Source organism: Sprattus sprattus (assembly GCF_963457725.1).
Source record: "Sprattus sprattus genome assembly, chromosome: 7".
In the NCBI taxonomy this organism is placed as follows: Eukaryota; Metazoa; Chordata; class Actinopteri; order Clupeiformes; family Clupeidae; genus Sprattus; species Sprattus sprattus.
Window position 1 is genome coordinate 29,296,597 of NC_137926.1, and position 72,089 is coordinate 29,368,685.

General features: G+C 44.1%; 2 protein-coding genes across 3 annotated transcripts in view; one reads left to right on the forward strand and one right to left on the reverse strand.

Moving 5' to 3' along the window:
* Positions 1-16,991: 16,991 nt before the first annotated feature.
* prickle1a (prickle homolog 1a) lies at positions 16,992-44,194 on the forward strand. 2 transcript variants are annotated; one of them, XM_080841961.1, is made up of 8 exons: positions 16,992-17,234; positions 37,142-37,321; positions 39,280-39,393; positions 40,200-40,337; positions 41,269-41,472; positions 41,710-41,896; positions 42,001-42,855; positions 42,969-44,194. In XM_080841961.1, exons 2-8 carry the CDS (start codon positions 37,151-37,153, stop codon positions 43,820-43,822), a joined length of 2,523 nt encoding a protein of 840 aa, XP_080698087.1. In that variant the 5' UTR covers positions 16,992-17,234; positions 37,142-37,150; the 3' UTR covers positions 43,823-44,194. The 2 variants fall into 2 exon arrangements, with proteins under 2 accessions (XP_080698087.1, XP_080698088.1); XM_080841962.1 differs by lacking the exon at positions 16,992-17,234 and adding an exon at positions 32,311-32,435.
* A 1,064-nt stretch (positions 44,195-45,258) lies between these two features.
* The window catches only part of LOC308367989 (uncharacterized protein), a 32,816-nt gene continuing 5,985 nt past the window's right edge, over positions 45,259-72,089 (reverse strand). Inside the window, exons 6-11 of the mRNA XM_080842022.1 lie at positions 69,163-69,309; positions 68,705-68,880; positions 68,293-68,331; positions 54,654-54,730; positions 53,565-53,693; positions 45,259-45,991 (exon numbers count right to left, since the gene is read on the reverse strand). Coding sequence (XP_080698148.1) covers positions 45,797-45,991; positions 53,565-53,693; positions 54,654-54,730; positions 68,293-68,331; positions 68,705-68,880; positions 69,163-69,309 — 763 coding nt within the window. The 3' untranslated portion in view covers positions 45,259-45,796. The remainder of the gene's footprint in view (positions 45,992-53,564; positions 53,694-54,653; positions 54,731-68,292; positions 68,332-68,704; positions 68,881-69,162; positions 69,310-72,089) is intronic.

Sequence of the window (72,089 nt, forward strand, 5' to 3'; positions counted from 1 at the left end):
ATGGGCTCCATGGAGACCTGTGCACAGAGGGCAGAGGAGGCATGAAGAGACCCAGAACCACACCTGGCGGTGGGCTTAGGTCGGGGAAGAGCAAGATGTCATGAGAACGTGTGCACTTGTATGATGGAGCAACAACACTGTTCAGTTCTCTGAAGAATGGCTAAACCTCATCTGTGTAGAAGAAGGACTTAAGAAAGTGAGGGGGGTGCTTACAATGCTGAACTGTGTGAAAGAATAGCTTTGTGGGGAGCAGAAGGTTGAACATTAGACTCAGATCTTGCTTGTGTTTCTGTGCTTTCTGCTTTCCAGCTTACTAACTTTCACAAGCTCACCATGAAAATATCAAAAAACAGGCCTTTTTTCTTTTAAAAGATGTTTCTATGCTTTAATGGCTACAAAAGTCAAGATAATATTTTAGAGGAAATGTACCATAGAGCAAGCATACTTCAATTCTCCACAGAAACTGCTTTGGCTGCTGAGCAATATTGCTGTGTATCGCTGAGGGGATATTGCAACTGTAAATCAGAATTCTAAAGAGAGACAGTTAAATGGTCACAAACCAACTAGAACACGAGTGAGAACCTTTTCCACTGGTGGCTAGTTTGGTGTCCTTACTGCACATGCACAGTGTCACAGTCAGTAAACAAAGGAGTAAATCAACACTTTCTGTCCCTCACCACATTCATTAAAACAGCCACAGAAAGACAAACGCACACACACAGACATATTTCACCCATCTATTCCCAGCAAGAAGACCTTCTCATGGCCCTTCCTCACAGCGCACAGCCATGCTCATCTCCCTCTCCGCTGCCCCTCCCTCCCGGGTTCCTGGCACCCCTGTGACCTTCAGTCGGAGCAGATGGACACAAGGCAGTTGGATATGCAGACGCAGAGAGAGTGATTCACCTCTCCAGCGCATATCGTATTCACACCGCGTCAAAAACACATCACTCGCCCCAGGTGCTGAGCTGGCCAGACACCTTGGCTGTTGCTGACATGTGGAGCAGCGCTAAAGCAACTCCAGTCATCACCACAAATCCGATGATAGATAGATCCTGATAGATTTTAGACTCTGAGATACTCTAGACAGTGAAAATGGAGCTGCCTTGTATTTCAATGTCTGTGTTTCAATTGGGAGCCAGACCTACCACTGCACATTGACAAATTACTTCTCAGATGCTGCTTTGTTAATGTGTGTCGCAATATGGCCGGCATTGAGAAAAGATGAATATGATTAGTATTCATTATTTTTGCATGTATTGGCTTAGCTTGAGAATGTTATCACATCCATCTTTCTCAAAGGCAGTACAAATACACATTACTTGTTTGTGTCAATACTGACCACTGCATCACTGGCTGATTATAGTGGAATTATATGCTGACCAGTTCTGCTATTTTCAGTGTGACTTGGGCTGTTGTGGGATCCCATGCTGAGTAAATTGCCTCCAAATATAGACCAGAACAATGGGCATGGTCTGACTTCAAAATATATTTCCCAAAAATGTCATGGTAAATGTATACATACATCTTCAGGCTAGTCTAATTAGCTATGTTGTGACCTTTCATTGTGCCACAGAGGAACACTTGCATCCTACGAAAATACCTCTATTGTGAATGCGTGCAGGATTTGGTTACAGAACCCCTTTTTCTCCATGCATTATTCTCCTAACAGGCGCAACTTTAAAATGCAATGGCCATTATGTCGTTGACAGGCGGTATCCCCAATGATGGACACCCTCCTGAAAAGAACTTTGATGGCTGATGGAAGGCGTGGGGGGGGGGGGGGGGGGGGGGGGGCAGTCATGCACTGCCGAGTGTCTCAAGTACTCGTCACCCAATGGGGCAGGAAAAAAAGGTGGGCGGGTGGGGTTGGGGGGGTTGTTGAGGGCACGCATTCCCTCTTTACTACTATACCACCGCTTTTGGTTTCCAAATGGACTTTCATCTATCATTGCAGTTTCAGGTTCAGTCCACATGAGGATGGATGGGGGGATAAGATGAGAAGGGCGGGCTGCTCTGGCATGATGAATGCATGTCTTTAGAGCAGAGAGACGGCCATTGACGGGAGATGTATACACAAGCGTCATGCTATACCACCTGGGTGACAACACCTTTTGTGCTCGCCATAACTGATTTTAAATTGCTCTCTTCTTGAAACTCATCATCTCTATCAGGTTCATTTACTGGGTCTGTGTCAGATTTCTGATGGTAGAACCCCCATCTTTACAAAGGCTGGAAGCGGCACATTAATACTCAACATATATATCAGGGTGCAGGTGTGCTGTCTCTATGAGTAACCAACGATATTCCTCCTAATGCTTACTCATACACACTCACACAAAGGAGGTGCTATTCAATGCCTTCAGGGTTAACTAACTTACCCTCTTAGGACCACACAGAAAGGTTATGTGAAGAACTATTTATAGAATACAGAACAGGGTTATATAATATTCAAGGGTTCTAAATGGATTATTTACAGCTATTTTTTTTACCAAGTATGTGTTCCAATAAGAACAAGTCATAAAATGTCTTTCTACACAGAGCGTGCCCTGGTTCATTTTATGTCAGAAGACTGTGACATCAGTAAGACAGTTAAAGTTTGGACAATATGGTGTCCTGTCACTGTTGCTTTGCTATGATACTGCCACTGCAGACCAGCAACCGGGTGCCAAAACAAAATGATCCATCTCCCAGTAATTTCCCTGAGTCACACTGTCTGTTTTCCCAGGGAAAACAGAACCGGCGAGAGTCATGCCACATTGTGTCAGCGTCTTTGAGCGATCGAGAAATATGATAATGATTGGAGGCTCCAGACGTCACAGAAGGCTGGTGGAGCCTGGATGAGGGCCACCTCCACCCTCCAGCAAACACACACAAACACACACACACACACACACACAAACACACACACACACACACACACACACACACACACACACACACACACACAAACACACTCGGGACAATGAGGGAAGTCAGCTGGGAGCGGCACACATCCACACATTAGCATCTTAATTCAGCACAAGGCTGCCATTGAGGGCATCCGTCAGCATTTGTTGGTGAGAAACCTGGACACCAGGCAAACTAACAAGGGGTAAAAAAAGAGAAGCTATGTCATCCTGACATGGTGTATTAAAATGAGTGATGGCGAGGTGCTCTGGTAATTACTGTGGGTGGTACCTGGTAAATAGTGAGTGAACATGGCCCTAAGGAAAAACTAATGCTGAAGCAGATGATTTACTGGGTATCTATAATGACACACTTAAGGGAAGAGAATCTATTTTTGCACACATCCATTTACTTTTATTGAAGGAGGAGTCAGTGTCACACGGGATCAGATGGGTGCCATCTCACATCTTTGTCCTCAAAAAGTAGGCAATCCTAAACACTCCATTTTCTTAAGACTCTATACCCCAATAGATTATTATACAGCAATGCTCCAGATTCCGGAGAATTCCGACAAAAAAGGCAATCTGATAAACATTTGAAATACCTAAGAATGGCTAAAGGCTATTGAAGAGTGTGAAGTATAAGTTATTTCAATGATCCAAATGATGTGTGACCCATTAAGAACCGTACATTCTAGGGGTTGCTCAGAATCAGGGGCGGTTTTAGCAAATTGGAGGCCCTGGGCAAAGAACAATGTCTCCCTGAACTTCTCATCCTGCCCTTTCCTCTTTCTTTTCTCACTGCCACTTAAAAAACGTTTCACGCTTCACTTTGCAACCACAAACGTCACCACACGAAAAATTGTCAGTGACAGAAAAGTCATGTGACCTGGAATAATTTGATCCATGATGGAATTAAGATACATTTTAAGCTGATACTGAAAAGAAAATAATCGTTTTTCATGCTTATTATGAATTGTCATTATTTTGCAATGACAAGTGATTTAATTTAATCAGCAAAAAAAAAATGAAAAAAAAATTGTCTGTCTCTGTGATTGTCTACACTGCATAAATCCCCTCCCAAGGGCCTCAAGTTTTACAATAGCTCTTGTGCACAACCTTTTTTGAGTCAGAGTCCTTAGTAAAAAGCAGAAATCAATTGTTTGGAATGTCCTAACCTGGCTAAAGAAATTAATTGATTGATACAAGACATCTCCTGCAAGAACCTCAGCCCGTCATTAAACACTATACAAATAATTCCTTTCACAGGGAGTTACAAGGTTAGTCGAATTAGTCACAAAATATTATCATTGACCCATATCCCGATCGCGTAATGGGAAGAAGAGTGCATGTATATGTGCACGCATGTTTGTGAATTTGTGTGTTTGTGTATTGTGACTTTTAATACATTCTATAATACAATACTCCCTGTAGGGAGTTAAAGTCATTTCCAGCTAATTAAAGGATCATTATTTCAGGACTGATATCAAAACTAGGCTCTAACTTTCCAGTCCAATTCTCATGCAGCTCCAGTTTCTGCTCTGTTGTATATAGGAGCCTCTATGTCGGAGACCACAACCTTTGAAATACATAATACCAGATGATCCCTAAACATGAAGTCCCATAACATGAAGTATTTCATGAGTGTCTGTGATTATTCTACAGACAGAGGTGTTGTCAGGTTCCTGTAATGAAGCCTGATTATGTAAGTGGGAGATTAGGAGGACACCTCTGCTCATAGAGGGATTATCCTTCCATCCCTGCCTCTCAGCCTCCGGTGCAGCTGCTGGGAGTAGCAACGCAGCACCTTGGGGGCGGGAGCCACAGTGAGTGGCACCTGCTGCCGGTGACGCCACATTCGCCGAGACACATCTGCCTGTTAGCACTGCTAGCGTGCTAGAGTCCGTAGTTTCATTCCCTCTCAGCCATGTGGAGCACAGGCCACATCAGCGCTAAAGCAAACAAATAGCTGCTCATCTGTACTTTCACCATCACTCATCCAAGCCTCGGTACACAAAACCTCTTTGTACAAATGGCCTTTTATACACTGTTTGTATGCAATTAAGCATTTTTCTAAGCAGGAGCCAGCCATACTTTGAGGGCTATTTGAGTTTATTTAGCCCTAAATGATACAGGCCATAGAAGGATTTAGACAGAAAGGTGAATCAAACCTTCTTCGGTTCAAGTGTAATCCATGAAGAACACTGAACAAACTGGGAACCATTTTCAGATTCCCTCTTCCCAGCCATGAGATTCCAGCTGAACCGCTGACACTGACATAAAGACAAGTGAGAGAGAGAACACATAAGACCACAACGGTAGGAAGGAGAAACTCTCCCACGCTCAGTGGTTCACACAGCCTCTGCATCATCCGATGACTGACACTCCCAGCTCCACAGAACCAAGACCCTGGGTGAGTGTGCTACGTTAGACAGGGCCGAATTAGCAGACATCTCCCTCTGGCGTAGTCACCATTGGTGGGCCTTGTTCAGTAATGCCGTGCCACACACTAATCAGTCTTGTGAGTGACAGCGGGTCTTCTCCCCCCAAGGGCTACTCAATCTCAAGCAATGTCCCCAAGCCCCCGAATGCATAGTGTAACTCGACACTAGCCACAGTCACAGGCTCAGAGCTCTGTGTTTTATATTTCACTGACATACTTTCTATTCCACCACTGAGGGGGAAAGTCACACACAACAGGTCAGGGCAAGCCAGACCACGAGAGTGATTTGCCCTCCCCTCTCAAGGAGCTGTTATGACAATCTGTTTATGTTTTGCGGGTGACTAATGCCACATTTGGTCATGCTGTTTGGGAGGGTTGTAGGAATTGGGTGCAAGAGAAATGAGAGAGAGGGAAACAAGTGGAGGTTTTCAAGAGCAGCTCACAGGCCTCCATAATGGGATGAACAGGCTAATGTGTCCATGCTTTGCCTACTTCACCTCAATCTGTGCCTAGAATACGAAGCAAAGGGAAAAGGGGTAGCCTATGTAAATAGTGATAAAGGTACGTTAACACTTTGGTTTGTGCATAATGCTTCAGTGGATTCCCTGCCTCAAACTTTCAGTTAAAACATAGAATACCCAGCACACACACACACACACACGCACACACGCACACACGCACACACGCACACACGCACACACGCACACACGCACACACGCACACACGCACACGCACACATGCACACACGCACACACACACACACACACACACACAAACACAGAGACATACGCACGCACACTCTCTCCTGAGAGCCCACTCAGGGCCGGAGCCCCATCAAAGATGAGAAGGAAGAAGGAACACATGTTCTGAGTGGGAACCAAGCCAGGAACGTCGGGAATGGGCCAGCTTCTCTGGATGGTCGTTACCTTTCCGACAGGCCCCCATCTCTCCCTCTCCCCTTTTTACCTCCTCCTCCTTCTCCTCCTCCACACAATATGGCCTCTCCCCAATATTTGAGGCGCAGACAGAGTCACCCTGGCCGGGAGCCAAGCTGATGGACCTCAGGATAGCCATGAACAGGAACAGCAGAATGTAGTGTGGAAAGACACATTGCACTGCTTCATTCCACAAGCAGCACAATGCTGTTTTAAAGAAAACTAGACGTAACGCAAAGCGTTACAAAATATGACCGCCGAACTGTTCAGTAAGTTTTGGCACAGAATGAGTCATGGTTGTCAATGTGTTTGTGTGTTTTAATGTGTTTTGTGTGTGTAAATTGGTTTGTGTTTCATTTTTATGTATTAAAGGAATTATTTGTGAAAGATTTTGATGATTTGGTTATGTAATGTTTTGTGTACTACTTTTTTGTGGATTGTTTTGGTATATTTTCTACATCTTTTGCAATGTAGTTTGTTAAAACAGGTCAAATAAAGAGGTGTGGAAACAAAGTGAACTTTCCAACCACCAACAGGTGGCGCTATAGGTGATATCAGTCAGGCATATGTACGCGTTCGGGCTGGATCCAGTGTCCACCCTAAGAATTTTTTTCTGGATCAAACAATGTACGCAAGAGTTATAAGAGACTTTGTGTTTTGTGGCAAGCACTGGCAAGTTGGCAAAGTTTGAGGGTCTGCCACGCCCACACCTTCCAACTAATGAGAAAATCTTATATAACTTTTAGTCGCCCATGGCTGAAGAGTAACCTGACCACATTTCAAGGCGTTACCATTAAATTTGTCGGAGGAGTTCGATCAGATGCGAGGTGTGCAAACGCCGTCAAAACGCATCTTCAACTCAAAATGGCTGACTTCCTGTGGACCTGCCACCATGGCGTCAAGAGACTTTTTGGTGCGTCTATGCATGATGAAGATGTGTACCGAATTCCGTCAAGCTTCGCCAAAATAGAGCCATTTTGCTCCATCCATGGACAAAAACTCTACCGAAGATGGACGGTTACAGGCTTGATGTCCCTGGCAAATTTGGTAATTGTTCGAGCACTTTGACATATATTCGATTAAAACACCTCATTTTTGCTTTTTTAATTTTTAACTAGGTGGCACTATACATGTATTGACTGGTTATGGTATGGGTTGACATGGCCCCTTGACACAAACATACAAGAACAATTTGGCCCTCCAAGGCCCTACGGTTCTCGGGATATTCTAAGAAAACTGTGTCGCGCCACCTATAGGCCAGTTGGTGTATAATCATATAAATCAATGTATTGCATGCCCCCTCCGTGAACAGAATTCCACAAAACTTAACGTGCCAGAAGGTGTCATAATGATCCCACACCTCCGATTTCGTGCAGTTCTGACCTTGTCAACTTACAATTAACATTTTTTACAACACTCCACTTTTGCTTTTTCATTTGTAACTAGGTGGCGCTATACATGAAATAAGTGGTAGTGGAATGGTTGACGTGGCCTCTTAAGACCAACATACAAAAAAAATGTGGTCCTCCTAAGCCCAACGGTTTTCGACTTATTCACAGAAAACTGAATCGCCCTACCCTCTTTAAAACGGGTCCAGTCTGACGGGGGTGCAGCGGATCAAAACGAAAATCAGTGGTTCCACGCTAATCTAGTAAGGCTACATGCCCACCAAATTTCGTGCACCCCGGTGTTTCAGTGTCCCGGAAATTGTTGACAGAAAATCGGCAAACAGAAGAAAAAAAAAGGAAAAAAAACAGTAAAAAAACTCTGACTAAATCACGGCGGTCATAATAAATGGAGATTACATATCCCCCTGCAAGGTCTGATACTGTGAGGTTAATAAAAAGCTCCAAATCCAGTTATTAGGCTTTGCCACCATTACGAGTCAGTAAAAGTGTAATGTGCATGGTCCAGAGGCTGCAGCTCAGCAATGCCACTGTCCTCATCTCATGCCTTGAGTATTTTTGTGCCGGAACAAAGCTGTTGATGGAATTTTTTTTTCACAGCAGCAGTGAGACCCGGCAGTGAATTCCGGAGGCACACTTTAAATTACAGCCTGCCACTGCTGAAAGCTGTACACGATTGCAGCCAAAGATATACAGACAATTTTATGGGGGAAGTAGAAAATGGGCTGGCAATCCATGTGAAACGAGAGGCTGTTTATTTTTTAAGTCAAGACAAGAAAAATTGTTTGAACGAGCTATTTCCACCACCACAGCTTTTAGGCTGGGAAGATATTTCACATACTGTATATTTTGTGTTTTCTTACAGTGCATTCTATTAAGCTGATTTACTACTGTTGCGTAAGTGCTTGACCTAAATCTTAAATTATACACCTAACAATAACCAGTGTGGTTTTAAAAATGAATATTTACGAGTCAACTATCATTTTATCTCTCTAATTTATGTTGCAAAGCCATTACTTTGCTCACTTGGAGCTGAAAAAGTTGGAGAAGTAATGTGGTACCCTCACAATTAATGTGGCGCCTCTACGGTGAGCTTTTTCCTTCACAAAATTCTGGAATTTAAAATTACACAAAACTTCAAAGAACTTTGTTCAACGCGCAATCCACTCCAAAAATAATCAATTCTTCCATCTCTTGGCCTTCTTGAACTGGACCTCGCCCTCTGCTGTTTATTTAAATGTAGCCTATGCTACCTCCTACTGTGATCATAGTCAATAACACAAGACTTCCTCTAAGGACTTATTTCTTTTTAGAGATGTTTCTTTTACATTCTTTTCTAAATGATGTTCTATTAGTGGCGGAGTGTTCCAGATATGGCAGATCTCTATGAGACAGAATGAGAGAGAAGGAAAAACAGATGGCTGGCCCAGAGGTAGGAAAGTGATTTGCCACGGTTTGGGGAGTCATGAAGAACAAGCTACAGTGAACCTGAGCACAAACCCACGAGGAGAGATTTATTTACTCAAACCTCCCCTGCCCCTGCTCTTCCCCTGGGCGGAGGGGAAAAGATAGGCGGAGAGACAAAGTTAGAGAGAGACGAAGAGAAAGTGGAGAGAGGGGGGAAGCAGAAACCGTTTGAATGCATTTATCGTGGTAACATTAGGAATCTTAATTGTCTGGCAAGTTCTGTACTGGCCTATCTCTCAGGTGGCAGTGGGCCGGAATGGAGTATACAGAGCACACACAAAGAGACCCTGGGCCCTCGGCTCTGGGTTAATAGCATGGGTTAGACATGTTGCGCTGTCTGGGACTGAAACTGAAGAACCTTCACAGGGCTGCTGCTGTGGAATTTCTTCTTTCTATCAGTCTGTTTCGCTCCTGAGGTCTGTGTTGACATCATGCAGAGCAAAGAACATTTAATCAGCAAAAAGATAAATAAAAAAACTGTTTTAAAATACACCAACCATAGAACTACTACTCTTATCATCACACAAACAGTTTAGTTGGTATAGCATTAATATTCCATTATAAAATGATGTCAGTTTGGGCAGAGCAGGCTGCATTGAGTGCATGGCATATTTGTCTTCCCCCCCCACACCCACACACATCCTCAGTCCCCTCTCCATCTCCCTGGTGCCATGACTGAAGGCTCTGCGATGTGGGCTGTCCTGGCATAGGGGGAGCATTGTGTACCATCAGGTCCAGACCTGAAAAATGCAACCCCACCTCCTCCCTCCATCTATTCCACTCTCATAATCACAGCATGGAAAGTCAGACATCAGCGGTAGAAAGTTTGGCGCAGAGGGGCAAGCTCCAGAAGAGCGAAGGATCAAAGGCAGAATATGCAAATGCCCCCGACAGCAGTCAGGGTAAACGGTAATAAGTGAAATTTGTTTAAGTGCTCGAAAAATACACAGTGACCCCTCATCTCTGTGTGCTTTCTGTGTAAGTTGCCCAAGGTTGAGATTTGCTGTATAATCACAGTAGGTTGATTTAGGGGCCACAAAGATCCTCATACAGAGTTGAAGTTTGCATAAGTGCTTGAATGCATATTTAGCTTGGTCCATGTGTGTTTTCTGTATGATGTGTCCATAATAACTACTGGTGCATGTCCAGTGCTCAGTGCTTGACTTTACAACTTTGCGCAAAGATTTTGTCTCCATTCACAAATGACAGCAGTAATATATTTTCATTATCTTTTCAATAGCCGAGACTAATAGAGAACGCCCCATCTGTCTACTAATTGCTAAATGAGTGAATAAAACTACCTTCAGTTATGTGACAGGATTTGAATGGAAGTAACACATCAAATCATGGGTGATTCAACTGGTTGTAAGAGGAGAATGAATACACCTCGCTGGCAAACACGATCAAAGAGTTGAGAAAGGTGATTTATTTTGGGTGGCTATCACAACGATTTACCCTTAAGCCCTCCAGACTTTGCCAAAAGGGAGTTTCTGGGTGAGGTGCTGTTTACCCCACAGCATCCCTCAGCCTCTGGGAACCATGCTGTGGTTCAACAGATGCCAGATCTTTCTGCTGAGGAGACACACTACATAGGGATAGTAAACGTTAGATCAGAGGGTCCTCAGAGCTAAGAATGAACCCTCACTAGGCTATGATATGCAATACACTGTAAGTATGTACACATTGATAAATTATTTAATTGAAATGTCCTTATAAGCAGGTTCACAGAAATCAGACAAGAACAAAAATAAGACTTATGTGGTTCATTGGACCCCACTCACACACACATTTGTGTATAGGTAATTTGTACCATAATGTCACAAGATGTACCATTATGTCTACATGTTAGCTAGGTGACCAGTGCCAGTTTAAATGCTTCTCCAAGGGGCATGAAACCATTTGTTGTTAAACAACTGCATTAGTTGGTTTGTTTTAGTAAAACAAAGCCATTTGTCATTTAGTGACAAGCGCTGAGCCAACAAATCTGGTAAATGGACAGAGCTCTGCTCAGCGTGGTTGCTCTTAATTGGCCAGTGTTTGAGCATGGAGCTCAGCCAGGTGACTTGTGTGGGGAGGCCAGTTGCCAAGGCCAGCTTCAGTCGCTGCTCTGCCCCAGCCTCTGTTTGTTTGTCTTCCTGCTTTTGTTTGTTCTGGAGATTTCCTGTGTAAACTCAGAGCCATGAGATCCCTCTTTCTGTGGCATAGGTTTCCGTCCATTACACTAAAAACACCAGAGGGGTTTATTTGGCATTCATCTCTAGGGTGAACGTTTTGACTTCTGGATAGAGATGTGCCTGAATCAAGGCAGCTCCAACAAAATCTCAAAGGTGACTAGTTTCTCTGCATGCTGCTGGTTCTACCAGTGGCGGTCCGTGCATTTCAAGACTAGGCCTTCAGCGATGTCCTACACGACAGTTAAACTGAGTGAATCCACCTCTTAATACCATCATTATGACGCCATGGCTCTCGAACCATATATTTATACAGAAAGGCAGTATAAGTGAGCATTGCATCACCTTAACATAGTTGTGTACAACAGACTTTATTAATATTTCCGGAGCATTTAAAATCAATACACCCGTATTAACAATAAATTAAGAGTAGTAAACTCGCAGTTATATGATCGCTTGGATACTGTCGCAACTTAAAAATACAAGGTGATTTTCAGGGATTAGTATACAAAGTTTTATTAAGTCCACCGAAAGTAGCCTATGTGAGCTTTAACAAGTTTGTCCACTAAACATCGCATTGTCCCACCTGCAAAGTTTTATTAAACTGACCCGATCCTCACGATAGTTGGCGTCTTGAAAATGGCGTTTCTATTATATTAGCGACCAGATCGATATCTCCTCCTCCTTCAGCCATTGTGGGTTGAAAATAAACTGAAATTAACGTTTTCGCTAATTCACCACCACCATTCGCCAACTAAAATGAGCACTTCCTGAGGCACTGCCTCAGCCTGCCTCAGTAGTGCGTATCCAATCAAAGGACGTGTACGTGTCACGTTCAACGTGATGCCTGCTAGCTGGCCCCAATGTCGCCAACTCGAAATCTGATTGGTTATCACAACTGTCTGTTTCAGTTCATTCAACTGAAACAGCCAGTTGTGATAACCAATCAGATGTACAGGCGCCTTCACTGTTAATTCTGAAGGCCTCGGGAAAGATTTCTTGGCGCCTGGCAACTAGGGGTGCAATGGATCATTATTGATCCGTGATCCGTTCGGATCATCTATTTCGGTTCGGCACACGCATGATCCGCGGATTGATTTATGAAAAAATGAATTGTGCGCATGTTCAGTCCACACACAGCCGTAACCATTCCTGCTAGTTCCAGGGACAGAGCTACTTAACACGCTCTGGGTAAAAGTCTGCAACAGTTCCCTTTTCAATAAGCAAACAGTCCTATGGCTCGTTGTGATTTATTGTCCTCAGCGTACAACATGTAGAACAGTGGGCATGGAAAATAAAAGTAGGCTAGACTTCGGTGACTACTGTAACGATAACTGCTGCCTCTAGTGCTACGTCTGTTTCCATATACTCGCGCTGCCACACAAACCTGTCGCCTAGGTTACCACACAGACGTAACACGTAGCTGACATAGCGATTGCTAACATAAAGAAAAAACCTGCAACACAGCATGGTCATGGCGAGCGGAGGAACAGAAGAACTTGAACGCCCCACATTTAAATCCCCGGTTTGGGAGCATCTTGGCTTCCCTGTCAAAGTGAATGCAGAAGGAAAGAGGTTGGTGGATAAAACCGTGACGGTGTGTAGGCACTGTGGCACAAGAAAGCCATACAACAGTGGAAACACATCGAGCATGGCCACGCATTTACAGCGACATCACCCCGGTGTTTCACTGACAGGAGTGAAACCGAAAGCGGCTCAACAACCGCTCATCACCGCGGCATTTAAGCAGCCCCTTCCTCCACATGTTTATTTGTCTTGTCTTTTTTTTTTTTTTTTTGCTGATCCGAAAAATGATCCGATCCGTGACTCTGATCCGAGGAACGATCCGAACCGTGAGTTTTTTGATCCGTTGCACCCCTACTGGCAACACATGATAGCTGAAATATCATTGGATGAAAGCTCTAACATAAATAAACAACGCTGGAAGCTATGAAATGAAGAGAATGGACTACAGGGAATAATTTAATGCATATTTATGAACAGAAAATATTCAAATTAAATTTCTTTTATTAAATTTAATTTCTGATGATGTTTAGGCCAGCAGAGAAGGCCTTGCTGGCCCTGACGGACCACCACTGGCTTCTACAAGCTCTTCCATGCAACCAACATTCAATACACTTGCCAATGCCCAATACACTACCATAAATGAGAACACACTACTGAAAAAGATATTTTGCCATAGAGCTATTCCAATTTTCAAAATCAAAAAGCTATGTATTCAACTCTGAAGAATGATTCATTATATTACATTAGTTAATTCCGGGTGGTGGGTATGAACGCGGTATTGAGCAAACAATAGAAACCCTCCTCTTAACACCTGACAACACAATTTAAGGGCTCAATGACTTCTGACAGAATGTGGGGCCAGACCCTCTCAGATATTTAAGTGCTGTTACACAACAATACAAATAAACTTTCACTGATATCACATGACTCGTTTCCAGGTCAGTGCTGTTGCATTTCCAAGTAGACCTGTGATATTTTTATGGGCTCACCATTGTTTTCCCTGGCTCTTAACTTTTCAACACAATTTATACTCCTGCTAAGCATGTTCCCTTTAAAATATACATGCTCTTCAGCTTCCTGTGTGGCGGACTGCTCTTCTCCCTCAGGCCTAAAACTGGGGCAGAGATTTATTGTTAGAGGCTTGGCTTAGGGCATGCTGTGCTGCTATTGTCTTCATGGTAACAAACCAGATTCACGCCGGAAACCTTCGCTCAATTAAATATATGTAAAGACAGGAAATGAAGCTAAACAGCTTCCATGGAAGAGAACAGCCTGCCCAATGACAAGTAGTGGGACAAGAGGGACACAGAGCTACCAAACGCTCTATAGAGGGCTTGCATCAGGCCTCCAATCTGAAGTTTGGGAGCATGCCACAGTGATGGCATCCCATTCCTAATTAGAACAGGTTAGCAGCATCGCTATGACTACAAGGACTGCCATGAGCTCCTAATCTTGTTAAAGGAATTAAAGATTTAGCCAACACATCAGGGAACCTGGGCCAAGCAAGATGCACACTTGACAACACTGAAACAGAGGTACGCAACATGCATTCCCCCCCCAAAAAAAGTTCAATTACATACTTTCATCTGAATTCTCACATTTATGTAGACCAATTTGGTACGACCACACAAGCAGGATCGAGCCCAATGTACGATTATAAGGATTAAGGACTTCATAGAAGTGATTCAGAACATTGTATAAGAGCCTCGTGAGCACAGCTGGGGATGTTTTGGGAATAAACACAGTCCATCAACATCCAAAGACTGTAGAAATAAGTTTCAGACCACATGCAAAATTCTCTCAGGGTTTACTGGTCACTTCATTAATTAGATTTATAAGGTTACTTGAATAAGTGGTGGTCTAGCGAAAAGCTTACTACAGCCCACATACTCATTTGAAATGAATTATGGGGCAAATTTGTAGGGGCCTTGTAATTTCTGTGACACTCATTAAATTGTGGTTATCTTAACCATTACAAGGGAAGTAAATTGAAAAGTAAAGCAGACAGGGTTGTTTGAGGTTTACAGCTCAACTATGCTGTTGAAAGCATTTTTACAGCACGCCGCCATAAATATTAAGTGAGATAAGGTCAAGATAAGCCATAGAAGAGAGTAAGGGAGTAGATAAGAGCCTGTGAATGAGAGTGTGTTCAAGACTAATGGTTTAACATGTCTCAGGGCAGATGGGCCAGTCTAAAACTCGAGGCTCACAGATATGATATCTGTGCCTGTGTCATTTTCTGACTGGAATGGCTGACTCATTCAAGCTAGTCGGTGGATTTGTGACTTATTGGCCGCTGCCGGCCACCTGAAGGTTGACACTGCTTCATACGAGGAAAAATACTGTGAGAATAGCTCTTGTTCTTATCTGAAAGCGCTGTGGGGAGCAGAGATGGTGTGTGGACATTGGGAAGAGAATACAACTCTTTAGCTGTATTTTCCCCCCAGAGTACAGGATAGAGACAGGAACGAATAGATGCCAGCTAAAGTTCCCATCCTGCGTGAAGCCCATCAAAGTCTAAATGCTTCTCTAGTGCTCAACTCTACAAGCACAGAACAATCTGGAGCTTGATTGACAGGTTTTGGCTGGCCAAACCTGGTCCCACTTATGGGGCTCTGACACAGACGGGAGAAAGGTGGTCAATGGGTCATAGTCCCGGTTAACCCCCCAATGCTGGGACTTGTGCTGGCTTGGGAAGAGGGTTTTTTGGGTTAAAGGCCACAGGAATGCAATAAGTCAGTTCTCACGTACAGGATTATCTCATTCCGGGAAAAGGTAGAGAGTTGTATTGTTCTGTGCCACAGGACAGATACCTAATGGTTGAGTTCCTGTGTGAATTTCAAACCACACAGCAACCTAATCAGATAGCCAGAACCACCAGTCTCATTTTTGGTTGGACATGAGTCATTTTGTCAGTGCTTTGTGTGTTCTTTTCATGTCGGCCGCATTTGTTTCTGTTACAGTGTTGATATTGAGACTGATTTATGAGCAGTGACAGTGGCAACTGTAGCACTTAAATCATCCAGCATCATCTATCTGACCTACAGTGACCAGGTCTGCTTTGAAAGTGTGCATATAGGTTTACCTTTCATGTTGCACTGTAAGTAGGAGTTGTGTTACAGTGAGAGGTGGAGAGAATAAAGAGCATTGTGGCCAGCTCATTTAGGTGGTAAGGAGCCACTCTGAACGGTTGAAAAAAGGTTGACATGGCTTCTGAAGGAGATCGGGTTTCACCCCGACTGCAACTGAGCATCACAGTGTGTGTGTGCGTGTGTGTGCGTGTGTGTGTGTGTATGTGTGTGTGTCACAGCAGGGCAGCCACTTCAGAGATAAGCCACAACAATCAAGGGAGGTGAGAGGAGAGAGAAAGACCTGGGGGGTGGGGGGGTACAGATATCTTGGCAACAGTGTTGTGAAAATTGTGGTCAGACACAATTTTTTTCACAAAGGTAAATATGTTTCTACCTACAATAATGATGTCAAAATTCTGAGAGGATATGAAAATAGGTTTTAGGTTTTTGATGTACAATTCGATGTAGTTCAATTCATCGTTAATTGGAAACAAATCAAATTTAACAGATTTCAAGATTAAACAGAGAATCTGGATTATGATATATCAATTAAAAAGGCACACTGTAGGCTAACTGTAATACATAGAGACGCATCGTTTACTACCGATGAATAAATATCCCCTGCAGAATAAATATGGATATTTCACATCTATCCACGTACCCAAACTGGTCTTTTAAATTAGGACCATGTATCTAGCTGTTACAATATTGTGAAAACGAACATCCTTATTTAACTCCTCGGCGAAAATAAATTGAGGGTAGCTATGTTTCTCACTTTAATGTGTATCGTCCTCCTATAAGGACGTTATAAAATGACCACAAATATTCATATGAATGGGTAAGAAGCCCACTTCTACCTACCCGTTTTGCCAACACAGCAGCGTTACGAAAACACATAATATCTGTCTATTCCATACTACCAAGAATGTGCATCTCTCTCTTTCTCTCTCTCCGTCTCTCTCTCTCTCTCTCTCTCTCTCTCTCTCAAAGTGGTGGGGGTTGCATGTTTAAACCAATAGGCTGGGAGCAATGTTAATGTCATTTCAGTGTGCGTAAAGCCCCGGGACCACTGGCGAGTTGTGTACTCGTGAATTCAGTGACATCTGAAGTTGTCTTTGTTTTGGTGTACATTCGTCAATCAAGCATGCCATGTCCTACATTTAGCCGATTTTGATATTGCTCATATTGCTCCGAGGAGGCAGACACGTATTTCTTCATTTTGTGGACACGTATAACTCAAATGAGACATAAAGTAAACTGCATCTTCAATTAAAGGAATATCTGGCTCAGGATACTTTGACTGCCGCCGAGAAACAAAACATATAGGTGAGTTTACTCTTTATCTCTTGATACTGGTTAGTTATGGCTTACGTTTTCTATCAGTAGCCTATACTACCACAGACGATTACAGGTACAGTTTTAACGAACTTGTGAGCTGTATCGTTTTTAAGTGTCAACGAAAGTAGCATTAGCCTACCAACTTTTCCCCACAACTTAATGCCTTGATATTTTTTTAAGCCGTAAAGATGCCGTTTTTTCAGTTAGCGTTTGAACTGTCAAGTCCCAGGACTAATTTGGTGTGAATACATTTAAAGATAATTTCTTTAGTGGGTAACCTCAAACTGGGTGTTGGAGCATATCGGGTGTAGGCTATGCAGTGCCGCTGCCCGGGGTTCCAGATGTATGGACTCAGCTGTTGCCTGTCACTTTGGTGACAACTGGTCGGTGCAGCGAGGCTGCTGTCTGTGCCGCGTAGCAACCTCAAGTCTCCACATACGTGTATGGGTCCCTTGAGAAGGGTTTATCCACTTTAAAGCAAACTTCACATTCTTAAGATCTACAGGCGAATATAGGCAAATTACAATTGTCGAAAGCACCTTAATAAAGGGTAGTCTATCATTGTACTATTTCAACTTCAACTTTGTAATTAGCCTACTGTCTGCGTGAGGCGCCCTTCACGAAAGCCCCTAAAAAAAAAATGTTTTCAGCTGTAAACTATTGTTTTGCGTGTATTATATTGTAAGCTATAGTCAATGTTGTAAAGGAAAACGCATTAGTGAACTTGTGTGACTTATTAAAAGTCTCACTGCATAGGCTACTGAAAACACGAACATGGCTTTACCTGTATGCGCTACTGCATGTTTAAACGTTTGATGGCCATACCACCGGTTTGAAGTCTGTCACTAAAGCCACTGCTGAAGAGCCAGGAGAAAGAAAAGTGGTGCTTAGCAGGTCCCAGTGCAGCAACGCAGAAGCTGTAAGCCTAGGGAAGTGAGAAACCACAAACCAGTCCCCATTCTCCTGAGTGCTTTTTACTGGCTGGTCACTACTACATTACATGTTTGAGAGTATGAACATCTCCATTCGGAGGAGTTTGGGGATTTGTTCTACGGTTGAATCTTTTTTTCCATAAACGAGCCAACAAAATTTGAACAAAAGGGGTCCTTTATTTACAGACTCATATGTTTCCACTCTAGTTAGTGGGTTCACTTTTCAAGGCTTTGACAAACTGCGCACCACTTCATGACAAGCAATTGTTCAGGGAAAAGGTGGGACTGCCTGAGTGGGTTTTAGTTGATGTAGACAAGAAGCCAAGATAGTAATGCCCTCTAGTGGACATACGAGTCACAGCGACAGTCTCATTTGTGATCCGCTTATTCGCTTGGAGCAAAAAAAGACGGCTGTACGTTGAGGGCTCAAATACACATAAGCGGTTTTTTTAAACGGGACGCGAGCAAATGCATTGATTCCTATGGCACGGCGCGTTTACCGTGTGCGCCCCTTCTCCACCACGCGTTGCGTCTTTGAAGCGTTTTTTAGGTGCGCTTAAAAGTTGAACTATTCTCAACTTTCCAGCGCAAGGCAGGGAAGCGCACCGCTTCTGTTTTGGCCGCCGCACTTTGCCAAGGCGTTACTGAAGCGTCTACGTCTGAAAAAAGACGCGTATGTGTATTTGAGCCCTCAGTATGTATTCAATCTCGACATGCAGGGGGAAAGAAAGAGTCTAATTTTCTTCATACTATGAAAACTAAGATCCTTATATGATTTAATAATTTGGTGTGTTGCTCAGAAATTACCGCTTTGTAGAAGGGAACAAAATAAATCTACGTACATTTACGTCTTGCCTACGTGTTGCCGTTTATGCAACTTAAACAAGTCTTGCACAGACACATTTATTCTTAAACGTATTACTTGAAAGTAAGATTTAAAGTTGATAACCTTGTGATATTGCACATTATGGAGAGTGATTAAGACTGAGGCTGTGAATAAATAGATGGTGAGTAGCCATGACCACAGAGCATTCTCTTGAAATGTTTATCAGCTGTTTAACAGCCGTCAGAAAAGTGATAATTCTTTCATAAGCCCTTGATTTTGCAGATGTGTTTTGTTCCATATATATGCCAAGTTGTGGAATAGATGCACACATACACACCATTGCTGTGTGTGAGTTCCTATGTGTATGTTACAGTGAGATGTATGGCTTCACTGAGATTACAAAAAGTAAAGCCTAATTTATACTTCTGCATCCCTCTCCGTCCTCGAAAAAAAAATGGGCGGGCGGGGGCAGGCGGTTGATTCAGAAAAAATTGAACGTACTGGTCGGGCTTACATACTACTCCGACGGCTATGCGTCCTAAAGCCTATTCAACCTATTCAACGCCGGACCGCTGGGTGGGGTAACGACTGTTTGTCGAGCCCGTAGCTACCACATAACCTCTTCATTGGAAGTCATTGATTGTTTTTCCTCCCATCTGTCACTGACATGACACGAATGCTGCTTCAGGATCTGTCAGGCAGGTGCAGTCACATGGGCCTTGGAGACATGTAGCTCAATCAACATTAGCATGTCTAATGCTATATATTCACTTGAGTAGGCAAATGTATCTCCATCGTGGTGGTCATTTTTTTGTGAAAAACATTACGATTTATAACAAAACGATATGCTTATCTTACATACAATACAGAAACTATTATAAAACGATCAAATAAAATGAATACGTTCTTATTTTCTTTGGTATTTTTGTCACATTCATACTGCAATGATCGCTGGGTAACCTTTGAATAACTACAACGCTATGACAATGCACTCTTTGGCCACGAGACGGTTGCCCTTGTCAAAAAGTGGTAACGTGAATGTGTCACTATGAAACAAAGCATGCACACTTCGAACAAAATTACCCCCCAAACTCTGAGGACAGGGCCAGAAAAATAAACCCACGGTATTCATCATACATCATACATCATGCAGTGTTATAGTTATATCAGACACACAGCAAGAACATGCATACCTCAACATACAGTTGTGGGACTGCGATTTCAACCATGAATATGTTGAAAAACACATACATTAGCACACTTACTAATGATCCTCTGCCAGGCTCTCACACACGAAAAGTTGATTCCAAAACTCTCGAATTTAAGACAGAGTGGACTGACAAGTAGGCTATGCATTTGTGCTGCTTGTGGGCAGGACAAAACCGATGTGTTTAATCTGCAACGAGACGGTTGCCCTTGTCAAAAGTGTTAGCGTGAAACGTCACTATAAAACAAAGCATGCACACTTCGAACAGAAATACCCGTAGAACTATGAAGTAAGGGGCAGAAAATTAAACCCACTGCAGTCTTCATACCAATCCACATGCAGTGTTATAGTTATATCAGAAACACAACAAGAGAATGCATACACATACATGCCAATAAACATTATTCTGATTCTGATACCTCAACATACAGTTGTGAGACTGCCTTTTCAACACCTTTCGACACCTTTAATGCCCAATTTTCAAGAAGACGATCTTAGAGAAATCATTGTGTGTGTGGTAGTCGTTTATTGTATCAATTCCTCCTCCCGGGAATTCTCACAACAGCGAATGATGGCAACTAACAGACAATGGTTGATGGTGGAGCTGGACTAGTTTGAGTTATAAGCAGAGGACGTGCTTGTAGCGATTTGAGCGACAACTACAACAACAACAGAACAGGAGACAGGTGGTACGTACGTTTACTAGATTTTCCGCTAAATCAAGCGTTAGCGTATTCACAATAACTCTCAAAAGTGTGCTGCTAGCCTCGCTGCTAATAAGTACAACGTTGTCGTGCCGATTATGCTCTCACACGCCACCCTCATTGAGGCAAAAGTAATGTTTGACTCAAATGTCTTTCACTGCCGTTTTATGTAAAGTCAGTCATTCTAAATAGGTTCTACACATACATGAAATACATTTCCTATTTAATAGATGCAAAGTAATTATGCTGCCAGCATTACTCCGTAGCAAATTACGTTAGATGTCAGTTGAAGCTGGTTGGAGAAGGCACTTTCAACACCGAGCCACCAGCCAAGAGACCAACAGTGGTCGGGAGAAATGTACTTTTCGAGGGTTTATATAAAATACGGTAGCCTAATGCTGCATGCTGTGCAGCTTTGTAGTTTACCAAAGTCGTACTAAAACATTTTGACAGAAAACAGGAAATGTGAGGTCCTGACATGTGTGATTCCGGAAATGATGTTGTTTGGAAACGATGTCGTAAACTGGCCAATCACAGCCAAGGGGGTCTCCGACTCTCTCCGTCTCTTTAAGAAAAGTTAGAAAAAAGCGTTTGTCTCCGACCAGCTCTCCGACGGCTCTCCGACGGGTCGGATGGGCGGCAACACCTGGGTGAAGGTGTTACCAAGGCGTGCCAAGGCGTGCCAAAGTGTCCCTCTACGACCAAATCGGAGAGAATCGTAGAAGTGTAAAAATGCCTTAAGTTGGACAGGAAACATAAACAGAGGGACCCATGTCCTTGTGGGCCATTCAACCAAGCAGGCTGTGTGCGTATGTGTGTGCGCGTTTATGTGTGTGTGCATTTGTGAGTGTTGAAAGTTGTAAGCTCAGTACCAGCATGTATATGCTGTTGATTTAGGGCCTTGCACCCACAAGACGCACACAGAGGCATGTTTGTGCAGAGACAGAATTAATCACCTAGCAGCCGTGTAAATCGCCCTGAACCCAAACACTCTGGCAGGCTTTTATCCCGAGACTGGGCCCGAGCCAACCCAGAGTAGAAGTGTGTGTGTGTGGATGAGGCTGTTGGGGGGGGGGGGGGGGGGGGGGTGGTTGTGGAGCCAGACAGGCTCCATCAGACCTTTCGGGAATAGCGCTCTTTCATGGCCCAGAGATGAGTTGATGAGTTCACAGGCAGAAAGCTTCCGCCTGACGGCCAGCGCAGGCCCGAGCTCATTGCCCATAAATGCCTCTGCGGTGGGACTGCAGCAGGACCCCATAATATGTGGCTTGTCGAAAAGCGATGGTGGTCCGTGTGTGCGCACGTGGTCGCCCCGCACACGTCAGCTGCCACGCTTGGCCCCTTTAACGTCAGGCGTAGTCGTACACTGTGGTCATTGAACCGGGAACAAAATAAACCAAACATCAGATGCTGGTGGCGTAATCACCAGTGGTCAGGCTATGAGCAGGCCTGACTCCTTTCACACAGGACAGCATACCAACAACTTCTAACTGGATGTCTGAACTCTGAGGAGAGACAGGGAGAACCTCCATGTTGAAAGCACATGGGAAGAGGCCTATTATTTGCAGCTGATTAGAGGTGGCCAGTGATTTAGCGCTTCCAGGCTTGCCTGTTTATGAGCACTTGAAAGTTAATGCTGCTGGAACACAGCCTTGGCAGCCAGTTTAATGTCGTACCAGGTCTGCGGTAATCCAATGCTGTGCAGCATAAATGTGGCTAACATCAGACCACCATGGTGATGAATGCTCCACACATGTGCAGACCCTTGAAGGCGGCAGCTGAGAAGAGCTGAAGTCAATCCCCCAACAGAGAACTAACATATCATATGCAGACGATTAAGACTCACGCATTTTCTAGAGTCCATTCAGAACCATGCAGGGTCCATTTGAACAAATTGTATTTTTGTTTCTGTGTTCATTGTATCAATCCTAATTAACATTCACCTGTATGTTAAAAACCCCTCTACATTTGATGATGGTTCATCATAATGCTTGAAAATGAGTTTAAATCTCAAGTTGTTCTCAAGTTGTTGACTAGATCAGTGGTCCCCAACCACCAGGCCGCGGCCCGGTACCGGTCCGTGAGGCATTTGTTACCGGGCCGCACAGAAAGAATAAATAATTTATATCAATTCCGCTGTATTAATTATTAGCGTCTGAAAGGTGTTTTATTTTGAAAAACGACCGGATTTTCCCGGACGTCACATCCGCCTGTGCCTTTTGTCACGTCAAGACGCTTCTCGTTCAAGTGATACGTCATTTACATTTACATTTACATTTAGTCATTTAGCAGACGCTTTTGTCCAAAGCGACGTACAAGGGAGAGAACAATCAAGCTAAGAGCATTAAAAACCTGGTGTAACAATAAATACTGCTTATAAAACGACATAGAAAGAATCTCACATAAGCCCACAAACTAGCGAAAATTAGTAAAAAAAAAAAAAAAAAACATCTTTGGAGAGCTTCTTTGCAAAGGTGAAAAGAGCCAACTAAGGAGCCAGAAGAGGAGCCTACGACCTAAAAAAAAAGAAAGCTTCTTTCAACAGACAATACCAGGAGTCATACTTAAAATACGGGTTTATCGCAACAGGTGATTCTCACGCACCAATTCCACTCTGTTTAATATGTGGCGACAAGCTAGCACCAATTAAGCCTTTACAACTGCTTCGGCACATGGAGACCAAGCAACTGATTCAGAGTTTTGGTGAGTTGTATTTGTCATGCACTTAACGTTTGTAATACAATGGTGTTGGCAGCAAATTAACTCCAGCTAACGTTAATGTTAGCTTTTGTGTATGAGCAGACCGGGCTTCATTCTATCAAATTCGCGGTTGCTTCACGGGTGCAATTGAATGATTCACATCAATATGAATGGATGACGTGTAAAATGACACCTTGAAGCCGGTCCGTGAAAAAAATCCCTACATTAAACCGGTCCGTGGTGCAAAAAAGGTTGGGGACCCCTGGACTAGATGATGTGGGTTTGCTGTGCAGGTTAAAGGAACATTTGGGGGAGAGTCTTTGCTGGTCTTGTTCGGCTTTCCTCGGATTTGGAAACTGGATCTGAGGAACAGCAGCAAAAAGTTCACATCAACTACTGTGAAAGTTGTAATTACACAGTATCAGGGAGAGACCAAAAAAAGTAAACATCTGGCCTCTGGTGAGCCATAAAACACCCGAGCTATTTGACGAAAAAGAATCACCCAGCACTTTCCGGACCCCAGGCTCAAAGTACTCACAACTTGTCTGCCCCTCCCTTTCCTGTGATTCTCATTCCAGCCTGCATGTTGTCATTGTCAGAGGGGGTCTGTCAGGCCAGACTGATGATATGGGAAAGGTCAAACCTAATCAAAATACAACCACCTAAGGACTCCATTGAACAGGACTATGCAAGACATTTCCATGAATTCTTCACACACAGATAAAAACTAAAAGTTATTTCAAGGAGTTGTGTTATTTAGAATTGTACACATTTGTATATGCTGTTGTATCTTCTATAAATACTTATGTCCATGTCGTGTACATGCCAAGTATTATTTCAAATCCCAACTGTTTTTATTTGCTCTAACTTTTGGACCCAATTTTTAAATCAAGTCCAGACAAAAAAAAATTACATAACTTTTCTAGAAAGTGGCCACCTATATCACATTGTAAAATGTATATTTCCATTTGAAAGTCAGCCAATAGATGTCCACTCTTATACTTGCTGGGTTAATACTAAGAAGGCTTCATGAAGAGTAGCCCAGTAGATAGTTTGTTTGATGGAAGTGAAGCACATTTGCTTGCTCAATGGTTCAAGATGTCTTTTAACAGTGGTCATGATCCACTGTGGCCTCTTTAGTCCATGCAGTGGCTGTGCGTGGTCTGTAGGCAGCACTGGGGAGATGATAAGTTAATTGTCCATACCTTGGATTGGTGGGGCCTATCTAAGACTTGCATTCGACTCCACATCTGACATCCACACATCCCCTGCCAACATATGCATCCATACATCCATAGAGACTCTTTTCTTGCTTTTGTTATGTGTGTGTTTAATTCAATTATTTATTTTCCGCCTCCCCCTTTGTATGTGGCGCTTGCAGGAGCCTGGCCGTAACACAGCACAAATGTCAGGTCTCACCAATAGAGCTCACTGTTGTGCTTCATCAAGTACTGACTGTCCAGTTCACCACCCCAAGTCAATGTATTCGATGGGTCAAAGCTACCCTTCAAAGTATATTTGGTATATTAAAATATATTTCTGGTGATATATAATGCGATGTTACTCATACACAGAGAAAGAGCAATGTGTAAAATGTTCAGAATTCATTATATCCACTGAACTGCAGGTCAAGTCAGCACAGTTCATATTTTGTGGATATGAAAAAAAAAATACAGATGCTTTTTGAACAGGAGTCTTTAACAAGCATGCGACCAGAAGCATAGGTTTATTTCCTGACATGCACCTGGGCGAGTGGTACGCCTTCTACCGAGAAGGAAGCCAAACAAGTAAAGGCCTGCTCTGGAGGATTCTACGCATTGCCTGTTCCTCAGCCTCGCTCAACATCTGGATTGTGCTCACCAGTTCCACAGGCCCGGGTCAGCTCAAACAAAATGTATCTTTACTGAAGGCCACTTCAAAGCTTGCGCATATTATCTCAGCGCTATTCTTTGTCCAGTTTTTTGGAGTGCCGTGGCTTCCGCGATGCTGTGGATGCATGTGTTTTTTACGGTCGAAGCAAAGGTGGGCCAGAGGCTGGGTGGACAGGTGGGTCAATATTGACCAAGGCGAGCTGAGCTAAGCCGAGCGGAGGACACAGAGCAAACCCTGCGGCCGGCCCACAATGGCGCAGAGGGATGACAAAGACCAGTCTGTTTGGCCACAGCCCACATGCTAGCCCCCAGAGAGAGGGAGAGCGTGAGGTTCAAAGGGAGCTGTTTGTGTTTGGAATGCTTTTGCACCCGTCTCCCTGTTGGAGGCCAGGGGATGAGTGAAAACAGTGGTGAGGACAGGCAACCAGATGTACACTTACAGGCATCATCATATCATTACACACACACACATACACACACACACACACGCGCACACACACGCACGCTTGCACGCACGCACACACACACACACACACACACACACACACACACACACACACACACACACACACACACACACACACACACACACACACACACACAGATTCAGGTACATACCACACACACTAAAAGACAGACCACAGTAGAATGTTATGGCATGGTTCTGATGTTCGAAAATATGCCTGATGCTGAGAGCATGATATATGTAATCTGCTCTGTAATAACAAATGCCTGGCCTGTTTTCCAGCCACCTCAAAAGCTCTTCCAAGATGTTTGGTCAGTAATAGCTCTGGTTTGCATTTTGTCAACATGAAGCGTGCTGTGGTTCTCCAGTCAAAGCAGGTCTTTTGGGATTGGTGACACGTACTGTCTTATTGTATGTTTTGAGCTGTCTGCCTTTTGTTTTGGGGGGGCTTTGAGTTTTTAACAAGACAGCCTATGTGACTTAAATCTAAGGTGATTGTTGTTGTTAACAGGGCCCCTTGATCTAATAGAAGGGACAAAATGTGTTTTTTACTGCAAAGGCAAAGCTTGATAGAATATAGTTTGTTTATGAAGTATGATGGTCTGTTTCCCTGAAGTAAAGCTCCTGAGTCAGGAATATAGGTCCCATGGGCCACAAGCCAAATAAAAGACACCCTTTTGTTTGACAACAATGGCTACCACAGCTGGTTACTTGGCAAGCAAGGTCATCACAGACCATTGCCATGGTCAACGCGCCTGTCTGCTCCCCTGTGTCTGTGTCAAGATAAATGGCCCTAATCATGGACCTGTTGGACTCACATGAGAGGGTCCTTTCCCCTCAGCTTAAAGTGGGCATACCTGCGATCCATTTCCACATTAAAAAGCAGAGGGGCCAACATCAGAGTCAGGGATGTTCCTCTTAGGGGCCGGGGTTTAATTCAGGCACTTTATTCTTTCTCTCCCTCTTTTTCTTTTGACTTTACCACCACCCCCTAATGACTTAAATTGTGCCCAATTAAGTCAGGCCAAAATGAAGCATCCCCACTTACCCCAGTGACTGTTCCCTCTGTGAAATGCCACTGGAGCATGTGTTTAATTAGCCAGTTATAAAGCACTGGAGTGCAGTGCCTCACCAGGAATGTTAATGATTAGTGGGATTCCAACTGAGAGGCATTTAACTGTTTCATACTATTGGCTTAAAGCATTGGCTTGCTTTTTTTTTTCCAGCCTTGTGGCTGGAGGTAATGCTCCCATGTGTGGGAACCAGGAGCAGCCATCTTGATTTTTATTGGCCCCACCACAGACTGGATTCCCAGGCACTAACACCCACCTTCAACCACACTGTTTTGTGCCAGTTTAGCTCTGGGCGAAACACGAACAGGAAATGGTCTCCCTGACATGCTTGGATATAGCACTTAACATCGAACAAGGATCAAGGGAGGGAAAGACACAGTACCAGATGTTATGAAGTTGTTGAGTCATTTAGTTCTGTCTTGAAGCATTTAAAAGAAACATATATCCTCTATTAAGTGTCACAGAGTCAAGTGCTGTCTTTTTATGAGGATCAACTTTCCCTGTGCTTGAATATTTTTGCTTTATGAGAATCCATTAACTTCAATCAGTATCCCGTTTGGGTATTAGTATGTATGTTCCCTGTATTACTTACAAAAAGGTTTACATCAGTTTGCGGAGACAGCAGATCAGTGTTTGAATTAAATGTAATGTCAAATGTCATAATTGCCATTGTTATAGTTCAATTTATGTATAAAAGTAACCTGAATAACTTTTGTGAGATGCAGTATTTTAGTGCATAGAGCTTGTATACCGTGATTTGAAATCAAACAGAACAGTTTCCCAAATCATGCATGTCTCTTTTTAAGACTCGGTCTCTCTCTATATATATTTGTGTGTGTGTGTGTGTGTGTGTGTGTGTGTGTGTGTGTGTGTGTGTGTGTGTGTGTGTGTGTGTGTGTACAGTTGAAGAGGTCATTCGCCAAGTCTATGTGTGCAGCCTGCCACACAGTCTTTGTGGGGTTATAGTGTCAGCCAGTAAAAGAGCTTCCTCCTTTTAATTGCTCAGGGAGCTCTGACGCTTCACTTCCCATTGTCCCCAATGAGGTCTGGATTATACAACTGTATGAGTGGGTGTCAAATAAGGGGTCAAATACGACGTCCAAATCCCATGATTTAACCAAGACATACCTACCAATGCAGTGTGTCTTTCACTTGTTAAGACACACTGGACAGCTCAGCATACTGTTAAATAGAGGTTTCTTTTTTACAGCCTAAAGCAACGCACACAGAAAACAGCCATTGACAGCTAAGTTAAGCACAATTTTGCCATTTACTGTTCTGTGCTTTTGGTACATATTCAGATACACTACCTATTCCTTGAAAGCAGCATAGCAAGCTAATAGCTCACTGTCTTAGTGTGGAATGCACCCTACATTTTTGCTTACTATCTCTCTGACCACAGAAAAATAAAGGCCACATGTAGTTATCCCATTATGTCTCGATTTATTAAAATAAAACATGTGATTTGGTTTGACGTTCGTATCCAATAAAAATGTATTATAGGTATGCAATTTCAAATATCTGAAGATTTATATCTTATTATACGCAAAGGTTTAGCTATAGTCATAGTGTGATATTTCATCTCCTTAACTGATTTGGGAGATCCAACGCAGGATGAAACAACCTCAAGCAAGGTCAAGTGTGGTTTTCCTGCTTATTCATTATTTGTCTGTGTTTAGACAGAAGTTTTTCGGGGGAGCGCTATATGTGTCTGGAGTTCTGCTGAGCCTGGTCTTCATTGAGAGATATTGTTGAAGGGGTTATCTGAGGGTTATACTGGTAACAACCACACTGTCTGACCTAAGTTTGTCCGTGGCCAATCTACCTAAGTCAATATCAATGCAGAGACAGCTCCACCAGTTGACCTTTTCCTCTCTCAGGCGTAAAAGGCTGTTGTTACAGTAGTGATAGGCTTTTATTGCCCTTTATGACTGGACCTTTTGTTGTGGCTGCCTCCTGATAATGGCCATTGGCAAGTCATTTAAGCCTTGAGACAGTCCTACTTTTATGATAAGATGGCTCTCACATCACTGGGTGCTATACTCAACAAAGGCTGAAGACAGTAGTAAATAGCAATACAATGTAAGGGCATACCCCACTCTGACCTTCCAGCGAGGTGTCTCCAGCAAATCTTGTTTTCAGGGCTCACTCCCCTCATTAGGAAATTACTTCTCCAAATAAATTTAATTCATTAGGTTATTAGACTAAAGTAGATTACCCAATTCTCCATGCTCGAACTGGAGTCAGAGTCATGCCAGAAAGACGATTAGCCACATTAGGCATTAGCAATGTTTTGTTCCTGAAGTGATTATATTAGGTCAGTGTATTTGCAGACTGAGGTTGCAGGAGGAATTATTTTATCTGACCATGTGATAACTGACTGTTATCACTAGGCTGCCAGGCTCTGATTAAAAGTTATTTTTGGGAGGCCTTCAAGATGAGCCCTCAATGTCTGCTTTTTACTGATCTTCAAGAGCCTGGGGGATTATATTGCCAAAGAATCCAGTTTTATCCTTGGTGGTTGGTTCCCTAACTGTTGGAGCATGTTGGCCAGCAAGCTTTCACTGGCGTTGGGACATGTTGGGTCAGAACCTTGGTTTTTCCCTCTCTCATTCTACTTTTTACAGTTGAGGTGAGGGCCAGGTGTGAGGTGCTGTTGGGGTCATTGCAGTCGTGACGGTTGAGGGTCATAAAGCAGGGGGGAGATTTACGATTTGCTGGGTGCTCACAAAGGTCAGGGGTCAGGGATATGTGGCTTGTCTTGTTTTATATTTCACAAGTATCTCAAGTGAACCCTGAACTGTGAAACAAGACCCCTCTCTAACAATAGTTCTCCACTTTTAGTGTGCTACCAGCAAATCCCCTCCCCATCCCTTATATTGGATTTGTATTTGGATAGACTTGAGTGTACTCACTTCATCTTAATGACTTCTCTTTTCTATTAAAAGAGTTAGATGATGGATTGAAATGTTGTAGCGTAATCTCAAATGTCATTATTCTAAGTGTTTTGTTGAGGAATTTGTTAGGGTGGTGTAGTCGTTTGGTGTCAATGGTGAATTTAAGAGTCTTTGTCCCTCCATTAGAACCTGTTAGATCACTGTGATGCATTTCACAGATCTCTTTCGTGTATTGTCATTCATGTTCCTCTTTTTTCAACAAGAACGTGCCAATACCAACACACAATAGGTTTGTTAAGTTAATAATATGGTTTACATCTGCGTTTGAAGTGCCAACCCGTCACATTCCAAGTATGTCCTAACTAATAGGGCTTTTAAAGATGGTCTCTCAACCTGTTACAAAAACTGTCAGAAGGTATCCCTGCCATTTCAGGTTTTGCATCCATCTTGAGTTGCACTAGATCACTTAGTGTTTGCTCCTAATGCCTACCTAATGCTAAAACACATGAAAGCCCCCCTCCCTTGCAGGATGTGGAATTGTTTCTCCCTCAAAGACTTGCTAATGTACCAGGGTGCAAACTCTGCCTCAGCACAAAGGACTGCAGTTCAGCCTGGAGCCTGCTGTGAATAGACCTCTGTGGCCTTGACTGCAACAATGGCTTTGTCCCATTCCTCCTCACAAACCTGAGAAACTTCACTTATTAAGTCTTTCTTCCGCATAGGAGCTTTGGATTGTATGTAATGACATAAATCATCTTATTTTAAAATACAGGCGACATTAAACATGAGAGGGTACTGTGAAAAAATAGGTCATGGGTAATGTTCAAAAACCTGTAATGTTGAAGGCAACCTGTATATTCTTATACTAGCATACAATCACCCTTGCTAAGTGTCCACAGCATGATAGTACTCTTGTGGTTTTGCAGTGAAAGGTGAATTGTTTGGGGTCACCAATACAGACCCCCATGAGGAAAGGGGGATTGGATTTCATAACTTCCTCCCCCATTTAGGGGACATGGGCTCCGGTGGTCACAATCTGAGACTAACTCTGAGCTTTGTTTATTGAAACAACAGGAAGGCCTTCACCTTTTTCACATTCCACAGGAAATGAGGAAGAGAGGATGAGGTCAACTGTCCTTCTGCTTTCCAATTCTGGGGCTTTGCTCCCTCAGCTCTGTAAGTGGGAGGCATAGCTGGCTCCATTTGAGCAGAATTTAACTCAAGGCCAAGTCAGATGCATGCATGCGACACAAGAAGCATTTCCAAGGCTCCTCCAGTCTATTTTGCAGCATCAATGGATGACCTGTGGTCATTTTTCTTAGGTACCAGATTTGGCGCCGGAGAGAAAGGCTGGTTTTGTTCCAAGTCATGCCTGAAGCTTTTGTCAGACTCACAATGATTCCAACAACATTTGTCATTGAATCCCAGGGTGGCGATTCATGCCTTCAAAATGACTAATGAAATTGGGTGTCTGGGAGCATAAATCACAGGAAAGCATATAAAATGTTTCCCTGAAGGCTATCCAACAACATACATTTCCTCCTACCATCACGATGTTGGTAGTGAAACTTCCTCATGGAAATGGTTGATTTGGATAGGGACGTCTCTCATTCATATGTTAAACAGGGCTCAGGATTCCATGGAGAGCAATTCTTCCACCACAGTGGTGTGGACCTGCTGACATCATTGTTGACTTGGGAAGTAAGGGATGGACTTTAGATGAGACCTATTCAGGCTCTTGTAAGAGAGAGCAGACTAATTCTGCCCTTTGGCATTCACTCCTCTCTACACTGGTTCACCCGTGTAAAACAGAAGGATTAAACTTAAAGACGACAATACTGCTGTGAGAAGAAACCCACTTCATTTTGTATAGTTCGCAACTAAATAGTTTTTCAGCTGCAAAACTTAAGCATTTCTGAGAGAGGCCAAGTTGACATGTATATGATAACACGTGGAATGACATTTGTGAGCTCTTAAGTAAGTAGCAGCAATCATCAAGAGAGGGAATCCAAACGATTTAGGAAGAAGGGAGTTTCTGGGGAAAGCTTAGTATGGCAGAGTAACTGGAGCTCTTGAGGAGGGGGGACCCCCTGATGGAGCTCATTTGAAGTGTGTTTGAAGTGCGATAGGTTGGGTCGCAAAGGGTGAATGCCCCATCCTGACTGGCTGAGTCTTGGTTGAGGGGGTGTGGCTCGGAGCTGACGCTGGCTCTGTGGGACTAGTAGAGTAAGGAAACGGCCATCTGGTTGACCTGCTCCCCTCCACACAAACACACACATTCACACAGACATAGGCGCCAGTGCATGTGACACTCTCTCCTTTGATACGGGATGTAGTCAAGCTGACAGCTTCGGACGCAAAAGGTTCTGGACTGAGGACTGGAGATCGCCTGTCTTGGATTTAGACAATTGTACGTGTGGCTACCTACCAAAGACATGTAGCCCAGAGACTCTTGGAAACACACAGGGGAGATAAGAAAACCTTTGCCAGCCAGGTGTCTGCTGCTTACTAAGGTAAGGCAAAAAATGTGTATAGGGCAGGCCATTTGTTGGTTTGAACAATGGAGAGGTTTTGCTCTTCGCAAAATTATTAGCAATTATTTCCAATCGAGATTTCTGTGATTACTATGATTTTCCTTGATATAGCCTTTGGACTATGAATGTAAACTATGCGGGAACTATTGACATCACTGAAGGGTGCAAAGTCAATAGCTGTGGTTTAAGCATGGCTAGGAAGAGTCTAAGAGGTGTCGGAGTGTTGAGGAAGGTGTGCGTATGACCGCGTTGGCAGTGGGGTTCAGCTGGATGGCTCTGATGAATGCAACCAGAGGGTGCTTGTCAGCTGTCTACCGACAGCACATGTGTGTTGGGACATGCATGCAGGTGGTCCCACTCAAACCGGCTCGCACCACAGGAGAAAGCCTTGCGACCATTTGGCCTTGGAATAATACTCTCCATGATGGATGAGGCTCTGATAGGGTCAGCCGAAATGCAGCCTCCTGCCTCTCCACATTGGGACAGGCTCATCTATCTGAAATGAGTAGTCACATGTGCTTTCTTTGTTTTTGTGTATTCGTATTAAATCTTTGAGTTCAACCTGTTTGAATGATCTGATATTAAATATTTAGCTTTGGCCACACAAGGCAGAAACATAAGACAGACATGTCACACGATAGCCTTGCTTTGATGATACTGTAATATGTAGTGATCTAGCTTACTTTCCATTTCCTTTGTGTCTAACATTGTAAGCTGCTGGGCAATCTGAGTCTTCAACATTGGTTTTAATGTACTGCAAGGGAAAAATGGCATATGGACTCCATTATGAATTGTGCTAGCTGGCGCTGATGATCATGTGTTTAAAATTCCAGCTCTTGCTATTTGGCCGTTAATGTTTCTATAGCATGCTGTGTTCTTGAAGCACCAACTGGTGACACGCTTTTGGTTTACTCAAATATCTTTTAAATGGGTCCAAGTGAAACAAGCCCAACATGTCTGACTGCAGATCTAGTGTGAAAATGGTTTCACCCAACAGAAATAACAGATTTGTCACAGAATGAGACCACAGGAAATCTGTAGCTCAGAAATAACATGAAACACATTTGAAAAAAAAATCATATGCACTGCATTTAGCCTTATCATTCGAACAAACTCACTCTAAGAATCTTCAAACATCAAGAATTGTAAGCGCTTAAATGGATTATGCTGATGCTGTGAAAATGTTCAACAACAAGTATAGGGAATTCACACTGATATTCTGAATTTTGATGATCCATGGACTCTGAGTCACTGTTTTTGCTACATCACCACACTAGATGATAATGCAGTGGGAAATAGGATATCTATCTGATCATGTAATGTTTGAAGGCACTTTTGATAGAGTATCTGCTCCAGGGCTTCAGTTCTCTCTAGTGAAGGTGAACACAGGCTCGTCCATCGCGACTGACGACGGATTTCCCCCCAAAGGAATTGCTTAAACAAATGAGTTGAACTGGAAGGAAAGTTGATGGATTTGTCCTGAAGGTATTACTTAAACAAATCAGATGAAAGTGTAGGAAAATGAAGCAGGAACTCTGGGTTGAAAGAAAGGAGCCTGGCCAGCATGCACTCTATGTTCACTACAACAAGGTTACAAAACATTGTTTTCCCATGCTTTTGTGTAAGTGCATCTCCATTGAGATGCTCTATTAGCATATGATTTAGGGCTATTCCTCAAGCTTGATCACCCGATTACCCCCCTTAGGGCCCACTCACCACCCCCACCCACCCACTTTGGCCCCTGGCTGGGGCTATAAGCCCACTGTGGGTCGACCTGAAAGATATGCATCTTGGGCTCCCAAAAGCCATGTTAACAAGTTCCTCTACAAAAGAGAGGGCCTGTTAAACACTTAGTACAGCAGGGGGTTCACAGCAGTATTGGAGGACACACACACACACACACACACACACACACACACACACACACACACACACACACACACACACACACACACACACACACACACACACACACACACACACACACACACACACACAGGAACTGGACCCCAGCCTCCACCTCCCTTCCTGCAGGGCCTGCACGATCTTTATTGCCAGCAGATCATTACATATATGTTTGTTTTTCAATCAGCCCAGCTGCTAGCATATCCCCACACTATAGCAGAACTTCTAATCTGTCTCTCATCTCTAGTAATGTTGATTGAATGTGGAAATGGAGGAAACGCTGTGGACAACTGCTATGGATAGCATTAGCATACTTAAGGATGTGGTTCAAGGGGAGGGCGTTGGCCCGTTGCTCTTTATTCTTCCATTCAACTTGGAGGGTCTGCCTGCATATCAAGAATGAAAGACTGCATTGGGGCACTTTGTGTATTCACCTAGACAAAGTCTTGTGGCGCAATACAACAACCATTTTCAACCAATCAAAATTCCTAGTACCTGTGTACATGGCGAAATAAAGAAATTGAATTGAATTGAATTGAATTTAGAATAAACTTCATTTCGGTTCCTGTTATTCGAAAGGATGTTGCAATTCGTCTGGAAAGAAAGACACTGGTTGGTGCTGAAATATTACTCTAAAATCTTAAGGCCGATATATGCTCAGTTTCAGACGCAACGTGTAAGCACGTAAGCGCAAGCAATTCACCGCCAGAACAATAAGCTTGCGTAAAAGGGCGCAAGTCTAGAAAAAGGGGCCGACGCACGCAAGACGTGAAAAGACGCGCAAGGGGCGCGCAAGGCATAAATCAGGCTTTACTCCATGACTATAAAAGAACCTTCTTCAAGACCCAGTCTATACGTAGGTTGCGGGGGGCTTTAAATACCAGTGACAGAGATAACAGGCCTCATCTCATAGATTAAACTGACAGAAAAGGTAAACAGCTGCCTGATAAAGCAGGCCTCCCTGTTTTCCAGTCCAGCCATACAAATCCTAAATTCTCACGAAGGCTTGACAGAAATGAAATGGTTTGCCATTTATCATATTTTTCTGCCGGGTGTTGAAAGCTTATGGCTCCGTGGAGTACACGGCTGTTGTTGGTGGTGTGGTGGTGTGAGTTATGAATCTGTTGCCTGTCCTTGAGTGGCTGGTGTATGAACAACCAGTAGCTGCCGCATGGGAGGCAGCTAATCATTAAAGAGGGGAATGGCATTCAGGGCTATCTGAGAAAGACTCGTCACTGAATACAACTGACACCATTAGCAGTTTTTTTTTTTTTTTTTTTTTTGGTGCATCTGTTTGTGTATGGGGTTGTGTGCGTATGACCCATACTGTCAGGCAGCCATGCATAGACAACATTCCAAAGGAGAGATTTTTCAAGCCACGACCATCACGTCTGTGTTCTTCAAAGCCTGCAGTCAAGTGTGGTTGGTTTTCTCAGCTGTTTGCAAGGCTGGAGGGGCGGGGGTAGGGGTTGCCAGAGCCCATTCTCCATTGAAACCTCACGGTTACAACCTACACCCTTGAGCAACAAGCACAACTGGACAGCCATTTATTTCCCCAATATGCATCATGGGGCTCTTATATTACAAACAGAAAAATTAGTGGTAACTCATAGCGTGGTTTTGATGCCAACTTTCTATAGGTCTATCAATTTTGTAAGGCCTCAAGGACATGGATGTCAAAAAATCTTTATTGCGGTCATGAGGAGGTGGGCATGAAATATATCTCCTTGCTGATTGAGTCATGCTGTCGGGGGGTATGTGTGGGGGGGGGGGGGGGGACTTTGAGTGGCGGCTGAAAGAACAGCAGCATCTCCTCATTCCAGTCCAATCTGCAGCATTGATCTCAAGTGTGGCCCTGTCCTGTTTGTGTTTTCTGAGGGGGTGTCTCCCTGTGATCTCCCTGTGGTCCGTGTCCAGCACTGAATTACGTCAAGGTCTGATGAGCATGTCTGTGCACTCACTCCCCTGTCCAGTCTCACCTGTTTGCCTGCCTGCTCCCTCCCTCCTGTGAAGCAGCCCCCAGAGATTAAAGGCAGAGGAATGGGCCTCCGTCCTCGCCCCGGCCATGAGTCTTTCTGGCAGGTTAGAAAACAACGTCTGAGAGACTATGGGGAAATCCACTCTTAGAGACTTTCCATATGGAACTGCAATTGTGCATGGACTGCACTTCCACTGGCAGGCTATGTTGTAGTGGGGGTGCTCTTCTTCTGAAGAGAAAACCAAAAGCATTTTTCTTTTCCTTTAAATCCATATTTTGGATGCTGCTAATTTTGCATCATGAAGGAAGATATAGGATATCGAAAAGGCAAAGTATATGTATGAGGTATTGTAAAATAGACTCAATTTTAGTGGGAGAGACCAATGAAAATTCCTGACAAATCCCATCATGACAAAAAAGGCCTTAAAACTAGACAAAATGTCCCTGCGTAAATGTGCTGGAACGTGGGAGTGACACCGAAACCACATCAGGCACAACCGCTGGTGATGCATCGCCACACTAGTTATGACAGTAAAACGGCAATCTTTTTATAGGCAGTGTCTTTTTATTGGGCTCTCTGCGCTGGGGCCAGGTTTGCATGGATAATTGTGCTTCCAGTGCTGGTGACAATCAAAACCCTTATGTGGCATACATCAGAGAGAGAGTGTGTGTGTGTGTGTGTGTGTGTGTGTGTGTGTGTGTGTGTGTGTGTGTGTGTGTGTGTCTGTGTGAGAGTGATGGTGCCTCACATGTGTGTTCTGTTCATTTGATTAATGTATTTTTCTTATTTGTGCCACCCTAGGTCGCTCTGATGAACTTGGAGAACGCAGCCGGTTACCACGGTGCCGTGAGGCCACTGGATATGGAGCAAAAAGTCAGCAAGCTCACCTTTGGCTTCCAGCGGAGCTCCACATCGGACGATGACTCAGGCTGTGCCCTGGAGGAGTATGCCTGGGTGCCACCCGGCCTGCGTCCTGAACAGGTGAGGTCACAGCCCCTCGTCTCCTTGCCTACATTTCCTATGTGCCAATACTGTTGTGAGAATATAGCAACACACTTGTATGACCACTTGTATGAAAACCACTCTTATAGGGCATTACTTTCCTTTGAGAATGACTTAACTAAATGGTCTCAAATGCATTTTCTCACTGTGAATTTAGCACTGTAATACAATTTAAATATCTGTTGTAAAGATTCTTTCAAGCCCTCACTCTATTTTGAACCTCAGTTATTGGGTTATGAGAAATGAAAAAGAAAGAAAAATGCCCCACTCGCTCACCCGTTTACACTGCCACCATGGGAACTTTCATTGGTTGCAATAAGAATATTGTTAAAAGCCTTAAGAGACTGAATGGTGACTGTTTTGGCCCCAGATGTACCAGTGGGAAAATGCTAAGAGGCAGCCCAGCCCAGCCCAGGCCAAAAACATGAATCAGTATTCTAAACGGTCCATTGTCCAACAGGAAAGGACTTGGAAATATATAAAACATTTCATAGATGCAAGTGGACTTCAAATGATCAAAGTGTTGATTTTCATCAAAACCTTGGACAACTCCCAAAGCAGATGATAAAAGCCACGTCTAAAAATACAGCTTCAGTGTCAAGAGTTTGAGAACAGAGTACGTCTTGTTCTATGGGGGGGTGTTGGAAATTAAATATTTTGCCAAATATCTGGAACATTACATTTAATCCTTACAGTTGGTACATGAGATCCATCAGTCATCAGAGCATGGTTCCAACAGCTATCAATTTACACAGCCAGAGTGAGAATGACTCTATTGGAAAGGCATGTTCTAATTTATAGGAATCTGTGTTCATCCGTTTCTCTTTCTTAAAGTGGAACTCAGAGGCACCCCTCCTCCAGTCACTCACACACAGGATGTGTTTTTTCTTTTTCCTATTTACAAATCCCTTCATGGAAAAGTCTGTGAGTGATTATCACGAGCTGGCAGACTCCGAGCCTCGTAGGCCCAGTACCAACCGCTGGCTAACGGAGCACTAAAGCACTGGAAGCCATGTCTCCCCCCACCAACCCACCCCCTCCTTTACAGGCCAGTCCACAAACACAGTCTGCTTGTGTCTGCAGGCGCTATGATGTGGCACTCTCCCAAGACAATGGGGGAGGCCCTCGCACTCTTTGCCCACCCTCCTGAGCAGCGCTCTGAGGGGGCAGTGAACGAGGGTGATGGGCGAGAAAAGGGCCAGATCACCAGGAGACTTCTAAACCCCAAACACGCTAGGGCTTTGTGTTAAAAAAATGCAGGGAATAAAGTGTTATGTCTTTATAGCAGCCATTCCCTGGATTGCCCCCCGCACATTATAGGTGATCATTGTAGGGTGAGACACAGACACGGGACTGGTGGAGCACAGCCCTGGGGGGAGCAGGGGTAATAACAGCAGGAAAATGTGCATAATTTACGAGGATGCTCGATTGTCAGGAGACTAAATGGCATTCCAGCAGCTTGTCTTAGCTGCAGCAAGGATGGATGCTCCCCTCACAGGAGGAGTCAAGCACATTCTGCCTCTTTATCTGAAGCCTGTAATGACCCGAGCTCGTAAAGCACTCTCCCGTCACTGCACTCGGGTCAAAGAGCCAACAGGGCGGTGTAGCCAAGCAGTTCTGTTCTGGTCAAAGTGACAGCTAAAGGCTGCTAGCTACTAAACCCCACCGGTAACTGCTGGACTGACCAGGCGCTATGTTTGTTATGACAGGGGTAATTGTGTAACTATTTTCAGACATTAATTCAAGGTCTTTGTATGAACAGAGTTTGCATAACATGAGCTGAGTTTCCTCTGAAGTTAGATGCGTGGGAAATTATACACACTTCAATTTTCTCTTTCATTTTATTTGTAGCCAGTAGTCATGGTGTTTTTCATACACGCTCCATCCATGTTGTGTTGTCCTCCACCATGCTGAGTTTTTTTTACCTCTTCCCACAGGTCCAGCTGTATTTCTCCTCCCTGCCTGAGGAGAAGGTTCCCTATGTGAACAGTCCTGGAGAGAAATACCGCATCAAGCAGCTCCTGTACCAACTGCCTCCCCACGACAATGAGGTATGAGTAAAATCCAAAGAAGGTGCCCCATAAACCTATGCCACAACAGGCTCACACATTAGTAAAAGTCTAACAAGCAAAGATTTGCAGACCCACTAACATTTTTTCCCACCCCTCAAAGACACACTTGAACCTGTGCTAGCTATGGGACGCTTCTGTTACAACTGGTAAAAACCCTGTGATTTTCAGACCTGCTTAACGGCCAGAGCATTCCCCGCAGTGCCATCACAGAGGGGATCTTTGTCTTCATCAGCCGTCTCAATGGGTGCCGGCACCATAAGAATGAGACTCTTTTGACTTGCCTTTATGATGTTTGCTGGGGAGGACTGTGCTCACCATGTGGTGTGAAGATTCCTGGCATAACATCAGTTTACAAGCAGAGGCTGATGTGGCTGTGGATGTTGCACGGAGGGGTTGGGGGGTTGGTGGGTTATGTGTGCCATGGCTGTTTACTGGGGCCGAGTGGCAGGACAGCCCTGCTTTCATGTCTCCTCTGTTTTTTCCCCCTTTTCTGTCATCTGTCTCTTGATTTCATTCTAAACATGGGCCAGTTTAGGTAAACATCCCCTTCACTCTCGTTCAGGGCTTGGCTGATGTTAAGTGTTGGGGTGGAGGGGGGTGTTTGTTAAACAGCAGGAAAAAAAAACTAAACCAAACAGGAGGTGGTGTAAGCTGAGGTCAGGCGCTGTCATTATGGACCTCACCCCAGATTTGTGGTGAGAGGCCATTGTCGGCCTGTGTGCCAAAATACTACTTTCTCATGTGTTTGACAAAGACAACACCCTTCCGCCATTTATCTCTCCCAGGTGCGGTACTGCCAGTCCCTCAGCGAGGAGGAGAGGAAGGAGCTGCACATGTTCAGTGTGCAGCGCAAGAAGGAGGCACTCGGAAGGGGAACGCTTAAAATGGTGCCAAGGATGATGGCGCATGCAATTTGTGAAAATGTAAGTGTCCTATGTACTGTAGGTTCTCTTCGAAAAAACATGGAAGCAGTGATGCATAAACCTGTATTTCAATGTTCAAATAAGAAGTCTATCTATGTTTCTTGTCAAGACCATTCTGTTGCTGCACAGCCCCTTTTTTTGAGTGGTGCATTCAAGTATCCTCTCCATTTGTTTCCTAACTATGTCTGTGCACAACATAGCCTGATTTCTCCCATTCAAACTAAAGTGTCAGCTATAGTCTGTGGTGACTCCATGTTTAATGTAACAAACCGGTTAGTTCGTACAATGGCTAGCGAGCAGCCTCGGGGTAAACCATTAAACCCTATGAAAGCATATCCCCTAAAAACGACCAAAGTTCACTGATGGGGTAGAAGGGCCCTGCCTCCCCTTTCATTTCTGACCATCTGCAGTCCTCCAACTGGAGCCGGGCTCCAAGGCAAGCTTGTGTCCCCACATGGCACACAGACACAAGGGAACACAGACCACAGAACTCGCAGCCATAATTCCTTCTGACAGGGGATGCCACATACTGCCTTGGCTCCAGACAGATGGAAGGGGATACAACACCAGCGTTATTCACCAGTAGGCCACTGAAATGTTGTGGCCATATGACACCCCAGTTCCCAGTGATGCCTCCATATTTAATGACAGGAAACGACTGTGGATGTCATCTCGTACCAGCCGTGGTTGCTTAAAGGCATGGATCATGCCGTTCTCTCAGGCCACATGTAGACCTGCTATCATTTAATCTTGAGGGATAGAACCAGCCAGGGAATTTAAGGGAGGGAAAATGGCCATGTATACTGAGATCCAGGAACTGTTCAACTCTTCACAACCACAGCACCATATATACTGTATATATTCAAATTCAAGTATTTAAGTGATTTCTATGTATCTTTGTTTTCATGGATTGATTTGGTGTTATTCACAGTGCGGGGAAAGTATCAATGGTGGTGAGATGGCAGTTTTTGCCTCCAGAGCTGGGTCTGGACTCTGCTGGCATCCCGCGTGTTTCGCATGCTCAACCTGCAACGAGCTCCTGGTGGACCTGATCTACTTCTACCACGAGGGCAAGATCCATTGTGGCCGTCATCACGCAGAATTGCTAAAGCCTCGATGCTCAGCCTGTGATGAGGTGAGCTTACCTCCCACTGTTCTGTACCAACATCAGTGACAAAGTGAAGCCTACTTAAGGCCTTAGTTTCAGACAAGCCTTTCCTTCAGTATATTTGTTTTGTCTTTCGGAGAAGTTAATAACAGACTAGAGAAACTGCAGTGAGACTTTGCAGAGAGCTGACCGTTTTTTTCCAACATTCGTGAAATACAAGCTTTGCCATCTTCCCTGATCTAAACTGACTCTGTGCCCTCCCAGATCATCTTTGCTGACGAGTGCACAGAGGCAGAGGGCCGCCACTGGCACATGAACCACTTTGCCTGTTTCGAGTGCGAGACCATTCTGGGTGGGCAGAGGTACATCATGAAGGATGGCCGGCCATTCTGCTGTGGCTGCTTTGAGTCTCTCTATGCAGAGTACTGTGAAGCGTGCGGAGAGCACATCGGTAAGCCCAAAACTCTTAGCATATACTTTGTCGACTTTTACCTATTGCGTATTGATTCCGCACAGACTTTCAACAAATCAGTACCCCTACTCCCTCTCCTACAGGTGTGGACCATGCTCAGATGACATACGATGGCCTCCACTGGCATGCGACCGAGACGTGTTTCAGTTGTGTCCAGTGTAAGGCCTCCCTGTTGGGCTGCCCTTTCCTCCCAAGACAGGGACGCATTTACTGCTCCAAATCCTGCAGCCTAGGAGAAGATGTCCACGCGTCAGACTCCTCAGACTCTGCCTTCCAGTCGGCCCGTTCCCGTGAATCCCGCCGCAGTGTGCGTATGGGAAAGAGCAGCCGCTCTGCGGACCAGTGCAGACAGTCACTGCTCTTCTCCCCCGCCGACAACTACAAGTTCCCCGGCTTGTCTGGAAACGCGGAGGACACGTTGTCCAACAAGCTCTCTCAGCTCAGCTTCCCCGATGGCCACTTCTGGAGGAACAGGGAGGAGCAGGAGGCCCCTGAGGACCACGAGGAGTGGGCCGAGCACGAAGACTACATGACCCAGCTCCTGCTGAAATTTGGAGAGCACGGAGTGTTCCAGCAGCAGGAGGACGCCAGGCCAACGGAACTTTGGGTGAATGAGTCGGAGGTCAAAACAAAGGCTGAGCCCAAGTCAGGTGGCAGCAGCAGCAGCCAGAGTCTGGCTAGTAAGAAGTACCAGGTGGACATGTACTGGGCTCAGTCCCAGGATGGACTGGGTGACTCGGCTTACGGCAGCCACCCTGGTCCTGCAAGCAGCAGGAAGATCCAGGAGCTGGACCTGGAGGAGCATGGTGCCAGTGGCTTCAAGCGTAATGACAAGCAATGGTATGACGACTCTCTGGAGTGCATTACTGATGAACTGAAGCTGAACGAGCAGAGTATCAGAGACTCAATGGACTCCCTGGCATTGTCTAATATCACAGGTAAGATCTAAGACAAGTGCTCTGTGCATGTCCTGTTCTAGTATTTTTACATCATTTTTCTGTTAGGATTTCTTTAGTTTCAGCCTCTCAGACTAATCTTTTGATAATTGCAGGTGCATCAGTTGAAGGTGACAGCAGAGATCGTCCACTGCTTTACTCATTACAAGACTTTCCTGAACTCGAGGTAGAGGACTGCGAGAACACCAGCAACATGGGAACACTCAACTCTTCCATGCTGCACAGGAGCGCCAACTCCCTCAAGAGCCTGACCTCTGAGCTGGAGCAACAGGAGGTAGTGGAGGAAGAGCAAGAAGAGGAGGTGGTGCCCCTGCCAGAGGAGAGGCCTAAGCTGCCTCACCTACCTGTGCTGCGTCGGACCAGATCACAGTCCAAGCCCCAGCAGGTCAAGTTCTCAGATGACGTGGTGGACAACGGACGCTATAATGACCTGGAGGTGCGCCAGCCTCCCATGAGCGAGCGGACTCGCCGACGGGTGTATCACTTTGAGGAGCCGGACCAACAGCAGCACCAGCACCACCACCGCCACCGGCGGCGCAGGAGCCGCAAGACCCGTTCAGACAACGCCCTGAATATGCCCCCTAAGGACAGGGCCCGTGTCTACTTCAGAGAGGAACACCACAAACGCTCGAACCCACAGCAGTATGGACAGCCCTCACAACCCCACGCTGTCTCTGACTATGGTCTACAGAACCCAGCTGTGGAAAGGTTCCTGGGGCTCTATGGGGCTGGGGCTGAGGATGATGACTGGTGCTCCACCTGCTCCTCTTCCTCATCAGAGTCTGAGGAAGAGGGCTTCTTCCTGGGCCAGCCCATTCCTAAGCCTAGGCAACCCAGGTACCATTACTACGCTGATGATCTACCCAGCCAAGTGCCTCCCACTTTTGGCCCAAGAACAAAATCCAAAAAGAAGAGGGGACACAAGGGCAAAAACTGTATCATTTCATAAATCAACTTTAACTTCTATTAGATTTTATTTCAGCTTTCTTTTACTTGCCTCTGTATAATACTGTCGCTTCTCAAAGACCTGCATTGATTTCCTCGTGTTATTGTTGATGGGGACTTAGTGAGATGGCCTGGATTAGTTCTATAACAGTGTTTACACTAAACTCCTTTTTTGACAAAACAGTAGGAAACCTGAAAAATTCTCATATTCCAAATGTTTCTTTGTATGAGTTTGTTTGATCTGTCACCATCTATGAAAACAGAACGTACACCTTGGAAAATGAAACAGCTGACATGTACTAATAAGTCATAAGCATCCTGTGCAGGTTAAAAGATATTTATGAAACAGCATTTACAAACTGAAAATCTTATTTAACAGTGCAAATATTAATGTATATAATGTAAAGTTAAGATGTAAAACTGATATTTTTATATCCCTGAGTTTCAAAAGATGTTTTTATATGTTCTGGCTACAAGTACTAGATTTGGACCTGCAGTTATGGTTTTGAGTTCTGCTTTTGTTAATCAGGGTTTTAAAAATAATAAAGTAACATATGTTCCTTACAACTTCTGACCCATGCTATCTTCATGGATGAGTTTCTTTTGTACCAAGGCCAATGGTGGGGGTCAAAACCTCCCTTTGTATTATCTCTGGCCTAGTTAGGTTGAATTATATTTATGGGTAAATAGTATATTGCAAATAAATCCGTATAATCTGTATAAATGTAAAGAAAAAAAAAAGGAAAATAAGGCTAATAAAATAAATTGATAATAAAAAATATATCATGGCACACAAATGTGTATTTGTATGGAGGTTTCGTAACCAAGTTTGAAAGTAAAACCTTTGTGATTTTGCTTATATCTCTCACCGCAAGGTGAAACTTAAAATCCATTGTTCCAGGAAAACTGTACTAATAGTGGCCCAGGTATTTGTTTGCCTTAACACCTTAACATACCCAGTGCCTCTTGGAGACCCAGTGAAACTGAGAAACCAGCTATAAATTCATCTTTGTTTCCCCTGGAGAACATTGTAGCTAGATTTCAAACAGTAGTACTAGCTCACTTTCATGTTTTGACAGAGAATCTAACCTAGTGCCCAGACGTGTTCATGTAAGCTGTTTGCCCTAACAAACTCTGGAATTTGGCTTTACTCTTTCATGTTTTTTTTTTTTGCTTCATCCAGGTTAGCAATTCCAGAGGTAAATATAGGTTACCAATGATAGTGAAACTGAATTACTTTTTGACCTGGCTTTTAATTAGACATGACTACTGTTGGAGTCTCAAACATTATGATGGTATATAAGATAGTTTCTCTGGTTTCATTGGCAGCATAAGTATGAGCGAATAACTCAACACTGTACAAGTGTTAACAAAAGGTAGAAACTGTTTTAATTGTCAGTGAGAAATAAGGAGTAGTCACAATAACTGAGAACCATATAAAAAACAACTGTAAAAACAGCACTCAACCTGACCTACAGTTGAATTCAAAAACTACAAAATTGAGGAACATACTTGGTTAAAATCAAGAAGGACTAATACATTTTTTCACAGGTTTGCCTACAGCAGTAAACACTCTCTACACCAGAACACTGATATTTGCATTGAGAAAGGAAATAAAAGATCTGACCCCAACCCATGATTCCGTAGTGTCTGAATTGTTAAAAAAGTCATTCCTATACATAACCTCAGTACAAAAATGCAATTATGTCAGCTGTTTCTATAGCTCCATACATTATCGACTGGCCTCGGACATTGTTAAAGCAGAAACGGGTAGGGGGAAGATAAAAAAATACGAACCATAAACAAAGTGTAATACACAAAATACACAGTAAGAACGGTAGGCCCTGAAAACCAATGTGTAGTTCAGGAAGTTTAGGTGGCTGTGTACGCTTCCCTAGGAGATACTGAAAGTGCTTGCTGGATGCTGGGCTGAGATTGGCATGGGTGGAGGGTGAGGTGGATCGGTATAAAGACGTAGTTAGGCGGAGGCCTCGTGCCTCAGCATCACCTCATCCAGCTCGGAGATGTAGAGGCGCAGGCCCTCCAGGCATCTCTCGCGGATCTCCACCAGACTGTCCTTCAGTGGGCCCTGCAGCTGCTTCTCCAGCCCTGGCTCCTTGGACACCAGCATCTTCACCACTGTACCAAAGGTCTCGCAGTCCTGCCTGTACAACTACACAAAGACACAGCTATTTAGCCAATTCAACCGTCAAAAAGGTACAGACAATAATACAGTGAAATTAAATAACACTAAATAAAAGGTTCTTGTAAACGAAGGTCACACACATGGTGATTACGACATATCAGGTTTGTTGTGATTATTGCAGCCAAAAGTAACTGAATTTGCTGTGGGAATTCTCAGAAATTGGGGTTGAAATTAAAGCCTGGCAGATATGGCTTGTTATACTGCTCAGCTCCACACAAAAAAAGACCATTAAGAGTTTTACAAAGGTCTCCAAGTGACCCAGGTGTAAAAACCAGAGGCCTCTCCATCACCTGAGGGGCCAGAAAGTCATGAAGGGGGGCCTCCAAATGATCCCTGCTGTAGAGCAGGTCTGGCCCGGAGTTCCCACAGGCACACGGACAGGGATATGACTGAACAGACGATCACCTTGAGATACCCTTTCAGTAATGAAGACTGACACGTCTCTGGTGCTGGCACCTAAGGTCAGTGCAGCCACAGATCCCTACTGCTGCTGTGTGATTCTCAATGCAACGTGGAGAACCGTTCAGCAAAGGACCACTGAAACATTGTCGGTTTGAGGTGTCACAAAGTAAAAATTGTTCTGTTGATGGGTGCAAAAACCAACTGGACTGTAATTAGCTTCTGCAAGACATCATTGGAACAAAACAAAATTATAGAGCTCGTCAAGCTGGATCTCCAAAAAAGCTGCAATTTTTCTCTCAACAACTACAAAAAGCAGCTTGAGATATGACCCACTTCTCAAAAGTAGCAATTTAATGAAATACTCCTGGCTTCCTGAGAGGTAGAACTGTGTCATGTTAAGACCCTGCAGCCATTTTGGGAATCTGGGCTGCCTGTACCAGTAGCTCCCCAGCACCAAGCTCATCACATTTAATGCTGCAAAAGCAAGTCTGCTAATTTCAGGCTTCATCCATAATGTCCTGGTGAGAGATGGGAGCGAATAGGTGACTATTTGCTTCAAAAACACACTTCTTCTTATGTGAAGCTTTCTTGGCATATACTTGTTGAGACTCCACAAATCTCCAACAAGCACCTAATCAAAGCAATGATTAGCCACACAAAGGGAGTAAAGGAAAACAATGTGGTTTCCCATTCAGCACAGTTCAAAACATGGGGGTTGCCGTAACTATAGTGAGTTCCATTTGTTCTGGGACAAGGTTACAGTGTGGGGAAGCAACAAGAGGATCAGACTGTCTTGCTCTGTGCTGGCTGTTAAGTTCAGCAGGGGACAGGGGCCTGCCTAGACTCTCTGATAGCATGCACTGTGGACATGTGTGTGTGTGTGTGTGTGTGTGATAGCATGCACTGTGGACATGTGTTTGTGTGTGTGTGTGGTGGGGGGGGGGGGGGGGGGGTCGGGGGGCTAGGAGAGTATGAGACATCTCTGGGAACTGTCAAAGACTAGGCCAAGAAACACAAAACTCCCCTAGAGAGGTCAGAGGAAGAGGAAGGAGGAACAGTTTTGCTAAAACAATGGAAGAAAGTCAAGTTCACCAAAGACAAGTCAGACCAAAAGTTCACAGCAGCTTGAAATCAAATTTAATTAAAAATCATATGAGCGAGCCAACAGAACTGGGCTATTCTCATTCAATTAGGGGGAAATGACTTGATTTCACCAATTAACTCTGAAAAAGAACAGCCAATATCGTCACTGAAATATGATGCTGTGTTCTTGGCTTGACAAAATGGGGGATAACGACATAGATGTTTCAAAGACTCATGCAAGCCCAAATTCCTTATCTTTCTCAACTGTATCTCAACTGTCAACCATCCAAAACAAACTGGCTGCAGGAAGACAACAGTGGAAAAAAAGGTGAGTGAAACTGCACAGACCCCAAATGAAACAAGACTTTTTTTTCTAGCAAGGCTGCTCGATCCAGACAAACTAAAAAAAAGCACACTGCCCCTGGCAAACCGTGGCCTGTAGGGGCTTTCTCTCACAGTCACTTGGTACTAGACCTACTCCCTGCATAGTACATAGACATGGCCCACAAACAGTTTCCCATTCTCGTCTTTGTTTTTGGAAATCAAAGGCTAGGTCCAAAGACAGGGATGGATGAATACATTTTAGTAAACACCTTCAGTATTGTTTAGGTTTGTACTGTTTTTGATATGGAACCTTTTTACAGTCAACTGACTCACTGCATAGAAATGTGTAACAGTTTGAAGAGGAGTTTGTTTGCAGTTACATGTGAGACCACACAAGGAAAAAATGAAGAGTCAAATGTTTTGATCGTTGTAACAAAAGTGCTTATTCTACTCCTTACTTCCTTAAAAAAAATAACTATTTAAAATGAATCGCAAGATATCCAAGGCCAATCATGAGAATCCAAATGCTCCGACCCTTAAAATGCAAGGGGTGACTGTCAGGACAGAACGGCCTTTCACAAAACAGTGAGGAGACTCAACAATAAGAATGCTGCCGATGTTAACCCAACCAAGCCACCCACATAATAACAGCTCTCTCACTACAACTACATCTAGCAGACATTCAGCACGTGTGGCCTTGCACTACAACAGACTGGGAAAAGGCCAGTCTAAGACAAAAAAACATGCTGGGATACAAAAGGTCAAAACTCCATTAAAAGAGCAATATCTACACACTGAAAGCACCCACTCCAATCGTTTGCTTCCTTTCTTTTCTCTTCAGTAACCTCAACATATCCTGGCATCATTTGCTTTAGAAAGAGGATATGAGCAGATTGAGGCAACAAAATAAAAAACAAACAGAAAGCCTCAGGCCTGCAAATATCCTAGACATCCTTCATTACTTTGAACTGATTGTGTTTGTCATCCTTCAAACCAAAATTCTGCCTTTTGTGTGTTAGCATCTGCTGAGGCTGATTACAGTCTCACTTCATTACGCATCATACACACACTCTGGCCTGTCTGCTTCAAAGTAGCAGCACGGAATGGAGAACACTGCCCACAATGAACAATAAACTCTTAATTACCTGATTTCCCCTGACACTCCCCACTGCTTCACAAAACATCAAAAACTGTAAGCCATTTCACAGATATATAAAAAGACCTAGAGAGACACTTTGTTTCAAGAGAGAGGAAAATGCCTCACCCAACATGAGTTTATTTATAGATACGGCATTTAAAAAAAAGAAAATAAAAAGTAATTCTGGGAAGGCCTTTTTTCCTTGAGTGAGCAGTGAGCTTTTCAACTTCATCTGGCCGTTCAACAACACAGGAAGGCCGTGTTTGACCCTTCTGCACTCTTTGTTTGGTGAGGCGGGGTCCTGCGACGGATCGGCTCCCCCGCTAAGGGAACTGGGGACTGATTTCAGGGGCCGATAGCAGAGGGCCACACAAGCAGGGCCAGACACAAGGGGCCCAACAGCACACCGGCCTACACAGCGAGGAGCGGGGGTATGGGGGGTCGGGTGGGTGGGTTGAGGATGTTGTGTATGTGTATATGGAGAAGCAATGGTCTGTAAAACATTATAAATAAGGCTAACAGACATTCAGGGGTGCACAAACGAATGCTGGGGCAGGCAGGGGGTCTGCGATAATAGGGCAGTGGGGATGATTAGTCTGGGGCTGGTACACATTAGGGAATATTAAAAGAGGCATTTAATCACTTGAGCTGCAAAGCGGGCCGTTCAGCGGAGGGGCTAATAGCTGGACTGGATGCGTTTCGTTTGGACTGATTGAAATGATGAATGGTGGTCTTCAGTAATCACTCCCAGCCACTTCTGGCTCCTGGCTGGTCATAAACATCCAGCAGTTTCTCAAACTCCAAAATAACATGATCATGTAGCGCCTAAATATCAACCAGAAACTGCTTCACATTTGCCGGAGCATTCAGTAACCCTCCCAGAAGGCCTCCCAGAAGTGATATCTCATAAAAGCACAACAAGAGGGAACTGATGATGATACATGATTAAAAGGGAAGTGCCTTCTAATAAAGGCTGAGTGTGTGTGTGTGTGTGTGTGTGTGTGTGTGTGTGTTCATTCACATGAACCCTCAGTAATTCATCTCAACCATGAAAAGAGGAAATGAGTAAGATATGTGCCAATCAGGCAGTTCCTCACAGTAAGAACCTAAAGCTAGAATGGATGTGGAGTTAATGCGTGAATGTCCGGAGTTCTTAGGGTGGAAATATAATCATAACGCAATTACATGCAAAAGGGTGACTGCTACATATGCGAGTATTTCATATCCTTCGGTACAGAACACTGTTTATGTCGAGGCAAACAACCAAACAAACTTTTGGTTGACTATGTTTAAGAGCAGAGTAAGTTTAAACATGCATTACATAGTTTTCTGTCAATGTGATACCACAGTGTTTTTCCTTAGCAATTCCAAAACGATTTGTGGCCACATGACAACATGACAAAAGGCTGTTGCTAGCTAGGTCGTTTTAAAATCAAATTTTTCGCATAACCAATGCTCCAAGCTATTGCCTAAAACTAAACAAGATTATTTTCAAAGCAATGGCACTACGATATGAGTTAAATCCTATACATCTTTTTTTTCCATCAGCAAAACATGGTTTGGGCAAACAGATCTTCCCCAGTCAAGTGAACTACCCTGCTTAAAATTGCTAGCTTTTAGTGTTATTTTTATCACATAAACCCAAAAAAGGCTTAGGCTATTGATGTTTCAAGTAAATTCAACTTCCTTGTAGAAACAGAACAAATTGGCTGACAACCATACTGCTTCTTTTCTAATCATGGCCACTGAGGACATGGCTGCTTTGGAGGGCGCAGCTCAGCCTTCACGGAGAATGAAAGGTGACTGGATCCGTTGGACCTGTGAGTTGGGCCTGTGTCGTCAGTATTTTCAAAAAGCTCAGTTTTCGCCTGTCCACACGGTAATGGAAGGGTTGCGTGTTCAAAAGTCTTATCCCTGAAACCTGTTTTCAAAAATCCATGTGGACAAAAGGCCAAAATGCAATAAACCTTCTCTGTTTTCGCAAAATCTATTAGTGTGGACACCAACTAAGTGATACATAGCTAAATGTACTTGCCAAGTGCCTTGGGTTACTGTGGGTCCTTGATTCATATGGTTTCTCCCTACTTGGGCTAATAACCTTTTCAGTTGAATTGCAGAGCAACTGCTGCCTCTTCAAGTATACTTCATAACAGGTATACAATCAAATTTAACTTGGCCCATCCGTGAGAATAAATTACGAGCTTTTGAGGTATATTTTACATAGTCTCTTAAATTCTGATTCAAAAACTCCTCAGACGTGAGAGATCACTTTACCACATCACACTCAGAAACGTTACGGAATTACCCAAGGGAAGGAAAATCCACTCTGTATTTTTAAGATCATGGCACGAGTCCATATACTCGTTGGTACAATCATGGAGTCCATTTACTGCACTTCATTTCCAAACCTGCAATCATGGCAGTATAAATCACTGCCTTAGATAAATGTTTTCTATAATCAACAAACAATACATATACCATAATTCATGAAACTTACACATAATATAATTCCCAGAAACAACATATGCCAAAACTGCTCATTACCACAGAGCTGACGCCAGTCAAAACACGTTGACTCACAGCTTAATGGAGGCTACTCTAAAAGAAGACCATGCAATCATCAGGCTGAAGTGAGTGAGTGAATGACCCCAGTAAACAAAACTGAGAAAGGACATGTCTTACATCAGCATGTGCAACAGCTAATGGCAATAGGCCTGTTTGACTGAATAATTTAACTGTAATAAGTAAGCATTTAATGAGCCCAGTTCACCATTCACAGAGTGAGAAAATGCTGCTCACTTCAAATGTCAGAAGTGCTGCACACTAATGTGCTTCTCCTGCCAACAAATTACATGAAAGATTATTGCAGTTTACGTCACACTGTAAAGCTCGTTTCGTTTCTCAGTTAGCACCTTGAGAGCGTTCATATTAAATATGCTCAGATTTGTGAGGAATGATTTGCATTAAAGGTCCCCCTTTGCCATTTTGACTCACTGTACCCACTTCTTTTGAAGGTAAATGTAGCAGGGGATGCATCTAAAATAACTCTCTGAATCACGCTCTGAAGACCAAAGCCTAGCAACTTTGCCTTTATATGAGAATCAGACCGGACACTGCGGTGGGCAATGATGTTCCACATGGCATTACAGCATACAATAACGGTAATTCAACTGTCTGCTCCCATACGTCCAGACAGACAGGCCAACCCACAACAAACAGCCCTGTGGAGGAGCAGCAGCAGCTGTACAAAGGCTTGGCCTGAGAAATAAGCCGGTGAGCAAGAAGCACGACTTCGGGGAAGCGGCAGTGAGGAGGAGGCTCAGGATCCTCCCTTCTCCTTGCGTCAGCCCCTCGCTTCTGGGTGAGCTTCTCTGAAAAGAGTCCTGCTCTGCTCTGCTCACACACACACACACACACACACACACACACACACACACACACTCCCTGCGCAGAGGTCCACTCCAGAGTGAAGGCAGCCAAAAAAAAGTCCCTTTTGTTTTTGGGCGCTTGGCCACGGCTGCCACTGATAGGGCCTCAGGGGAGCCTGGCAGAGTTTTTACGGCCACCGCTAAATGAGCTGTGGTGATTGGTGCCCGGCGTGGCCGTCCCTCCAGTCACCACCGCGGAGGGGGCTGACATCAGACGCTGGCACCAACCCTCTGTGTGCTCCATCACTGGAGACTCGATAATGAGCTCACTGCTGGAGGAATAAGCCAGAAGGTGTGTGTGTGTGTGTGTGTGTGTGCGTGTGTGTGTGTGTGTGTGTGTGTGTGTGTGTGTGTGTGTGTGTGCGTGTGTGTGTGTGTGTGTGTGTGTGCGTGTGTGTGTGCGTGGTGGGGGTAAAAAGATAAAGCAACATAACGTGGATATTGTGAAACATGCAATGTCTTCAGGAAGAGTAATTAGACGTGAGTTTCTGGTGTGATCTTAATGGGCCAGATGAGATAAAAGGCTTTGGAATTCCCTGAATCTGCTGAGAACACTGATCCATACAGGGATGTGTGCGCTTGGGGGGCTTAATTGGGACAAGCTATATTTCACATGAGAACACGGCCAGCAGGATTAGGTGTTTGGGTGGTACAGTTCTTGTTTTCATCATCAAATGATCCATGTCAAATAGGCCCACACGAAGGGTATGACCAGAGCCAACACAAAAACTGTTGGAGTCAGTGAACTAGCGCATGAGTGTGTGTGTGGCTGCGTGTGTGTGTGTTTGTGTGTTTCAGTACAATTTTAATGCTAGAAGAGGTACCACTTCATGGGTGGGCTGGCAGAATCCCTCGAGGTAATTTCTACCCTGGTTTAAGAGGAGGCCGAAAGACAGGGTTACTGGAACTCATATGCACGCAAAGCAGCAAGATCTGCACAAAAATGTCTCTGCACACATCCAAAATCCAAGTTCATAATCTAGGAGAGCAACAGGACTTTAGCCATCTGGCTATACCACAGGAGTGGTAATGATTAAGTGGTGCTTACACGCTGCAACAGGATACAGCAGTGGTACAGTGGCGGCCGGAACACTTTCTGCACCAGTCTTTGAGTAACAACATGAAGTACTGAGAATAGGGACATGATGGCAGGGCTTCTCCAAACCTGCTCAATCTCCAGGGCTTTGGCGGCAATGGCTTGAGCGCGACGCTCCTGGAAGTCATCGGTGTCCTTGACGGGTTCCTCCTTAAGCAGGTCGTCCTGTTCCAGACTCAGTCCTGGAATATCCTCCTGCTACATATGACACGAAGGCAATGCGGCGGTCATTTAAACAGCGCTACAAAGCTGTCAGTTGTATAAAAAGTTATAACACGTCTGAACTGGATCTGTCTCAGAACCCTGTAACTCTGAGAAGAAAAGTTTCAACTCATACTGATTATACATGGGATTCACACAGTTTATACTTGATGGTTCACACCACCATGTGCACTGGACCCCCCCCCCCCCCCCCCACACACACACACACACACACAGATATTTGGCCTTGGCATGACCATCCATGGATAAATGCAAAGTTTCCATGGTCATAGTGCTGCAACTACAGTGCGAACATTTGGGCAATAAAAACCATACTCATTAACAGCCCCATGCTTCTCTCCACTCCAGCCACCACCAAAGGCACAGGGCTTAAAATCAAGCCCTGCCGCAGTGCCCAGGGAGAGCTCTCCACTTCAGTCAGGTTTACAAACAGCCCCAGGCTTTCATCTTCTGCTTGGGTCATGCTAAGTGAATGTGGCCTTAAACAGAGTGACCTGATCAAACAGAGATGATGAGGAGGCGATGTTGGGCGTATCACTGTCACAAACAGTCCTCCTCATCAGCGCTCATCATTACGCTGCTGTGATGTGGGTCTGTGGGAGGGAGGCCCCCACTGTGCGAACAGTTAAGGTCATGAGACAGACTCACGTGGCTGAACTAAAGACTTAAAGACTCAAGAAGTCCGTGGACACGGGAGGAAACATGTTGGATCTAGCGCTATGGAACGTACAGAGATGCCCACTGAAGTGTCCATGGTGTGCAGAGTACAAATAATACAATCAAATTGTTGCTTTTGGTATATCATATTCAACAGTCATTTGGGAAATAGGTGTGGCAAAATGAATATGTTTTCAACATACTGTTTCTTAAGTTAGACATAATAAAGCGTGATTTATCCTGATAATCTTTTCAACAAAAACAATGAGAATATCTTACCTTGGCGGCTAACACTGAGCTATGTGGAGATCCATCCCGAGATGAACTAATCGTGTAGCCGGATGGTCTCTCTCTTTCTAGTGCAAGACAAATGGAAAATAGAGAGAAAGAAAAGAAAGTGAAAAAGTAAGGGAGCAAAGGATGACAGAGAAAGAGGGAGAGAAACCGAATGAATTGAACCACAAGACAAAAGCCACATTTTGAGATGCAAAGTTTAAAGTTAAACAAAAAAGACAATCCAGGGAAATATTAGACCCGTCTTAATCTAATTCAATTTCTGAAATGGGATTGGAAACACATTGGCTTTGGGGTTGACCCGTTTCTCTTTTTTTCTATAATCTGCAGCACTAAGCAGTAACTCATTGTGAAGTGTGGTGGGGACAATGCGCAGCGAGTTCACAAATGTGGAAAAGCAGTGACAAATAACTGTTTACTTAACACTCTCCCCGAGGAGGCCAACAATGGAGGCTAAGCCCTTTGGATGGGGCTGGTTTGTGCATTGTACTCCACAGGCTCCAATATGTCTATAAAATAAAATAAAAAAAGGCCAAGCTGGAAAATGTTTGGCTTTTTTCCTTCTTTATTCAAGAAATCTCCTGTGGCAATAGATCCCAGCCAAGGTAAAATTTAAAACACGTTTGGCCTGTCTTTCCATTCCCTCCTGAAGGCAGCTACCCCCACCGTGATATTCAGCCGCTCAGTTGCTCAAAACAAAATGCTTCAATGTTGTTTTCCTTTAGCATTTAGCGTTCCAAACACCCTGACTTTCATACTGGAGCTCAAATATGTGTCTGCAGTAGTTGATTGTTCACACAATAGGAAGGTGCTTTGTGTTACTTTAAGCGCATCCATACAAGCCCAGAGATGTAAATGCAATCTTCCGATGTGATCACTCACTTTAACCATGCCTCTGCTGAGCTTTCATGGGAACATTGCCAGGGGGAGGCTTTTTGCAAGACAATCTGGAAAATGAAAATACAGCGGGACTTAAGAATCCCCAGATATCAACACAACAGCCAGCTGAAGCTCTGAAAAGAGGACATTGGCCGAGTTTCAGGGAATACATGGAGTGGATATGCCAGACTTAGGCAGCATGTCTGAGTGAGACAGAGGCCAGCCTGCACAGAACTGTATGGTGTGTGAACCTGCACAACACAAGTGACTGTAGAACCCATGGGCCTTAAACCGTGTGCCAGTAAATCCACCATGCCCAAGGCTGCATAGTCAGTGGCAGTAAAGGAACTTGCTTTCCACAATTCAGGTTTCACATGCATGAAAACAGGCAGAAATAAGGCTTTGACAGGGTAGAGAGAAACACCACACAACAGCTCAGAATGGAAGTTCTCTTCAGACTACAGTATAGACCACAAAGCCATCAACAGCTAAATGAAGGAGATTTTGATACCAAAAAGATAATCCAGACTTAACTGAAAAAAATTCTGAATCATAATTGAGGAGAGAAGGACAAACTCTCCCACAAATCTCACCTTATATCCTCTAGTTGGTCACCGTGATTACATAATTTCCTTTAAATATCTGGTGAAAATGTGAGCTCATGTGTCTCATACTGCCAATCTCCAAACACATCTGAGGTCTTATCCTAACTATGCTATGACAGACCAACCACAACATTGATATACATGTTTCCACATTGACATCATAGCAATCACATCAGCCCCACAATCCGATTCCAAGGTCATAGCTGGTCAATGTCCTATTATACTTTTACTGTGACCTACAACTAATACAACTGAGAAAACAGAGGTCATTATTATATTATATAAGTTTAAGGGCTGAAGAGAATTACATTCTTCCCAGTATTTGAATCCATATGCATAACCAGTCATTAAACATGTCAGCTATACACCCTGATAACTGAAATAATGTCTGCAGTGTTGAACATTGTCCAGACACAGTGGTGCAGAACAGAGATTCTGGCTGGGTGGCGTGTATCTCTGACACAGATCTTAAATAAAGAGGGAGTAAGGGGGGAGCTAATGTATTTCAGGAGTGGACTATTCTTATCCATGAGGCCAATTGCAGTTCTGGGGCAGAGTACACGGAGTGATGTACGAGTCGCTCCCAATTCCAGTCCTCAGATGACAGCGAGGCCCTAGTGAGCGCAGTGACGTCCGGGTGCCTCCCATTCCCCTGCCTCAGTGGCTGAGAGGACCAGGATGAAGAGTCTGCTCTGACACTCAGGAACTGGATGTTAAGACAGAACATGAGTGTGCAAAAGACTCCCAAGAGCAGCTTCATGGTTCCTACGTTAGCTTTTCAAAACTTCAGTAAAAAAAACTACGGAAGAAAAATAACACGTGTTCACCACTGAGGCGAGACAACTCCAAATGAAGGCTGACAATAGAAAAAAAGCTGCTCATATTTTTGGGGAAAGTCATGCTGTCAGCCATATACCAACATATGCTCATGAATTGTAAATCTCGATGATCATCAAAAGCTAATTAAAGCTAAGTGGGCATAATTATCTGCTCCATCATGGGCTTGTATGCAGATTAGACATCAAACTAATGTGATGCTAATAAATCCTGATTTAACAGAATATGAGAAACTCAGGCAAAAAAACAAGCTATCAAAGCAATGCAAATACAGCTTGTGAAGAGTCAGACTATCCTGTCAACAATTAAGTCTAAGATGATGATGATGAGTGTTTGAAAGAACAAAACAGACCCACTTTCAAACAAAAGAACTGGGATTTTAGATTTTTCAGTCAGTTTGGGGCTGACAAGATGGTAAATTGAATTCCACCCCCTCTTATGCAAAAGGCATCTGGCTTACAATGTGTGAGATAGTGTGTGTGTGCGCGTGTGTCTACATTCTCACACCCAGAGTGCCAGGCATGCCAAGCTGCATCTCAGCACGCCGTGGCATGATGGATGGGCATCCCCTGACAGTCTGGCGCCGTACAAGGGCACTCCACAAACAACAGATTGACAAAGGCAGAACCCTCTTCGGCACCATCTTCATCACACACAACAACAGCCATCTGTGAGACGCCATGCCCCCGCCATAACCTACAGAAAACTGAATCTTTTGTTCATTTTCTTAAAAGCATCTCCGCATTAGTTACATGTGATCGCATCTCTCAGGATTCCATTACCTTTCTGTGCCTTTGCAATGGAAGGTCAGAGGAGAGAATGCTTTATCTGATATCAGTATCCGAGGCATTGCTCTGATAAGCATTAAAAAACAGGGCAACAGGGGTCTGCCCATGGAGAGGAGTGATAGGAAAAGAATGAGGGGAGCCAGACGTGACGCAGGGAACAGGCGCACACTTTTCCCAGCATTCCCCACTGCCTGCCTGCCTGCCTGGGCCTCTCTCTGTGCATGTTCTTTGATGTGTAGCTTAATTAGCAAGACAGCCGAGGGGAAGGGGGGACCGTCGTCTGTTTGCTGCTGGTTTTATTGCACCTTCAAACGAAGGTGGAACACTCAACCCAAATGTGAGGTGAGGGGAGATGAGAGGGAGGCCTCTGTCGCATTAACCCTCTTAGCACCACATAAAGAGCTGCTGCAGGGACGGAAAAGACGGCTCTCTTCTTGACTACTGGTAAAGGAGTGGATCAAATTAAACTAGTTGCAGGCCAGTTATGCTCCACTTGGGCAGAAACTTTCTCTCCTCAGGTTCCACATTTCCCAACCAGAACATTTAAAATTTCATAGAAAATTAACAGAGTAAGAAACACCACATAACATTTAATAACATACTTTTTTTAAAAGTAGAGATCTGCTTAGAAATGGTAAACCAACAGTGCCAGAGCTCAGGCGTTCCAGGCCCGAAACTGCTTAATGCATCCATCCAAGTAGGCAGAGTGTCTTGGGGGGAAACTTGAGAGGCTGGCAGTCCTGTGAAGGGCATGGAGGTTGCTGGAGTGTAATGTAGCATGAGGACATCTGCTAGCTGTCAGAGCATGCTGCTTTCTCACAAACAGCGAAAGGTCAAACCTTGAATCAAGAACTCTGCCTCCTCAATAAAACCCAAGGCTCCCTGTGCGTAATTAGTATCTTTACATGTAGACCCCAGTCTCTGTCTTAATTCACACCTCCAACATTAAAGGTTTTCTCACCTTCATTCATTGGATAGTTGGGATATACACACACATACACACAAACATTAAGGCCTAAAATGTCCTCCACAGTTTTCGCTGGCTTACCGTGACCCTTCCCACGACAAGCGGCATGCTGCCGTGGGGCGTGGGAAGCGCTCTGGGTTGCGCGTGCGTTGCTGCGCTGGTGGCTGAGCAGCGGGGCGGTAGGGGTTTCTCTGCCAGCCTCGTCTCGAAGACATCTTTGCTGGTGGCACTGGCGAGCGGAATCCGCTCCGTTTCTGTCCAGCGGTCGGGGTTGTCTGTCCCGATGAGGACTGTTGCTCAGAGCCGCTGGAGCGAGGCATCCAGGCTTGGAATACCTCGCGACTCTTCTGTGCAGCCTCGAATTTTTCAGCCATCATGCCCACAGCCTCGCCGAAGGCGCCCTGGACGCTCACTGGGGGGGTCAAGGAGCGGCGCCTTCTCTCGGTCGGTCAGCCTTGCTAACGACAGCCAAAGGGACCTCTGCGTGGCTACAGAGGCCCCCATGACCCTCCCCAGGGCTTGTGACGTGCAGTGGGTGAGTCGGAGGGACAAGTCCGTCACTCTACGCCAGGGGTTCCCAACCTTTTTGACTCCGAGGCCCAACTTTTTGTATTTGTAACAGGTCGGGGCCCAACAGACACCCCCGCTTATTTTAGCGAATCTATATTCCATTAGGCTAATTGAATCTATAATCCATTAATTCTAATTAATAAGCGATTGTTATGTGTGAGAAAAAGCAACATCAGCACCTGCCACAGGTGGAAGCCTAGAAATAAATAAAAGAAAATATAACTCTAGATATTGCATCAAAATTGTATGGTGGGCGATATGGACAAAAACGATAATTAGACGATATTTATACCTTCTTGGAGATTACAATAATGGGCACAATGTTTAAGCGAAACACTTCTTTATTGTCTTTAAACAAAAATAACTTAATTGAACTGCAATGCAGAAATATCGAACTCTTGTAATAAAGTGCTCCATGCATCCATGAGAATGGACAACAGCAGTGCTTATGGCCTTATTAAACTGGCCTAACTAAAAAAGTCTGTCCAGGATTGTACAAAAATACAAATACATGAGCATTAGAGCATGTATCAGGACGAATTTTTCTGTCCGACCCCGGCCCGGTCCGACAGAATAGTAAACGAGCCCGGACCGAGTCCGACAGCCATTCAAATATATTTTTTTTCGAATCCGAACCGAGCCAGACGGAACCAATTTCTCAACTGTTCATAGTACTAATGCCACATTGACGTACGTTTTTTATGAATAGCCTGGCTTTATTAAACTGGGGCATCAACAGTTAAATGCTCTCTCTCACAAACAAGCGCTGTTAAACGCACAAGCGTACACAATAAGGCCAATACGCATATTTAAATTAAATGATTCACATTGCAAGAATGTTTAGTAAAATGGTGCGGCTCCTTTAAGAGGAGCACGTACAGGGAGCGACAACGGTGACGCATAGTTTGGATGTAGCGACAAACATTTATGTGCTGTGAAAGTGTTAACCGGTATGTGAGTAACGTGAGTTTTATTAAAGCATAGCGTGTGTAATGTGTAGCTATTTCATTCCGTTTGCTAACCTTTCCTGCTGTCTGTATTTACTAACCAACAGCACACGTAAAGGAAAGGGAATTCACCCCGAAGTTAGAAACATGTAATCTACTTCGGCAGTGGAGCATTTTACTCCCCTGCAATCTCCAACTACGTTCAGACAGACAGCAGGAAAGGTTAACAAACGGAATGAAATAGCTACACATTACACACGCTGTTTTAATAAAACTCACGTTTTATGCTACACCAACGGAGGCACAAAAGACATCACCATGCGCTGCTAACCTGTTGCAAAGTGGTTGCGAGAAGCCATGTCACGTGATCACGTAGGCCCACTAGTCGTGTGAGTGCCGTGCTGTGGGGAGCGCTGCTGCGCTGTAGGCTACATTAAGAACATGATGTGAACAGTTTCCCCGTGCATGTCATTGTTTTTGGCGAAGTCATTTAAATGCTCGATAATGTAATTTTGCACATCGTTTGAACAACAATGACGATATTATCGCAGACGATATATATCGCCCACCCCTATATTGTGCACCCGAAAACAACATAAATACACACAGAGAACTGAATTGCAGTAGGCCTAGGCCTATTTGTGCACAACAAGCAAGTCAGGACCCAAAAGATAGCATGTACTCAAAACAAGTGATGGAACATGCAAACAAGACCACTCAGCTAGGCCTAATTAAAATAAGTGATGCTTCAGACATGCAAACAAATAGGTTCAAATAGGTCAATATAATGATTAGAATAATTTAAATAATGAATTAAATCTGTGGCTGCAATCTATTATCAACATAAATAGCACCAATCATTCCTGGGCAGTCTTTTGAGTTGGTAGCTGTCCATAGAAAAGCATATCCACTCCAATGATAACGCACAAAAACAACACTAATGCAACGTTACTGACGTCCGTCGAATCCTATACATTTACGAGTAATCACTTCAGACAGCGTGTATTTTAGACACTGTTGTTTAATGGTATATGTTTCATGCTCTCTCGCCGTCAAGCTAGGAATATGCAAAACACAATGTTGCCACTCGACGGTAAATCGTTAGAATAGTGTCGGTTGGCGACCATCTAACCTGGGGTTGCTTTCTGTCGGGTGCTTTGCATTAAGGTGATAACTTTAAGACGAGTTGCTTCAGTGACAGCTAAATTCAGCTTGACAAATGCTACATACAACTTTAGATTTGTCGATTGTTCCGTCATTTTGCCTCTTAAATAGAAACTTTCGCCAAACAATCCCTCAGCTCTCTCCAACTTTCACTACCGTCTCGGTCGCTTCTGCCTAATGGACTGCAGGCACCACCGGTTTCATGTCAACGCACACCGGAAGTAAACAAAGTTGCGTTAACTGCATTCAAAATGTGTATCACATTGATCTAGGCCACAATAATATCATATATGTACGTGTTAACTTTGACGTCCTTAATTAATATTGTTCTCAATTTAAAATCAGTTACTCGCTCCGCGGCCCACCACTGGGGGAAAAAAAAATCTGAAACATTTTCGCGGCCCAATGATACGGCTCTGCGGCCCCCATTGGTTGAGAAACCCTGCACGCAACTCCACTACCGCTCCGTGGTCACTCCCCAGTGATGCCGCAAGCTCCGTCAGGAGCTTAGCCTGGAAGCGCTGTAGGAGAGCTGCTGTGTTTGTGGAACACGCAGCCTGCCCAGCTGCCAGGTAGGCTTTCTCGGCCAGAGCCGCCTGGTGCCTGGCCACAAGCGTGGGCAGGAGGGGTCTCTGGCCGAGGCGCATCATGGGGGAGGCGGGCGAGAGGTGGCCCGCCACCGTATCCTCGACAGGCGGGAAGGAGAGGTGCCGAGTAGGGAGTGGCCCATGTGCTAGTAAGCTCCCTATGCACCTCCGCGAAAAAGGGAATGGACCTAGGGGCTGCTGCAGTTGGGCCAGCGTAGAACTCCCCGTCCAGCAGCGAAGTCTTCACGCTGGGTGGGGGAGGGAGAGGGACACCAAGGCGCCGAGCCGCCCTCAGCGCCACCTCGTGTAGCTGCTGGCCCATGGTCCCGGAAGTCACCGGGGGAGAGGATGCCCGCGGTCTTCCGCTCAGTTCCACCTGAGCCTCCTCATCTTCCGTGGCGTCCGAGGAGTCAAGCAGGGAGTCCAGCTCCGGCATGGGCTGGTCCTCGAACCCGGACGGTAGTTCCACCGCCTCATTGTCTGGGGCAACCAGGAGGGCAGGTGAAGGAGAGGGAGAGAGGCTAGCGGGCACGGCTACATCCATAGGGCGGCTGCCAGATGCCACGCTGCCTGGGGCCGAAGGCACGCACAGTCCTACAGGGGGAATATCCCTGGTTGGAGCTGGCGTTGCCTTCCTCGGGTATGCCTGCCCGGACATCGTGTCTGAAATGAAAAGATAGCAAGAGTACACCATCACAACTAGGGGTGGGGGAAAAAATCGATTATTCGATTTTTCTCGATTCTCTCTAAAACGATTCTCTCTCCGATTCAGAAAAGTTCATAATCGATTTTGTAATAAAAAAAAAAAAACACATCTTTTTTTTACACATCCATTTTATGTTGAAATGCAAGCTGCATAGATTATTGGATTGTTCATAGAAAGTCAAAATTGTGACAAGGAAAAGCTTTTTTTTTGCAACTCAGAGTCTAAAATCACTTCCTACTTTGTGTTTGATAATTAAAGAAAATCAACAGATGAATTAACTTCTCTATTTGCTTTATTAGAGAAAAAGCTTTTAATGGTCACAATTTTGACTTTCTATGAGCAATGCAACAGTCGATGCAGCTTGCATTTCAACATAAAATGGATGTGTTTTTTTTTAAATTACAAAATCGATTTAAAATCGTATCGTGTATCGTTGACCTCTGAATCGATATCGAATCGAATCGTGAGGTGCCAAGATATTCCCACCCCTAATCACAACTAGAGTTGTCACGATACCAAAATTATGACTTTGATACAAAATATCATGATGCCCGATACCAGCGATACGATACCACAAATACAATACCACAAATACGATATGATACAGGCATATTCATCTATGATAGTAATAAATAAAACATCTGTAAGGTTCCCTTTTTTACCAGCTTGTTCCTGCCCAGCTTTTTGAACACTTAACAAATGGCATTCATATAAGTATTAACCTACAGCAAGATATTAATGAAAACTACATGGTGAATTCATAGCATTGATTATACATGGCTATGTAGACCTATTGCCCGTATCTGACTATATGACTACATAGTTATTCCCATAAGTATGAATTACATAATTTTACAGATATATATTGGTTTTCTGTGATGCTCAAGTTAACCACTGATATTTGGATGAGAAATCCTGCACCTAATGACTGATCCTGAACACCATATTTGATAACGGATGAGGTGGAAAAAAACCTAAAGCTATGTGGGTTAGGTACATTAAAGATGGACACATTATTAAAGGGCAATTTCTCCCCTTTATTGAAAAACAACAATGAAAAACATGCCACCACATACCTTGGCACCAATACACACATGCCATTACACCATGGCGAACAATGAGACTGCCTGTCTGTCCGGTAGAATTTTGAATTCTGAATATTCACACTTGTTGCAACTAGTTCGATATTCTCACATTCATATTTTATCTTAATTCATGGAATAATAATTTTTCCATAACTAAAAATAAAATAATTAGTTCAAGATCCACCCTCAGGCTCCACCAGCATGTAGCCTATTGCATCAAGTGTGTAGTATTTGTTGATCATGATCATATAGGCCCACATAAGTGAAATTGTAGGTTATTTTGCATGTAAAGCGGTTTCTTTCTAGAGTTTAATTTTGACTTTGAACTGGGCTACGTTCTTGCAGCCATATTGACCAGAGATGGGGGGACTCGAGTCGAAGACTTGACTCGAGTCCGACTCGAGTCGCCAGTTTTGTGACTTGTGACTTGCTTGACCAACACTAACGAAAGACTTGACTTGACTTTGACTTGCCCCTTCCTGACTTGTGACTTGACTTGAGCCGTGTGACTTGCCAAGTCATTGCAGTCTAGTTAAATATTTCAAATCGTTTTAAATAATACAAAATAAAAAAATATTAGATGAACATTGTTTTAATGTGCGCGAGTGCTCCTGACCTGCAACCTAGCAACCCCTCTTCCACGCAACGCAACTCGACAAGCCAAGCCTGCATGAGTGATCAGCAGAGATGGAAAGCGCTCCGACCAACATCCCGAAAATAATACATTTTGGCTATAAAGATTACACAACATCACAAAATAAAAGAGGAGTGACATGCAAAATCTGCAATGTCAAAATTACGGATTTGCCAAGCACCACGTCGAATTTCATCCAACATTTCAGGACAGCACATAAAGAAAGGTGACTAACATGTTGCAAACCTAGATGGATTAACGTCCTTGATTGTTATTTTGCTACTTGGCTGCTGACATTAGTGAGGCTACTAGTAGGCTAGTGGCTTGATATGTAAACATTTTTGCTATTGATGATTTTTTTACTTAAGCTAAAAAATATATATCTGAAATTGCAAATCTGGTGAAAAGTAGCTGCTATACTCGCAGCGCTAGCTAGCTGTAACACCAGAACTGACTAGCATATTTGCTAAATATCGATGCATGCACGCCTCTAATGAGGTTGGAATCAAAACTTTTTTTGCGTTTGCACACAAATAAACAGCAGTTTGAGATTCATTCATGTTGAGCTGATTCATTACGTCACGTATCTTCTTACATTTAAAAAAATAACTCTGACTCTGAAAAACAGGTTTGATGAAATACAGACATTTGAAAAAAAAAAAACGAAATTGATAATGACTTGACTTGACTTGACTTGACTTGCTTGATGATGAGACTTGACTTGACTTGCTTGACTAAAGCTGTGCTTGGACTTGACTTGCTTGATCCTCGTTACTGACGACTTGGACTTACTTGAGACTTGAGGGCTAAGACTTGCGACTGACTTGAGACTTGCATGTATGGGACTTACTCCCATCTATGATATTGACACATTCTTGATGTTTGATTGTGTTAGGAAAGCTGTTGGCAACCTAGCCAACATAGCTATCACAATAACATTGCAAAGAAGCCAACGCAGAGCACTTAATACTAGCATCAGTGAAAAAAAAAACGTAATACTAGCATCAGTGTCCAAGCGTGTTAGAACAAGCTTGCTAACATCGCTAACGAGATGTTTTGCTAGCGGCTGTTTATGACAAACTAGCAGGTCAACAACTTTCCTAACACAGTCAAACATCAAGCATCTGCAACACAAGACAGACGTCCTCTTATACCCGGACATGTCCTCTTATGTCCTCTAAATGCGTCCGGGTAAAAGAGGACATCTGGTCACCCTAGGCTAAGGTCTCGAAAATAGGTGCTAACATCGCTAACGAGATGTCTTGCTAGCGGCTACTTGCTAGCGGCTACTTGCTAACGGCTCTTTATGACCAAGTAAGTCAACAACTTTCTTAACAGTCAAACATCAAGCAACATGTCCTCTTTTCGAGACCTAAGTGAAAGAGGACTGGTCACCCTAGCTAAACTAGGCTTAGGCTACTTGTGTTAGGCTGTATTTGGGTGAGCTTGGGGGTGTTCATGTTTATAATCACATTTACAAAAAGCTAGCAAGCTAGTCACTAGCGAACTAATCAGCTCAAGATAGCCACTCAACTTTCAATAAATGCAAAACGAACTCGTAGCACTCAGAGCTAGTGAGAGTAAAAGAACACGACAACTCACCAACTCTAAGATGAGCAAAAGCACATGAGACGAAAATGCAATAGCGTAGGAAGATCGACTTACGTGAAGTTTCTGAAAAGGAAGATGCGTCGTCATCACTGCCCCTCCTGAGGGGGCGGGCTCAGGAAGGTGATTCGACGCATCTCAGGCTATATGCACACGAAGCCTAGGGTCACCGAATCGGGTTTATTTTTCACGCGAATCGAATCTTTTAAATTCGTAAGGACAGAGCCTGGTAACGAGAGATTTGCGTAAAAACGGACACTTCAGGATTGGGATGAACTGACTGTAGTACATCCCCCGCGCCTGTTGGTGGCGCTTTATTTAGCTTTTTTTTGCTACAGACAACTGAAAAAACCTAGAAGAAGACTGGACCACATGGATAAACAAGCCATTACTCAAGCCCCCATTAGCAACGTGTAGCCTAGCCGCATAGCCTACATTTAATCTGCACAGCAACACATTATGGTGGTTAAGAAAATCAATGGTCCGAGCAGAATGTAGGTTATGCGAAAATGAATTCTATTTTGTATCGATAATAAAGAGTTTGGAACAGTTCAACAAAGAAATGTGCAACATGAAATGTCTGAGTTGTCTTGGAGAGTCTGCTTGAGTACGAGACACCACAATGTAAGTGGTGTGGTTTCATAACAATTGCTTCCTATTTCATGGTTTTAATTACTAACAACAAATGTATGCTATTGTTGAGGGCTTTGTCCTTCACGTAATGTACCTCTGAAGTGACGTTAATGCTAGCTATCATTGTCTGAAAGGACAAGAGCTAACTTAGCATTCATCTTTCTTATAGAAAGTTTTGAAACCTTCCGTCTATAATACATATTTGTACGTCAGATTTGCTCATATAGGCTATTGCTGACACTTTCAAAAAGCGGTTTTGTACAATGGTCTAATGCAAATAGATTAAACAGATAGATTAAAGTGTTGATTGTCAATGTTATCCCTTTCTAACTACATCGATTTAGGTAGATGGGAGATACACTTGTATAAATGCCATTAGCAAAATTCACGTGAAATAGCAGAAAGGTAAAAGGAAGAAAATGTAATGGGGAAGTAATGGGGTGAATAAGCATAGACATATACTGTATGTCTATGTGAATAGGGGTTCAGCTTGAGGTCGCGATGCGATCACGTGGGACAATGACATCAGGTTGCGTGAATCCGTGCAGACGAACACCTGCCCCCGTACCGATTCAAATCTACTCACTTTCTACCCCCGATTTGGCTCGTTGCGGATACCATGTGCGGATAGAGAGTGCTCGTCTAAATGATAGGGCTATCTGTATTCTGAACTTTGCGGACGAAGACAAACTAGGCTTCGTCTGAATTGGGCTTCAGCCTTCCAGTGTGAGTGAATATTGCTCCATTGGTCCTATGACACTAGGTCATGTCCTATCTTTTAAATCGCAGTAACTGCGATAGGGAACAGGCAGCCCATTTGGCAATAAGCTATGATGAGACTGTGCCAAAAATATTTCGAAAAAATTCCCTCAGCAAAATATCAGCATCAATCCCCAAACTATAAAAGAGACTCAATCGGAGCCCACCACTGAAAGAAGGTGAAGTTGCATAGTTAGAGGAGAAAGTTAGCTCTGGCCTGGTGATGCATGAAAGTGTGACAATTCGTGTGTGACATGGTCGGGGGAACAGCTTACAGTTTGCCGGCCAACCAGCCGACATTTGCTCATTTCAGCCCTGTAATAGGCACTTCCAGGCCTCTGAAAGCGGCTGACCTCGTTCTCGCTCAACAGGGCTGACGGGGCCTTCATCACGCCCCTGCTCGCGCCACAGCACTCTGATTAGTCACAGGCGCTTGGGTTTCGCTGAGCGGCTGAACCCCACGACATGCAGAGCTAAGAGGCAGGAGAAAGAAGCCGGAGAGAGCCTCGGCCTGCCTATTTCCCCTTGAGCAAAAGAGGCCATGGATCAGGCTTGAGCCAAGAGGCAGTAGGTCTAATAAAGTGTGAGGAACTTTGACTACGGCTCTAGGACATTTAACAACAGCGAGCAAACGTACAACGATATATTTCAAAGTTCAAAAACGAGATAAGTGGCATATATATTGGTTTTCTGTGATGCTCAAGTTAACCACTGATATTTGGATGAGAAATCCTGCACCTAATGACTGATCCTGAACACCATATTTGATAACGGATGCAACAGACTAAGCTCATATGCAGAGGATATTATCTCTAGGATTCCTCAATAGAAATGTTCCCTTTCTGATGGACCTACCAGACTCTTGACTTGGGCCATATGGTTCTTCTTCATACCCTGGAAGAGACCACAGGAAAAAAAAGTTAGACCAATAAATCCACACAGCATTCAAGTAGACAGAATATGCACACACCCATATAATTTAGACACCTGCTGCTCTATACCCTTGAGCTACATGTTGTACGTGATAGCACACACACACACACACACACACACACACACACACACACACACACACACACACACACACACACCAGCTGGTTTCAAAACGTCATGTTTTCTTATACAACATTTTATAAAGCCAGTTCCCATAAAACCAGACTGCACAAATCCTGTGCAACCATGTTTTAATAGGCTAGAGCACTAAACATTTCTCAAGGATGTAATAGTCTCCAAATAGTGTCAAACAGATTCCATAGCGGACACATACTCTTCTTATGTTGGTTAGGGTAGGGGTAGCTTTTGCCAGCATCAGGGGAGTAGCTTCTGCTGCTGATGTTGGAGCCTGAACGACTGTGGGGGGAGGGAGGGAAATCTCTTTTGACAGGAGAGCGTTCACGTACAGGTGGCTCAGGGCCCTTACGTCTAGGTCCCTCGTGGTCATCCCTTACGGAGAGGAAATGGGACAACATTGGGTTTTAGAGAACGTCTTTTCAGGAAGCATATGACCATATGGAGGCTCCATTTCTCTGTCAAGAACACTGACTGGTCATATGGCAAAGACACTTACTCTCTTATTTGATGTCTGAAAAGCTCTTTCCGCAGGCTGGTAATCATATTGGTAATTATTAACGAACAAAAGACAACGGAAGAAAAGTAACAGACTACATTGACTGTACAAAGACGACTGTTCAACATCATTTCACTGGCCCATGTAGTGTGGCTTACGGTCTGTCGAGGCTCAAGATGGCCTGCATCAGGGTGTCATCTCCACTGCTGGGCATGGCTGTGGGCATGGCTGTAGGCATGGACTGTGGAGGAGGCCGCCTCTGGCCCCTCACACTAGGTGCTGTGTTATCTCCCCGGGTGCTAGACCTATAGGCAGACATGGAAATGGATAATTGACGTCACTGGCAGTATCAATCACACAAGGCAGAAAAATACCGCTGTACGAAATGCAGATGTTAAGATCATTTAGTTAATAAACAGCAAACCTGTGGCACATAACTGGGTCACGCTTTCACACAACACATGATCGTTCCAGTGTTTCTGGTCTGTTTTATACAACCACAGTTTTATTTCCAGAACTTTTATTAAGTTACCACAAACTGAGTCCAGGCACATCCAGGCAGAAAATATTGGACAAAGTTGACAGCAACACCAGAGAACAAAGGTCAGCTGTTCCAGGATCGAAGTGGGTCATTACTTGTTAATGACCTAAACAAAGCTGGGGACATCGCTGGCTCAAGACTTTTTTTGAAGACATTACGTCTAATATGTTTGTGATGAATTATGAGAGAGAAAATTATTACCGCCATCTCATAACTGTTGATCCGGAGCCCCGGTTAAGAGAGGGGGGCAATTGAGTGTGGCCTTTGCACTCTCCTTTACACTTTAATTAGGGTGTTTATTTTGATAGCGCTCCCCCGCTTTTAAAGTCAACACAGGAGCCTGTCAGCTCGGAGCACCCTGCCACGGGAGAGTGCCCCTTTTGACCTCCTGGCTGTTCGAGGGGAGGGGGCGGGGGGGGGGTCAGCCAGCCCAGTGCCCCCTGCCACATAGGCTGGATAAGCCCTCAGACGCAGTATGCGGTGCTCTGAGCCGTGTCAGACAGGCCAGCTTCACAATTTGCCACAGTAATAGCTAACCACCTCCATAAAGTATGCTTACCTTCTCCAATTTCACACATCAAATATTTGGTTGGAATGCGAGCTGCCGATTTACAAGTGAACTAATAAATGCTAATGCGCTAATAGAAACCAGACAATGGTTTTCTGGCCTTTTCCTTGGTCTTGTTTAGCTATATCTACCCTCCACAAAGCAGTAAAATCACTGGAGCCTTTATTGGCAGTTACTCCATTGTCCTGGCGGCCAATGCTTTCGATCTGGCCGACCGACCATCAGCCGCTATACGACGTGCCGTAGAGCTGATTGGCGGCATAAACAAATCAATGGCACCTGGTTTCCACGACCTCGGCCTGACCTGGGCCTGTAGCCCAAACAAAGAGCAGGCTTTACGTGGGCCTCACTCTTTAATGACGCCTGACCCGTTTGAAGTAGCCCAGCCACTGCTTCTGCTTGCTTTAAAAAGCTTATTAGAATGGAGGCTCTGTGTCCTGAATAGAGAGAAAACCCTCCACATTTCTCCTCACTTACTTCACACAATGAAACAGCATAAGAGATTATGCAGAGACTTCAACAAATAAGTTCAAATCATAATGATAGATATTATTATAGAGATTATAGATATTGTTTGAATCTTGTCAGTCTCTATACGTGGTCCTATGAGGAACAGAAAGAGTAACTAAGACCAACATCTCATTTGAACTTTCTCAGGTTATATTCTTACACATTTTAATCTCCTCAGGCCATCTAGGTAGCCTCATGGCATGGGATGGGACATTAGTGTCACTTGAGGGATGATGGGTGATCTGCAGGGTTATTTGTAGAACCTACAGCAAGCTTGGACAGGTGCTTGTGACACAGGTATGTGGGTCCTCTTGTAAAGATGAAACAGCGAGCCTCTGAAGAGAAGAGATGAAGCAGTGGCACCATAGGGTCCACACAAACACAGAACCCATGCACCATCAGGGCAAAACAAACATGGCTGCTCTTTCATGCTCAGCCCAGAAAGCAACTGCTGAACTCTGGGAGGAAAACATGCCACAGTGATCCTAGGCTGCTCAACCTTAATATGGAGCTACACCTGAAAGCCTTTTTGGAAAGCTTAGTCAGAGTTAATGGAAGCCATAATGTGTATAAACCCAACATCAACCACCACAAAACATAAACTAATTAAAAAAAAGACACAGGCTATTTTTAAAAAGGGAAAAAATGAATAAATACATTGTACAGCAATTCAGGTAATTGGGAACCTCACCCGATCAACAGTTGCAGCTGATTACGTCCTTCTCTTTAATCATGCTAACGACTCAAAATTCACCAAGATGCATCGGCTAACAGCCCGCACACATTAATTAAACAAGTAATTATGGCTTCAGGATGCTTTAGAGAAAACCATTAAAGCCGGGTGAGGGTTCGTGAGGTGACTTTGATGGTTGAGAGAGGGGAGGGGGGATCAATTGCCAACTAGTTGCACTTCTGGCACTTCACAGGGCGGCCGGTGAGCTCATTAGCAGGTCTTCATCATCTGGTCTGGTCTAGTCTGGTCTGGTCCAATGTTCCCTCTAAGCTGCGCGCAGGCCAGTCGAAGAGGCCGCGCAATAGATTTTTCAGACCGCGCACATTTTTCAGACCGCATAAACGATTTTTTTTTTTAGGGTTTAAAAATCTGAGCATCAATGGGGATGTAGGCTAGGTAATAAACATTTAAAATACTGACATGTCTGATAACCAAGCCGAAGGTGCGTTAGAATGTTTACATACAAAATTTCCTTTAGCTCTCTTGCCGGTCTCTGCTCCAGCAGTTATAGGCTACCATGGCGAAATAAAAGGCAGAGCAGGTGCCCCAGAAAAAGGTCTGCCTAACGTTTAAACATGAGCGGCTAGATGAAATAGTCCAAACTGACTCAGGTAGGATAAAACTTTCAGACATATTTACATATGCTCGGAGGCAAACGCAAAAAGAGTACGCTCGTGGGAAAACATGCAGTGAACGAAAGTGACATTATTCTGTTTGTCCTTAAAGTTTGTGA

Bases quoted from the DNA above. Each gene is read 5' to 3' on its own strand.
- prickle1a (XM_080841961.1), top strand. From the start codon at position 37,151: ATGAACTTGGAGAACGCAGCCGGTTACCACGGTGCCGTGAGGCCACTG. The intron at 41,473-41,709 runs GTGAGCTTACCT...GTGCCCTCCCAG, and splicing joins GATGCTCAGCCTGTGATGAG to ATCATCTTTGCTGACGAGTG. The intron at 41,897-42,000 runs GTAAGCCCAAAA...CCTCTCCTACAG, and splicing joins AGCGTGCGGAGAGCACATCG to GTGTGGACCATGCTCAGATG.